The sequence below is a fragment of the Microtus pennsylvanicus genome, chromosome 8, assembly GCF_037038515.1.
Source record: "Microtus pennsylvanicus isolate mMicPen1 chromosome 8, mMicPen1.hap1, whole genome shotgun sequence".
Taxonomy (NCBI): Eukaryota; Metazoa; Chordata; class Mammalia; order Rodentia; family Cricetidae; genus Microtus; species Microtus pennsylvanicus.
Genome location: NC_134586.1, coordinates 55,169,272 through 55,240,075, shown reverse-complemented (window position 1 = coordinate 55,240,075; position 70,804 = coordinate 55,169,272). Strand labels below are relative to the sequence as shown.

The following is a 70,804-nucleotide window of genomic DNA, read 5'->3' as shown; positions in this document are numbered from 1 at the left end:
CCAGGCAAAAGGCCATTTGTGTTACATCCCACCTAAGCATCTGCCCTTGTGCTTCCATGTCTAAAACATAGAATGAGGCTGAGGTAGAAAGTGAAGGAAATGTGGAGACACCACAGCACCAGGTTGTGGTTTGGTGACTGCTCGTCTCTCTTAGCTTGGCAGTGTGAAAGAGCATCATCAGGTGGACCACAAAGTTCTGGAAAACCTGTAACCACTGCTGGACACCCCAGTGTGCAAGCCTATGGATCTTTGCATATTCAAATAGCATCACATGGCTGACTGCAGGAAGGGGTTGCAAGAGAGATGTTGAATTTTCTCATAGGGGAAATCCTTGTCTACAGACAGTCCCCAGACTAATGATGGCTCAGTTTACTGTTTTCCCAACCTTACAACTGTGCAAAAATCAGTATGTATTCCATAGAAATTGTACCTCTAATTTTGAGCTTTTGCTTTTATTTCCAAGACTGGCAACATTCGGTATGGCATTCTTCTGAACAGTGGGCAGGGTAGCAGGTGTCAATCAAATGGTCACTCCAGTGGACTGCTCTGGAGCCGTGAGGCGGGGTGGCTTGTGGGCATTTAATTTGCCTCCACTTTAGGGTGTTTTCAAGATGTGGGCAGGGGTGGGTGTTGGCTCAAAGAGCTCACTCTAATTAGAGAAACAGTTGTACATTAACCTGTTACTTTTTACTTTTATCTTTTGTCCCCCCCCCGACACACACACCAAATCTGGCAGCAGAAGTGGAAACCTTGCTCTTCATGTAGGGGGCATGTGACACAGAGAGGATGAGCTAACATGGAACACGTCTCATCCCCAGAGGGGGAGGTGCTTGGTGGACACATGGAAGAGAAATGGGTCTGGTATAATACGGTACCCTGTGTCTCAGAAGTTAAACGTAGCAGGAGCAGATCATGGGCAAAGCGACTGTGCCAGGCTGCCCGCTCAGCTAGGCATGGTACCAAGGTTTTCAGGATTTTCTTTCCCCTGCTGGTTTCGTGGGCTTTCCAGGGAGCAGTGTCCATGTGAGAAAGGAGGCAAGGTGTGCTGAGAGCTTGTGCGGCAGGGCCAGATACAATAGCCCGAGCAAGCAGAGAAACTTCGGCTGAGCTGCAGAAGTCCTCATCTTTTTTTTTTATTTTTTATTTTTTTTTATTTTATTTTTTTTGGTTTTTTCGAGACAGGGTTTCTCTGTGGCTTTGGAGCCTGTCCTGGAACTAGCTCTGTAGACCAGGCTGGTCTCGAACTCACAGAGATCTGCCTGCCTCTGCCTCCCGAGTGCTGGGATTAAAGGCGTGCGCCACCATCGCCTGGCTAGAAGTCCTCATCTTGTGGTCTTTGTTCCTGTAAAGGATTGTCTTGGGCAGCCCTTCTGTTCCTCTTTGCCAGCTGCTTCCCTAACGATCATGGCTGGAACACGTCCCAAGATCTGAGCGCACCTCCCCACCTTCCAATCTATAGATATTTGGGCTGGTTCTGAGGCTTGTTGTGTGGTGTCACAACCCACTGTGGCAGGGACCACTACCTAGAACATGACAGATCCTTAAACTGGAGCACTGCAGTCAAGGAGCTCAGAAAGGGCCCTTGGGCCTCTCTGCCTGTGGATAGCAGAGAAAGGGCATCAGAGTCGGGGGAGGAGCAGATCTGATAGCTTTGCCATTAATACCCTGGAACCCAATTCATAAAAGCATCTAATTACAGGGAGCCTGCATTTCATTGTCGTTTTGGTAATGACCTGCAACTGCATACAAATTACAGGGTAATCCCCTCGGTGGTGCTCAGCTTCCTCCAGTGTGGAACTTTCTAGCTAGCGTCTGAGGCTCAGGTAATGCCGGGGGCAGAGTACGCTCGCTCCTCTCCAAGGCACTCGTGACACCACAGAAAGATAAATGGGCTCGAAGCTGGGCACACACTGCCCACTCCCCGTGAATTGTTGTTCTCAAGCCCCCAGACTGGGCTGCAGCAAGGACTTGGGTCACACAGGCTGAGCCCGTTCAGCTAGGATCTGGGGATCCCAGAGGCAGGGGCATGGATAATCTTGCTGCTTCTGTCCCTGCGGAGGTGTCTTACCAGTGGTCAGAAGCCTGCCCCTTCCCTAAGCTCTCAAGGGAGACATGGGAAACCCTAGGGTAGGCTGTGTACTTTCTTAACCCTGGGCTTCCTCATCTTGCGGCACCACCTTCCATTGCACCTCATCGCTGCCTGGCTGTGTTCTGATGTATCAGTGTGTTCCAGAGACAATCTCTGGCCAGAGGGACATGGGCTTTAGAGTGGGACAGCCCTGTTGATGTCTACATTTCATCTTTGCCCCAATGTGGGTAAGGAAGGGCTCTCATGTATCTCTCCTGTGTGTGTGTGAGAGAGAAGATGCCCAGGTGGGATACTCAGGCAAGAGGTCTGTGGCTAGTGCTCAGGCAGGCTGTGGTGTAGACTGCAGGTCTCGGGACCTGGAGCATCCTGCAAATGTTATCAGCCAGAATGTCTTCTTATATAGTAGTGGGATGCTTCCCTTCAGAGGGCTGAGCAAGAAGCCGTGGAGGCGGAGCAGAGGAGTGACCGCAAAGAGGAGTGTCAGCAGTGAGGGGTACACACTGAGAGTTTCAGAATGGAAGTCAGGATAAAGCCATTTGGAGCTGCCTGTGACTCCGGTAGAGCCTTGCCTAGGATGCCTGAGGCTCAGCCCCCATCCTCAGCTCTGTGCACATGTGTACACTCTAAGTACTGTTGGGTTTTGCTGGTTTTCTTTTTCTGAATGCATGTGACTTTGCCTAATTGCAAAGACAAAAACCAAAGTGAGCAGTCACCAATTGGGAACCATCTGTACACAGAGTGGTAAAGAAGCACATAGGTCACAAAGCCAAGATTTCCTCCTCGGCCCCTTGAGTTCTTCACCGAGAATTCTTGTGTGGGTTCACACGCTGCATTCCATTGCCTGTGAATGAGCCCTGATAGGCCTCTCCACAGCTGTCCTTGTTCATTTGCTGGTAGTCTTGGATGTACTGCCACTTCTAATGTCACACTAGGCCTTCATTTTGAGCTGCATGGGCTCCGAGGTGTGGAGGATGTATTTAGCCTGCCTCCCCCAATCTGCGGACATGTGGGGTAGTTCCACATTCTTGTATGCGAGCGGCCGTGGGCTTCTGTGTGTGCGTCTCTAGGTAACATGTTGGTTCCTGAGCCCCTGCCACAGCTGACATTCCTGCCAGTACACCCTCACCTGGTTCTTGGTTACCTTCAGGCAGTCCCCTCCCGCTGTGGCTGCTCCCTGTGGACATTCCCCTGCCAGGAGCTCTGGGCACTGCTCAGACGCTGCTAAGCTGTGGGTTCTGACCGTAGTGACATGTGTCTTTGAGGCCATGTGGCACCCCAGCCCTTTCTCACTGTTTTCCTCTGCTCTCCACCGTGAGCAGAGCAGCTCTGCTTGACATCCGTCACCACCATGGTGCATTGCTCAACCAGAGGCCTAAGGGCTGTGGCCACTAGTCATGGCCTCCAATCTCTGAAATGCTGACCCCAAAGTAAACATTTCCCATTATAAATGCTCCTCTCAGGTATTTTGCTATTGCGCCCAGAAGGTCACAAACAGAGGTGCCCCCCCACCAAGAATGGACATTCATTCCCATCCCACCCACCACGAAACAGCAGTGTTCTGTTCTGTTCTAATTGAGACACCTAAAAATGTGGAGTTTCTTCACTTCAGAATGAAACCTGAGGCACTCATGTCCCTGACCCCATTGTGTGGCTAGAGACACTAAAATGTGTGTGTTGGGGGGGTGGTGTTGTTCTCCCTCAGTGAGGGCTATGGAGAGCTGGTGCATGGCCCAGGCCAGAGGGCAGTGGCCGACACTGGCCTTCGGGGGCCGCCCCCAACAGGGGCCTTCAGCCGTCCTTGGCCTAATCCCGTTTTCTGCCCAGTTGAGCAGTGGGAAGGCTTAGTTCTCACCCATTTTAATGCAAAGGAGGCTGCCTAGCCAGCTTGTTCTGAGCATGGTGACAGTGGCCATGAATGGGGACCCCAGTAACGGCGACAAAAATGTGACAGGGCCCTCCATCATGGTATTGTGCGACAATTGGGACATTATAGTTAGTCCTGGAACCCACTCAGGAAGGGGCGGGGGCCTCCAGCTCATATGCTAAGCAGGGCCAAGCCCGCCTCAGCCACCTTCTTTGGTCTGGCCAGTGACCCCATTGTGTGAGGCGCTTACACGGGGCTCCTTAACTGCCTTCTTCCTTCCCTCACTTCCCTCCACCGATAACTTGGACAAAGGTGCTGGTCCTGGTGCCCTGCTGTGTGTCCCTGGATGGCTGCTGCCCTCTCAGGGCCTTGACTGGCAGTAAAAAAAAGTAGGCTGGTGACCACATGGGAGCGGGGTCCTGAGTGTTTGCCTTAAATGGTGTATACTCTGCCAGCTCTTTTTGCAGCCCCTGGGGAAGGGGCTTTGCTTGATCCGGAGTGCAGATAAGGCCATTAGCTCTGGAAGCTGAGAACCTACACGGCGTGTGAGTGTGCATGCGTACATGCATGCAGCCACTCCAGGCGATTCTCTTGCCTATGCACACAGCACAGTCATGGTCCTCAAAGCAAGGCAGAGTCCACGCTCTTGAGCTGTGGAGGGTAGCTTAGGACATGGGTGGAGAACACAGGGACTGGCTGAGGCTCCTTACTCCCTGCTATGCTGTCCTGCCCAAACCAGACCAGACTCCATTGATCAAAGCAGACTCCTCACCCCTGAGCTATAGGCCAGCCTGCTCTGCCAGCCCTCAGCTCCTTTCCATTTGCAGCTGGACAGCTTCCAGGACCAGAGTTGGGACAGGCAGTAATGGACCACAGACTGAGTTATGGAGTCACGGAGGCAACCGCAGCAGTGGTGACTGGACCCCAGTATAACCGAGCTATGGGACACTTGTCTTTCTGGCCGCTGGGCTCTCATCCTCTCTCTGTAGCGGAACAGTTCTTCGATCCTCTAAACTTTTCACAGTTGGCGACTGTGGCTCAAAGGACAAAGATGGTTCACCTAAGGTCACATGATAAGTGAACTCTGGAGGCTCAGGCTCTTCTTCCCAAGGGCTCTCAGCAGCCCGAGGCATGGTTTCACCCGTGGGGTTCCCTACCACGCCCTCTCTTGGCTGTGTTAGGAGGCAAACGTGGTTATGAGTTTGTGTGGCTTTGAACATGTGACTTCTTGGATTGGAAGTTCCTCCTCAGTCTCTTACTGTTGGAGAAGCCTGTGAGATGACAGTAGAGAGGTTGGCAGAAAGCCATGGCTGGGTCAGCTAAGACTCAGGTCTGTGCCTAGAACGAGCATGGTGGGTTTTATGGTTTTATTCAAGATGATTCTTGAATCCTATCCCTGGGGCTGGTGGACAGGAGCCCGCCAGTGCTGGGAGGCGTTTGCAGCTGCTACTGGACAATGTCCTCCCCATCTGGAGAGCATGGCACACGGCAGTTTCTGAAGGCTTCCCTGGGACAAGGGGAGGAGGTGGGGTTGTGGCCTGAAGGTAGGACTGGGTCGCAGTACAGTGTGCAGAGAGATGGGCTACAAACTGGTGAGGGGATGCTGCAGGCACCTAAGAGAGAAGAGGCGAAGCTCAGCCAGCTATGGACGCTGGGGGCAGGACCCTGGAAAGGTGGTGCAAAAGGCCTCAGACTTCAGTGGGAGCTCAAGTCTGGGACCCACAGGGCCCTTCCTTCCCAGAGTGCTCTAGCAGGAGCCCCCCCACCTCCTGCTGATTACAAATTGCTCTGTGATTTTCTCCCATTACCATGGTGACGGCAGGCCTAGCATCTTAAGCAGCAGTAGGATGCAGCTGGATCATTTAAGTTCAGGGCTCTTCGGGCTCCCTCTTTTCCTTTGTCCTCTCTGCCTTCTTTCCTTTGTTCATTTTCTACTCATTTGTTCATTCCCTCCTCCATCCCTTTTATTCATTCGTTCCCTGCTTGCACATCCCTCATTCAATCATTCATTCATTCATTCATTCATTCATTCATTCGTTCATTTGTTCCTCCCTTTCCTCCCTCCCTCCATCATCCCCTCACTTCCCAGCCTCTGGCAGTCTTCAGGTTGGTAATGATGGCCAGTGACTAACAAAACATCCAGAATGTCACAGATGTCCTTTGGCACAACAGGCAAGCCTTTGCCCCTTAGCCGTGTCACCTCAAAGCTCCAGCTCCACTTCATCCTCTGGTGACTCTAAGCTGCAGGTGCCCCTGCTATTCTACTGCAGTTGCCTTAGGGCAACTAGGTCCCACAACTACCCACCTTCCTGGTAGCTCTGTAATACCCTGGCCTTTGACCATTCCAGGCTCAACATCTCAGAAGCCATACGTACCAGGGAGGAGCAGCAAGATCACAGCCCACTCCTTGTGGAACTGCCCTGACCTGGACCTGGTATAAACTGCTTCTCAGGGCTGTTCAGTTGTGTCCTGGGCCAGCGGATTTTCACAGCTCCCCCCATCCTGCCCTCTTGCTCTGCCCCCGGGAGGCATCCACAACTGGGGTTTCTCCCTGGGTAGAGCCATCAGGGAAGGGAGCCTGACCCCTGCCTTCACCTCCCTCTTCTATCTGTAGTCATTGATTTTACCCTGAGTCCCTTCCTATCACTCCAGACCTGAGCTCTATGACCCCTTTCTCCTCTGTCCCTGTGGCCTAGGGTGGCAATGGCTGTGTTCCACTGTTTCTCAGTCCTGTGGGCTCCCTGCTGTCACATCTCTGTGTCCTTCTTGCTTTAGTCTTCATTCACATCCTGCCCATCCAAGGCTGGAGCCTGGCCTCATTCTAGTGAGGTTGACTTTGGTTCCTGCCAGTTTTCAGTGGTTCCCAAAGGTAGGAATTCTGGAGCTAGAGGACTGGGTTCTAATCTCAGTGCTAACAGATCCTGCTCTGCCCCGTCGAAGCTGTGTGAGCTTGGGAATCTGTTTTGCCTCTCTGTCCCACTTTTGGTAATTCTGGTGCCCATCACAGGAGGTTGCTGTGAGGACTGAGCCCCTTAACACCACCGGGGACACAAACAGCGTGCACTAGTAGGTAATAAACGTCACACAAACACCACGGAAGTCACGAACAGCGTGCACTAGTAGGTAATAAACGTCACACAAACACCACGGAAGACACGAACAGCGTGCACTAGTAGGTAATAAACGTCACACAAACACTACGGAAGACACGAACAGCATGCACTAGTAGGTAATAAATGTCACAAAAGTACTCGGTGCTTCACAAGCGCCCACCCTGCCGCCCTTAGCAGGCTCTTGTGAGGCTGTGGAGCTGGGTGGAAGTTACAGGCCCCACTGGTGGTCTCACTGTGGAGACCGGCAGGCCTTTCAGCCCAGAGCACTGGTTCCCAAGCCAGGCTGAAGGTCTCTCCACCCTTCACTCTCTCAGCCTCATCCCTCCACATTCTTCCCATCACCCTCTTCTTGACAGCGAGACACAGGCGATCCTGGATAGTGTGTGACTTCATACACAGGACCCTGGGTGACTTGCCATCACACCAGTAGCCTCACGCCGCGCACCTCTCCGCCTCTTTTCTCTTGCCATGACTATACTAGAGGGCTGCAGGCCCCCTTGCCTATCCGGCCTGTAACTAGAGCTGCGGTGGTGTGGCTGAGTCCTGGTGGCCAGATCGCACAGGTATCAGTGACTAGCAGTGTCCCGTTTTCCTTCACACGGGGACACAGTTAACAATGACTGACGGTCCTTGCAAGGGCCTGGCTTCCCCAGGGAGAGGCCCCGGCATGCTATCAAGCCTCATGATCTTACCCCTTAAAAGGCCTACCCTCTCTGCTGACATATCACACAAATAGGGCCTTCAGCCATTGCCAGGGACTGTCTGCTGCTCTGGGAATGTGGGCCGGAACCTGGGGCCCTGTGCCAACCAGTCCTGCGCAGCTCACCCCTTCCCTCCGTGTGAACCTGCCTCTATGAGCACCTGACCATTTTCCCCTCTCCCAACCTGGATTGCATCTCGTGAAAGCCCTTTGTTCCCTGGCTGCTCAGCTTTTGCCAAAGTAGCCATCGGCCCACGGGCAATCACTCAGACCCTGGGCCACTCTCAGGCGCCAATGCTGGTCTAGGAGTTAGGTGGCATAGTGGCTGAAGGGATGGACATGCCGCTGTCATGCCAGATAATCCTGAGAGTTGACTCTTGTCCCCAAATGCTAGGTTGTTTACTCTAGAATTTCCCCTGCAGCAGCACTGAAGAGGCTTTATTAGCTTATGGCTAGAGAAGGTCTCCCTTGCTGATGCTCTTCCTCATCTGTAAGATGATGGCAACACCAGCTCCCCTACAAGATGGCACCGTAAATGTTGATCTTAGTGGTGGCAGACCTGGCAGGGCTGGATAGTGAGACAGGGATGGGATACATCTTTGAAACTTGGGGCTGAGACCATTACAGATGCAGCTAACAGAAGCGACAAATGGGAGAGGCCAACAAAGTCCCATTTCAGGTGGGGACCTGGGAAGCTTGAGAGATGATTTGGGTCTAACCCTCTTGTCTTAGTCAGGGTGTCTACTGCTGTGACAAAACACCATGATCAAAAAGCAGGGGAGGAACAGGTTTATTTGGCTTACACTTCCGTATCACTATCAGGACGGCAACTCAACCAGGGCAGGAACCTGGAGGCAGGAGCTGATGTAGAGGTCACAGACGGGTGCTGCTTACTGGCTTGCTTGCAGGGTTAGAGGTTCAGTAAATTATCATCGTGATGGGAAGCAAGGTGGCATGGAGCAGACATGGTGCCGGGGAAGGAGCTAAGAGTTCTGAAACCTTAAAGTCCACCCCCAGTGACATACTTTCCCTACTAAAGCCATGCCTACTCCAAGGTCACATGTCCTAATCCTTGCAAATAATGCCACTCCTGATGAGCCTATGGGTGCCATTTTCATTCAAGTCACCACCCTGCTGACACAGGGGCTGCATTTGTGAGTGGAATACCTGGGCCTTGAGGCAGATCAATTCCAAGCTTTCTGAGGAACTGCCATATTGATTTCCATCGTGGCTGTGCAAGTTTACACTCTCACCGGCAATGGATGTGTGTTCCCCTTAGTCTACAGCATGAAGTGTCACTTGCGTTGTTGGTCTTGGCCATTTTGACAGGTGTAAGATGAAATCCCACCGTAGTTTTGATTTGCATTTCTCTGATGGCGAAGGATGTTGAACATTTCTTTCAGTGTTTCTCAGCAAATTGAGTTGAGAATTCTCTGTTTAGATTTGTACCCCATTCGTAATTGGATTATTTGGGTTGGATATCTACTTTATTGAATTCTTTATATGTTTTGCATAGAAGTCCTCTATTGGATGTGAAGTTGGGAAAAATAAAACTATTTCCCTGTGTCTCTTCTATGAAGGTCAGTGTAGCTGGATTTATGTTGAGGTCTTTGATCCACTTGGACTTGAATATTGTGCAGGGTGGTAAGTATGGCTCTGTTGTTCTTCTATACGCAGACATCCAGTTTGACCAGCATCATTTGTTGAAGATGTTTTCCTTTTCCCAGTGTACTTCTTGGCTGGAAATTCACCCAATTTCATGGCATTGAGTTCCATGTGTATGTGGATTTATATCTAGGTCTTCAGTTCAATTCCCTTGATCAATGTGTTCGTTTTTATGCCGATACCATGCTGTTTTTATTACTATAACTTTGAAGTAGAGCTTGAAATCAAGAACAGTGAGGCCTCCAGCAGTTCTTTTATTGTGTGGGAATGTATTAATATCCTGGATTTGTTTATTTGTTTGTTTGTTTGTTTTTGCTTTTGTTTTTTTATTTTTCCATATGAAATTGAGTGTTGTTCTTTCAAGGTCTGTAAAGAATTGTGTTGGGATTTTGATGGAGATTGGATTTTGATGGGGATTGCTTTGGATCTGTAGACTATTTTGGGTAAGATGGTCGTGTTTTACTATGTTAGTCCTGCCAATCCATGAACATGGGAGATCTTTCCATCTTCTGATATCTTCTCTGATTTCTTTCTTCAAAGACTTGGATTTTTCTCTTTGCAGGTCTTTTACTTGCCCTTTCACCTTTCAGGTGCTCTGCAACCACAGGTGACAGCCACTGGCTATCACACTGGACAGTTGGGTTAGTCTGTTTTGTGTCTCTGTAACAAAACATCTGAGGCTAGAAATTACAAAAGAGGCTTAAACCAAGCGCAGTGGTGCAAGCACCCAGGAGGCGGACGCAGAATGATCAGAAGTTCAGAGTCATCCTCAGCTACATAGCAAGCTTGAGCCAGCCTGGACTACATGAAACCATGTCTAAAAGAAAAGTGTCCTCAACTTGACACATTCTAGAATCATCTGAAAGAAGGGAACTTCAGTTGAGAAAATACCTACATAAGATCTGGCTGTAGAAGCTGGGTGGTGGTGGCACATGCCTTTAATCCCAGCACTCAGGAGGCAGAGGCAGGCGGATCTCTGTAAGTTCGAGGCCAGCCTGGTCTACAAGAGCTAGTTCTAGGAAAACTAGTACCGTTACACAGAGAAACCATGTTTTGAAAAAACCTAAAAACCCTATCTCTACCGCCCAAAAGATCTGGCTGTAGAGCATTTTCTTAATTAGTGATTGATAAGAGCAGGTCCAGCCCATGGGGTGAGACCATTCTAGGCTGGTGGATTTGGATCTATAAGACAACTCCTCAAAAACATGCCTATTTTGAGACACACGCAATTTCTTTATTGAGGCATCTCCTCGCAAATAACTTTGGGCTGCATGAAGTTGACAGTTAGGGTGAGCCAGGCTACCTTGTCAACTTGACCCAAAAACACATCACTGTTAAACTATAATCATTTCTTTCTTGCTTGTCCCTAAGATCTTATATTAATAAGAAAACATACAACACAGTAGAACTTTTTATTTCAAAATCCCATTATTAATTTGTTACTCTTAAAGACATGGCTTTGACAAAACTCAGAAGTAGAATGTCTTAGTGAATACAGCCTACATCTCTTAAAAAAAAAGAAAGAAAACAGACTGAGCACATCATGGAGAGCAAGCCAGCTGCTCCACGACCTCTGCATCAGCTCCTGCCTCCAGGTTCCTGCCTTGTTTGAGTTTCAGTCCTGACTTCCTTCAGTGATGAATGGTGACGTGAAAATGTAAGCCAAATAAACCCTTTCCTCTCCCAGTTGCTTTTGGTAATGGTATTTTGTAGTAATATTTCATTTGTATTTTAATAAAGAAAGCTTGCCTGAAGGTCAGAAAAGCAAAACAGCCCCACTGGTCAGGCTTATAGACCAGGCAGTGGTGACACACACCGGTAGTCACACTAGTTTGCTATAGAAACCGGGTGGTGCATGCCTTTAATCCCAGCTCTAGAGAGGAATATTAGATGGAGGGAGATGGCTCTCAGACACAGTCTCGTTCTGAGAGTACTGGAGACAGGATCACCATTTTGGACTGAGGTAGAGGTAAGAGCTGTTTTGCTTTTCTGACCTTCAAGTTGAACCCCAATTTCTGTCTCTGGGTTTTTATTAGTCATGCTATAGTATTTCATCACAGCAATAGTAACCCTGACTAGTACAGAAAGGAAGGAAGGAAGGAAGGAAGGAAGGAAGGAAGGAAGGAAGGAAGGAAGGAAGGAAGGAAGGAGGGAAGTAGAAAGAAAAGAAGCTAATTGCCTTATAAATTTAGAGGCTGGACAGTCAAGATCAGGTAAATGTCAGCTTGGCCTCTGCTCCGGGGCCTCAGGTGGACGGCATCATAGTAGCAAGAGATCATTCTTCAACAGAGAAGGTCAAAGTGATGTGGGGCCCGCTGTACCTTTTTCTAATAACTACCCGGGCAACTAACTAAGTCCCAAGAAAACTACCTTAAGCCCTTCCAAGGGCAGTGCCTGAGTGACCTACCCACCTCCCCCCAGAAATCTCTTCACTTCCACACAGTGACCTACCCCCCCCCCAGTGACCTCCCTCCCTCCCCTTAGTGACATACCCACCTCCCCCAGTGACCTACCCACCTCCCCCTAGTGACTTCCCCACCTCTCCAGTGACCTACCCACCTCCCCCAGTGACCTACCCCCTCTCCCCAGTGACCTACCCCTTCTCCCCAGTGACCTACCCACCTCCATGCAGTGACCTCCCCCCAGTGACCTACCGACCTCCCCCTAGTGACCTACCCATCTCTCTCCAGTGACCTCCCCACCTCCCCCCATGACCTAACCACCTCCCCCAGTGACCTTCCGACTCCCCCCCCTAGTGACCTGCCCATCTCTCCCCAGTGACCTCCTTACCTCTCCCCAGTGACCTCCCCACCTCCCCCAGTGACCTACCAACCTCCCCCTAGTGACCTGCCCATCTCTCTCCAGTGACCTATCCACCTCTCCCCATGACCTACCCACCTCCCCCAGTGACCTACCCAGCTCCCCCAGTGACCTACCCACCTCTCCCCAGTGACCTCCCCACCTCCCCCAGTGACCTACCCACCTCCCCCAGTGACCTACCCAGCTCCCCCAGTGACCTACCCAGCTCCCCCCAGAGGCCTAACCTCTTCCCTCAACAATCCACCCCTCTACCCACCACAGGGAGAACCAAGCCTCCAGTATATGAGCCTTGGGGTCTCAACCCTCCTTCAAACCATAAAGCAGCAGGCCTGTGGCTGTGAAGCGTCACCTGAGAAAGTTCTTGGGAGCCTCTGGGCATTAACTGTGGTGCATCTGCAGTGTGCCCTGGCTGCAGTGTCCATGGATGTGACAGCCACACTCTGCTTCCGTCACTTGCTCTTTGCAAGTGCCTGTGTGAGGTGTGACTGTGCGTCAAGGCTGGAGGCAGGTGCGCCTTTCCCCTCTGTGGTGACAGCAGTGAGGCAGGCCACATGCTAGGGCCTGGTGAGGAGTACACACCCCACAGGGCCAGGGAGGTCCCTATCTCTCCACCTGGAAATGTACAGGTAGGCCCAGAACAAAGCATGGTGAGCCAGGGTGTTCAGTGGGTGGACATGCGCTCACGGCAGCCCTGGTCACAGGACGTAAGGTGTGCAGCCAACAGCAAAGGGACACAGAGAGAAAACATGAGCATAGACACACAATGCAGTTCTATTTTATCCGAGAGAAGAACAGAATGATGTCATGTGTAGGAGCACAGATGCAAATGGGGCTAATCACAGCATGTGAGCTAAGTCATCTCAGAAAAACAGAGAGCATCCTTTCATTTGCAGTTCTAGAATGTATAGGCACATAAAAAACATGTGTGTATACACGGAAAAAAACAAGTCAGCTGTCCTGGATTGCTCATGTTAGCCCAACCCATCACAAGGGTCCTTGCTGAGGGACCAGCAAGGCAAGAGTCAGAGGTCAGTGTGATGTGCACTGTAGCTGGAGGGAAGGACCACCAGCCAATGGGTGCAGGTGGCCTCTGGGAGCCAAACAAGACAGGAAAGGGTTCATCCTCCTCTGGAAAGAGCCAGCCCTGACCTCACTCAGACTCTGATGTGGGGAGTCTGGTTATAGACTTCTGACCACCAGGCAAGCAGGTATGTGTTGTACCAAGCCACCAAGTTACTGAGTTTGTTTCAGCAGTGAGAGGAAACTCATACATATTAGCAAAGAGGCTAGACTCGCTGGTTTGGGCACTGGATGAAAACTTCTTTTGTGAAATGGATAACCTTGGGCAAGAAGCCTCACTTCCCTTGGCTTCCTTTTACTTAGCTGAAAATTGGGGCTTATGAAGCTGGGCTGCAGTTTCATGGCAGGGGGCTGATATAAACCTAACCTGTCTGTGGCCCTGGGTTTCAACTCTAGCACTGAAAGAAAAGACTCGGCCTCCTAGAGACACCAAGACTTCTGGCCTTAGGTAGTCTGCAGATGGCACAGAGAATTGTGCTGGGCCTCCTGGGAACACTTTACCAACACTGGCTACGAGTGATTTTTTGATTCCATGGCCCTTTCCTAACACCACACACAGACCTGCCCCATGAAAGCAAAGCCTGTGGCCCAATGCAGGGCATAGGCCAGGGATGAGGGTCGGGGAGTGGTTCCCAGCAGTGCCCTGAGGAGCAGCTAGGAGGCTCGGGCACAAGATGGGGTCTCAGCAGGCATGGGCCTAGATCTGCCTCTCCCCTTTCTCCGCCCACACTCTCCAACAAGCTGTCCAAACACAGGCCAGGCGCCTGAGGTGGTCTCCCAAGGATGGGCCCTGGGAAAGGTTGGCGACGGCAGCGTGCGGCAGGAGGAAGCAGCTTGTTTGCTTTCCTGCAGCCCAGGAGCTTCCTGCCCTCGGTGTGTTTGCTTTGCTTTCTAGCTGCTGCCTGCTGCGGAGGGTTGGCCACCTGGTGGCCCTGAGCCCTGGAGTCCTGGGTGGCTCTGGATTCAGACCTGAAGAAGCATCTGGGACATCTCAATCCCAAAATCTTCTCTTGAAGTCACCAATGCTGAAGCCAAGGGCACAGCCACCAAAGCCACCATGTCTGGTGGCTCATGGCATGTCAGACCCCTTTTGAGAGTCTATGCAATGCTGTTTGTTCCTCGAATCACATGCACTCAAGACCCCTGCGCTAGCCCCATGTACCACTGTAGAGATGGAGGCATAGAACATGCTGACCCTGGTCCATTTCCCCCCAAGGTACAGCCTGATCCTAAAGCTGCCTAACCTGGTAGCTCCCCTGCTGAACATCTCAGAGCAGAGGTGTGAGACCAGCACTGTTGATTGAGTCTTACCTGTGTCATAGGTGCTTGCATCAAATAACACCTCTCAGGCTCTTATTCTTATCATAAGTCCACGACAGAGGAGACCCGTGGTATATAGGGCCCTTCACCTAGGTTCTCATTTCCCCGTAACTCCAGGTTTGTCGCCTTGCTGCCCCAGTGTAGTAGAGCTGCTGTGTCCTGGCTGGGACTGTCCCCTGCCGCTGGTTCCAGTTGCCCCTCATCTTCTTCTCTCTCCATGCTCCTCTGCCTTCCTGCTAGCTGGCACACATGAACACCCCTGCCTCTGATTTCTGGTGAAATGGTGCTACTTCTCAAAAGTTGTGTATTTCTGATGTGCATTTTATTGGAGTCCCTGGGCAGGATGGGGCTGCCCATCCGTTTGCTAATTATTTGGGGGCTTCAGTTAATATCTGTGATGGCAACTCACGAAGGTTGGAGCTCTCCTCGGCTGCCAGAAGCCGTGTATGAAAAATAGATCCGCTAGTCGGGACAGGCGAAAAGGTCACTGGGCAATCCAGAACTGGAAAGAGGAACCTCTCTCTGGTATCCTGGTGGATGGCCTCTACGACCTCCAGCAAGACAAGCTCACTCTCCAGGACTCTCCTGCCTGCTCTAGCCTCCCATTAGGCAGAGAGTTGGTGGGGAATTAGCAAAAAGGTCTAGCATTGCTTGACCTGAAAGTCTCACTTCTAAGTTCTGGTCCTAGCCAAACTGGGTATTTGCACAGAAAGACAATACTTAGGCTCCTAATGGTGGATAGACAATGACTTTCCCCAGCAGGCCCTTACAACCCACTAAATCCAACTGGTTATCTTAACAGCATACAGTTTCTCTGTAGCCTGGCAGTTGCTCCCACATAACCACACAGAGACTTGTTATTAATTATAAGTGCTCGGCCGACAGCTTAGGACTAGCTACTAACTAACTAGCTCTTGCAACTTAAATTAACCCACATGGTGGTACCTTCTTTCAGCACAACACGTTCATCTTCCTTCTCTCCATGTCTCCTCCTCCTTCTTCCCAGCATTCTGTTAGTTTAGTTCTCCTGCCTACCTTCTCCTGCCTACCTATAGGCCAGTCAGCTTCTTTATTAAGCCAACCACAGTGACATATTCACACAGTGTAAAGAGATGTTCCACAAGCCACTGTATGACAGGAGAATAAGGTGCTGTGACTTGTGCTTGCCAAGGTGAGTAGGAAGCAGCCTGGGCTCATTCAGGTCATCTGTAATATGGATGGGTTTCTATTCCCACCGTCAATCTGGCAACAATCGCTTTCTTTGGACATCAGAGCCTCCAAGGAATTGTGTGTATTTTCATCTCTCTAAGACACTTCTGTGCATTTTTTAAACTAGGGAGCATCTGCTATTCACAAGTATAAAGAATGCCTGCTCCCCTGCACCCCTGAGATCACAGGGAGGGGAAGCTGGTGTAACCTGCCCTTCTGTCCCTTCCTTCCTGGAGGTTTGGTACTAGCTACCTCTGCTCCCTCCCTCCTGGCTAACAAGATGGTCGTGTCTCTTTTTTAGTTGGTCATCCCAGTTGCTTGAGTAGCTAAAGCTTGACTCTTGGTGGCTTGGTACCATTGGCCCCTTGTAATTCACCAATCAGCGAGGGACAGAGTGAGAGACCCCCCCAGGTCCCTGCAGACCTAGACTTTTGCCACCTGGCAGCCTTGCATCCAAGGTGGCTGCTGAGAAGAAGTAAGTACTACTCATCCAGGCATGGGTGTGACAGGATTCTGCGCCCACCCAGCATTCCTTGTGGGAGAAACTCCTGCTGAACCATCTTCCAGATGCATAGGGAAAGGGTCGTAGGAGCCATAGGAAATGGCTCTGGTATGAAGAAGCCCAAGCACAGTGTTTTTCGCCTGGTCAACCTGTGTCTTTTCGCTTGCTCATGAGCAGCCGGTAGGGCTCTGGAAAGAAATGAGGTGAGCGCTCAGAAACGCCAGGATGGATCAGAGTTAACTGCCTCGGACTTTCTTCTAGGAAGAGTTGGGAAGGTGACACATTGTCTCTGCTTTCTTCTGTGTCCCATCTGGATGCTGGGCATTGAGAGACTTCCCCACCCCTAAAAGCTAGTCAACAAGCACATACAATCTGCCAGTCAGCTTGGGAAGGGCCAGGAAGACCGATGGAACTGGGCAGGAATTGGGGTATTATGTGGGGACGGGCAGTGAGGGGGCATTGAAGGGTGCCTGCCTGGAAGAAGGAAGGGAGAGATGAGCATTGAATCTAGTTGACCCAAGCAGTCAGGTAACCTAAACAGATGCTAAGAGATGCTAAGCAGGACCACAGCATCTCAGAGCCTCTGGTCAAGGGGAGGAGTCTGAAAACCATGAAATCCCTTTGTGTGAATGGAAGCCAGTGCAGTGGGCAGCTTTGCTCCACCATGCGCGCCAGTACATGTCCCCACCACGTGCCCCACCATGTGTTCCCACCACCACACACCCCACGACACGCTCCATCATGTGATCCCTTACATGTTCCCATCCCATGTTCCCGCCACGTGCTCCATCACATGTTCCCACCCTGTGTTCCACTACATGCTCCCCACCACATACATCACCATGTACTCCACTACCTGCTCCCACCGCATGTTCCCATGGCGATGTGTTGCCTCACCATAGGCCTAAAGCAGAAAGGCCAAAACCAGACACCCGGGTGGCACCTTCCTCCTTTCAAGTCACTGTCTTGGCTGTGCTGTGGCAGGAGAGGAGAGGATGACTCACATACAAGCCTTTCCAAACCAAGAAAGGGAAGACCTGTGATTGGAGCCCAGACTCTCGGGTTGTGAGCAGGGCCGCTAGGGAGCACACTGCTCTGTGAAGCAAATGCCAAGCTTCAGAAGCTCTTGTCCCTTTAGAGCCAAAGGCCGCCCGTCTGGGTGTGACCTCCTGAGGCAGGTACCACTGGCTCTCTCTAATCTCACATGAGGACCCTCACTCAACCATGCACACATACATGAGCACTGAGGGCCTGTTTCTGAGCAAGTACCAGAGACCACAGTGGGAGAGGAAAGCCCGAGGCATGGCTCCTAAGGACAGGTTTGCAGCGTTCCCCAAGCCCTGCCTGGGGTCTGTGCCTGGGTGTGAGCGCATCTTAAGAATACAGCACTGCCCACTCTGCTTTCAGAGAGAGGAACTCATCTTCTTGCTTTAGCCCCCCAAATGCTGGGGACCTGGGTTTCTGCTGCCTTGGCTGGTTAGTGTGTATGTGTGCGTGCGTGCGTGCATGCGTGTGTGTGTGTGTGTGTGTGTGTGTGTGTGTGCGTGTGTACTGTAGCTGCTTGTGAAGGTCTGCCTGGAGTCACAGGGCTCTCGAGTCTCTGTCCTCCGTTCAGTCTGCGTTCTTGCTGTGACTGTGTGCGCATGCGTTGCAGATTCTTTCTCTGCTGTCTCGGCGCTAAGCTGGGGTGGCTACTGAGCTCGCCTGTTGTCTTCAGTTCATTCTTCTGTGTCCAGGAGCGTTGCTGTGGTAACCAGTGCTGCCTGTTAGTGAAGAAGCTGTGTCTGGGGCTGTATCCATAGGCACCAGACAGCTCCAGTAGACTGCAACCTTCAAACAAGCTAACCTCTTGTCTTCCAGGTCCTCACCTCTGGTACCCTCAGGAGCCCTCTAGGTCCCACCACGCATTCATTCTTAATCACCAAGTGTTTATTATCCTCACCACGCAACGCGTACTGGGGACCCAGCCGCAGTTTCACAGATCTCTGCTCCATAACCCTCCCCCTTCCAGTCTCCTAGTGGCCTGTACCACATGTGTTAGCTCGCTGGGTCACTGCCATCTTGTTGCAGCTTCTGCTTGGCCAATAGAGAAAGATGGGCACAGAGAGGTTAAGTGGGCTGCTCTAGAACACACAGCCAGTTTTGAACCCAGGAAATTCTGTCTGTCTGTCCGTCTATCTGCCCATCCACACTCCCATCCATCTAGCCATCCACCCACTCATCATTTATCCATGCATCCATTCATCCACTCCTTCTTTCCAGTCACATGTCCATCCACCTAGACACCTAAGTAGAAGGGAAAAATTAAAAATGCATTCAAGGGAAGAAATCCAGCCGTGTTTATTTGTCATGCTGTAACCCAGGTGGGGAACTGGACATGACCTCAGCACTGAGGGGCTCCCAGCACACAGGCCGCAGAGCTCAGGGCTGTGGTCTCACAGGCATTCCAGTTTCACCAGCAGCAGTGGAGACAGAGTTCAGAGTGGCAGTCTCTTGGTGGCTCAACACCATCAAGGTAGTTCCTTGCTGCCTACCTTGCACCCCGCTCACAAATATAGTCACTGAGTAATACCCCATGGGACCACAGACGCTCGGGCAGACGGCTCCATGCATGTGATCTGATTTCCCAGGCACGTCCACATGTGAGCGCTCTGGAGGTGCTTCACAGTGCGTGTAAATGTGCATGCCTGCACGCAGGTGGAAATGCATGCAACACACATGAAATACCCCCAGCTTTCTGGAGGGCGTTCCTGGTTGAGAGCCTCAGATGCAGTTGGGTCTGCAGCAGAGGGGCCACACCCACCACTTTCACTATGGTTGGTCAAGGATTCTTGGCTTCCTCCTTCTCCCCGCATTATGACCCCTTCTCTGAGGATGGCACCTCACCTGTAGGCACATAGGCTGGGGTGGGGGTGGGGGGTCTCAGCATCCCTGAGCTGGCCTCTGCCTGATGATGGATGCCAGGTCCCCTGATAATCAAAGTGTTCAAGACACGGACTCATCTACCACTGTAGTTCATCCTGAGGTCGCCTCCTTAGATTCCCATTCCAAGAACCGAGCTTAGCGAGTTAAGGCTGGGGGACGATTCCCTCTCACTTAATGCAGATGATACCCCCGCCCAAGCATCTGGGAACTGCTATGGCCCCCTTGGCAAATGGAACTCCAAAACCCAGCTGTATGAGGGTCCCCAAAGGACCTGCCCACACACCTGGCCTCGTCCCCCTGCCCCTGAGTGAGTACCAGTGTTAAGAAAAAGCACAGGCCATGGGGTAGCACAGGCAGACTCCATATAAATAAAATATCCATAGAAAAATAGTCTCTTAGAAACCCTTTTATCCAGTGGTTCACTTTCCAGAGATGGGAACTGCTGGGAGTTGATGACTCCTATCCCCTCGCACGCACTATTCCCAGCGGGACTTTTCTAACAGTGAGGTTTGAACTGAGGAAGGCAGAAGAATCGGGGTATATCCTGGAGAAGAACAACTCCAGATCTGGACCAGTTTAAATTCTGGATAGGTAGCAGCAAACAGCAAAAACAAAACAAAAAAAATACAAATGTGTGTGCATATATATCTCTATGTGTATAAAGACCGTCTGCTCTTTGTACCTAACATCTAGGGCTGCAGAAGGGTACTTGCAAAATCAACTAGTAGAAACATCTGCATAAAGAATAATTATGTACAGTTGTTCATCGCTCCCAGTCCTGGTGACAAAGTCGTCCCACCAGAACCTCAAGCAGTCCACTTTGATTGCAGAAAACGGATCCTGACGAAGTGGAAGAATTCTCTTTAATTAAATAAATTAATATTATTTCTTATCAGAATAAACTGTTAAATATTGCTATGACGAGGCCCGAGGCTCCAGAGCGCCTGCCACAGAAAACTTTGCTTCAGCTCTGGAGGGGCCCCGGGCGGTGTCAGGGGGAGGGCGGTCGAGCAGCATTCGTGTGGAATAGAATGGGCGAGGCCTCTGAGAGGGTCTTCCCACAGGAGTCTGCAGGAAACCTAGGATACCCTTCCCCCTCAGCAGAAAAGACAAGGTCAGTGCTTCCGTGGTTCCCTGTGAGTATCCAGGCAGTGGCCAACAGGGAGACTGCGTCCTGCCCGCGGTCTGACCCGGGACCTCTTTTCACTTGCATGTGTACATCTCGGTGCGCTCACTGCACGTGTTGCACTTGACGTAGCAGCACCAGTGGAATTTGCAGTTGCATTGCCACACTCGGGCATACTGGTGTGTGTTGTAGCCGCGGCCGCAGCACATGAGGTCACAGCCACTAGCTTGAGGGGCTGTCTTATTGCAGGCACGGCCCTGCGTGCCCACACTGCCTGTCACTGGGTCCTCTTCACAGTAATTGGGTGACTTCTCAATGTACACCAGGTCAGTGTCCATGGGCTTACGGTAGGACAGGGGTTTCTTGATCTTCAGGAAGGTGGGCCTCTTGTTCCGGCTGGCACGCACCGGCTCCACGTGGACGGCCTCATTGTATTTGTCTTTGAGCACGTAGCCGAGCTCTCGGAACTGCGGCAGCGTGGTCCAGCAGGTCTTAGTGGTACAGGAACCTGACACGCCATGGCACTTACACTCCAGCTTCATGTTCTCCTCCAGAATCTGCAGGACCAACAGGGAAAAGCACAGAACTTGTCACTGTGGCTCACGGCCAAGCGCAGGCCCAGCTTACCCTCCAGGCCCTCTCGGCCAGCTATATTTTATTTTCTTCTTTGGTACAGGAAACCTAGGCCTGGACCTCTGCCTCCACAGCCTGGTCGCAGTGCTCTCCCTGGGTGTGTGTGCCCTGTTTACTCCCAACTTCTTCACATTCTGCTCTCCCGGTTTGGTGACATTAGCCCAACTCAGTCCAAATGCACACCAGTTCTCTTTGGTTTGAGTAGGCCTGAAATCAGTTTTGCACCATGTTTACAACACAGGAAGGTTCAGTTTAAAAGACGGGCTTTTCAGATTCCTTGCCAAACCTGTAACATCTGTCAACACTGAGTGAGGACAAAATCCTGCTTCACCTTGGCCGGTAGAGATGTCAGACCAAAGTCGGCACAGTTTCTCTGGTGTCCTGCAACAGCCATGGCTTATACACTGCCCAGGGGCACCTGGCAGCAGGTCCTTGAGCTGAAGGCTGGTCTCCAAAACTCTAGGGATATAGTGACCACCCCACCTCTCCCATTAGGCCTCTCCTCTCTGCAACTATTTTTGCCCTGAGGCTGTGGTGACCTTGAATGGTCCCTTAATCAGGTGAAGTCCAGCCAAGCTCTGCTAACTCTGCACTCTGAAAGTCTCAGAGATCTCACTGAATTCAGTCACAACTGCCCTGGCCAGGACTGGTCACTCACTGGGCAGCCAGCTGCCTCCCTGAGGCACCTACAGCAGCAGAGGAAACCTATGTAGGTCACATCCTTTCATCCTAGCTCCCACCTCTCGAGGCCGGGCTAGACCCTGGTTTCTGAGCTGCCAGTCCTCCTATGTCCCCTCCCATGCTTCAGGTCAGACATGGTGGGGCTTTGAAATCCCTACAGTAGCCCGTCTCCAACACCTTTCCAGGACTAGCCCCCAGCAGGTACTCAGAAGACGGCCATTTGAACTACTCTATCAGGTCACACCTCTGGGTCCCAGGTTAAAGGAGGGTGGATAGGCAGGCTAGGGTCTGCCACTCACACCAACACATCACACAAAGGGAAACCCAGGAGAGAATAACTACACATCGGGCTCTAGCCTCAGCTGGCTGGCCCTTTGGAAGATGCTGGGGAGTTACTGCTCCTGCAGGATTCCCGCTGGACTGTATTGTAGCATGTGCCCTTACTGTCCCAAGTAGGACATCTTCTTGTCCTGGGCTCACAGGCCTCCAGTCCCAAGCAGTGGGCCACCCTTTTAGACCCACTGATTTCGTCCTATGGATTAAGAAACCTGTTTGAGCAGTTCTATTCTGATTCAGCTCATATGCCAGGAAAAAAAATCTACCTCCTCCAGGAAGCCTCCCCTGATTATCAAGGTAGGCTCCTTCCATTTGTCCGTCCCTGACTCTGTCTGTCTCCTGAGCAGTGTTGAGCCTCCCATATTATCATGTTCTCAATTAAGGCAGAGCTCTTTGGGACACAGAGGAACTCTGCCCTAGTGGCCTGCCTCAGGGCACTTAGAGCCAGAGGGACAAGTGCCTGGCCATTCCAACTGAGGCAGTGACACAGGTGGGTAACACCCAATCCAAAGGTTCCTCAAGGCTTAGTGTCTACCTGTCTCCTACAGAGTTCAGATCTGAATTCCCCTCTCAGCCTCCACTTCCGGAAAGCCCCAAATGGGACAGTCATCAATCCATGACAACTGACCTGTTGTAGCAAGAGTGCTGACTTCTGTTTGCAAGGAGGGTGGAGGGCTGTTTGGCCTTAGGGGCATTCTATCATTCCCTTGTTCATTTTGCAAAGGATGCGCGCTCTATGCTGCTGGCATTGCTTTGGGCAGAGGCCGGAAGCATCCTCTAGAAGACCTGGTGACAGTGGACACGGGCCCTGCCTGTTCTGAGGTGCAGCCTCTTCCGTCTCCGAGCTTATGGTTCCAGACCCAAGGTAGCCATGGAACACACAGAAACTTGTTGAGCACTGTGGGCTAAAGGAATAGGAAAGAACACTTGGGGAAGGCTAGGGTGGGCTTCAGGAAGACAAGATCTGCACAGGACCCAGGGAATAAGAAGGACTGACTGAAACAGCAATGACTGTGCCCGTGTGGGTGGGATACAGACTCTGGGAGGTAATGGGAAGGAGGTCCTATGGCTGGAGGGTAGAGGCTCAGGGGGTCAGGGCTGAGAAGCTGGCCAGGCTGATTCTTCAGGGCAAGCAGCATCTGGCTCATCATATAGGTAGCCACAAGATCATTAGGTTTGAAAAGACAGTGGCAGGAAAGACACTGTCCTCTGTGCAGAGGCCAGAGATGATGCAGGCAGAAGACACGGGAAAAGAGACAAGGCAAAATGTACAGTGACTGCGAGTGAACCAATCACAGGGGCTGCTGGGTGGGGAATCCTGCACTGAGTCAGGAGGCCGGAAGCTGGGCTTGAGGAAGAGCGTGTGCCCAGAACACAGGGAGCACATTCAGGATGTGGTGGCCTCTGCAGAGCAGGGGGGTCAGAATGAAGGGCCTCTGCAGAGCAGGGGGGGGGTCTTCTGGTACAACATCACCTGGCATGCCTAGTGGGGGTCATGTGGAGTCCCAGGAAGAATTCTGTTCCTTCTACAGACTAACACGAGGTGAGTAAATGCACCAGAAGAGAAGCAAGCACCCAAAATCTTAATCTTAAAATTGGTTGCAAAAGCACCGACTGGGAGAGACTGAGAAAGACTGAATGCTTCAATGAGCACAAACTACTAAAAGGCCAGCAGTCTGAGGCCATGCTGCCGGATGCCTAATGCACACCCTCTTCTAGAGTGGAAGAAGAGCAGACAAGCCTGGTGGTGCACCCCTGTCACACCAGCACTTGGGAAGCTGGGTGAGGAGAATTGCTGGAGCGGGGTCCTGTCTGTCAAAACGCAGACAACCAGGTATAACATGACTAGTGGACCGGTCAGAGCAGCTCAGCCTGGAGAAAGCAATGTCCAGGGTCCCTGAGTCCCTGGACTCTGTGGTCTCACAGACTCTGCATTCCTGTCTGGGACAGGGCAAGCAGGAAGGATGGTGTAACTAAGGGGCAGGACTTGGACCCTGGTAGGAGGGTCTTCATGGGCAGCAGAGCATGCTCAGTGGGAGGCTAGCCTTCTCTCCCCAGCTCACCCCTGCTGGGATGGGGCTCAGGAGAAAGGGAAAGTTACCTGTCTCAGAGCTTATACAACTAGCAGTTGGCTCCACAGAGGGGCTTCCTGCACCCAGTGGGTGGGGCTGCAGCTGAGATCCTTCTCTGTCTCCCAGCAGTGCCCCAAACCTGTCTAAAGCAGCAGGAAGGATTTTCCGCACCGCCGGAGGGAAAGACATCCATCTCTTTCTGACAAGTCCTCCAGGAAGTGCCAACAATGTACCAGGTGCTGCCCAGAGCCCAGAACTCCTCAGGGTGGGGTGCTCAGGTTTGGGAAGGCCTGGGGAGAAATTTGGCTCTAGAAAATTCCCTGACTCATACAAAAAGCCAAGTAGATACTATCAGAGTCTGCCTGCTGGGCCTGCCCCAGCCTCTCACAGTGGCGGCGGCAGTGACACGGAGGACCCGGAGGACAGGATGGGTTTTGAGAGGAAAGAGATTGGACATGATCTCCGGATCCCACTCAGTCCATGCCGTAGGGCACCTGTTACCAAAGTGTGGGTCACGCTCCACAGCATCCAGGGGTCATCTCATTCTGCATGTTGTTTCCCTATGTTGAACATCACTGTTTCTGTCCATGACCCCCAGTCAGGAGCCACACTGAAGCTATCCGAGCTTCTCAACAGGATCGGGACTTCCTGCTTGTTGGGCTGGATCACCTCTGCCGAGCCCTCCTCAGGAATGTGCCTCTGTCTAGGAATGCACCACCCTCCAGGATCTCGGGTCTATTCATCTGCACAGGTCTGGCCTACCTCAGCAGGACATTCTTTTTTGGTTCTTTGTTTTCTAGCAAGGCTGACACGGCGAACTCTGGCTCCTCAGTGAGGTTTTCCCTGACCACCAAAAGTCCATTGGTCACTGTTTCTAGCTGCCAACAGCCCCCTCTCCAGTTCCCATCAGATATCTCCCCAGTTCCTATCAGGCAACTGCTCCAGTTCCTATCAATCCACTCTCCCCAGTTCCTACCAGTCACCCCCCCCAGTTCCTATCAGTCAACCCCCCACCAAGTTCCTATGAGTCAACCCCCCAGTTCCCATCAGTCATCCTCCAGTTCCTATCACTCAACCCCCTAGATCCCATCGGTCCCTGCTTAGTTCCCACAGCCACTCCCCCTTTCGCTCCCACCAGTCAGTACTCCCAGTTCCCACCAGCTACTTCTCCTAGTTCCCACTAGTCACTTCTCCCAGTTCACACCAACCATTGGTAAGGATCAGCTGGTGACTTGATCCAGTCGCAACCAATCAGAGTAAGTCTTGGGAATTGGGTGTGAACTGAAAATATGTTGGTTGGTTCTCACTAGAGATGAACAAAAGGGAAAGTGAAGCCCACAGCTGTGGACAGACATCTGGCCAGCTCGGGAAGCTGAATCTGGTACCAACTAAGAGAGCGAGATGGGAAATAGGGATGCATGCAGCTGGGAATAGTGCTTGTGCCCAGGATCAAGCTGGACCTGGATTCACTGTCAGAGGACCCTTCAGTCCCAGGAATCAGCAAGTTCTCTGTCCTTGAGCCAGCTGGAGTTGTGTTAATACACTGTGTGTGTGTGTGTGTGTGTGTGTGTGTGTGTGTGTGTGTGTGTGTGTGTGTGTGAAATAGTCTCTAGTTGATTTGGGGTCACAAACAACATGGTGTGGGTTGCTAAGGACTGATTTGAATATTAAAGAGGACTTGGAGGCAGGTCCGGAGGTGCGAGTGGGTAAAGCCTTGCTGTGGGAGTGGAGGACAAGCTTGGATTCCCAGAACTCACACAGAACTGGTCATAGTCACATGTACATCTGAATCTGAGTGCTCCTTTAGCAAGACAGACTGTGGAGACAGGAGACTACCCAGGAGCTAGGAGGCCAGCTAGCCTAGTGTCTGTCACAATGAAGAGCAAAGAGACCCTGTCTCAAAGAAGGAGGGAGGTGAGGAACGATACCTGAGGTTGTCCTCTGACCTCCACACACACATGTCCTACAGCACGTGTGTACCTGCACACACACACACAACACCACCCCTAAACAATTCAGAGGGTATGGGGAGGTCAGGGCCTTGGGGTCTGAGAATCTGAGTTAGCTGACCTTGCCTCTTCTTTCCCTGGTCCCCTCTGAGGCATCAACTCTGAGTCATTTGTGCCTCAGGTGGTGAGCAGGGATCCAGGTGATCAGACTCTCTGTGGTAGCATGCTGTAGCAAAACATCCTGAGGCAGGGAGCACTTGCCCTTCCCCACTGCTTCTCCTCCTTCCTGCTCCTCCCCACTTCTCCTCCTCCCACTGCTCCTCCTCCACTGCTCCTCCTCCCACTGCTCCTCCCCCACTGCTCCTCCTCCCACTGCTCCTCCTCCACTGCTCCTCCCCCACTGCTCCTCCTCCCACTGCTTCTCCTCTCACTCTTCCTCTTCCCACTGCTCCTCCTCCCCACTGCTCCTCCTCCCCACTGCTCCTACTCCTCCTGTTGTTCCTCTTCCCTACTGCTCCTCCTCCCACTGCTCCTCCTCCCCACTGTTCTTCCTTCCACTGCTCCTCCTCCCCACTGCTCCTACTCCTCCTGTTGTTCCTCCTCCCACTGCTCCTCCTCCCCACTGCTCCTACTCCTCCTGTTGTTCCTCCTCCCCACTGCTCCTCCTCCCCACTGCTCCTCCTCCCCACTGCTCCTCCTCCCCACTGCTCCTACTCCTCCTGTTGTTCCTCTTCCCTACTGGTCCTCCTCCCACTGCTCCTCCTCCCCACTGTTCTTCCTCCCACTGCTCCTCCTTTTCCCACTGTTCTTACTCCTGTTGTTCCTCCTCCCCACTGCTCCTCCTCCTCACTGCTCCTCCTTTTCCCACTGTTCCTACTCTTCCTGTTGTTCCTCTTCCCCACTGCTCCTCCTCCCCACTGTTCTTCCTTCCACTGCTCCTCCTCCCCACTGCTCCTCCTCCCCACTGTTCTTCCTTCCACTGCTCCTCCTCCCGCTGCTCCTCTTCTGGCTCCCCAGCCTTCACTGCTCCTCCCCATCTCACTCCTCTCCTCCTGCTCCCCTCCCCTCTTCCTCTGGCCCATCCATCATGAGCCAAAAGCTGCCTTGTACTTAGCTGCAGCTGTGTTCCTCTGGGCGACTCAGATGAAAGAGGGAAGCGGCTTTTTTCTGTAAATACTTGGGGTATTTTCTCTTTGGTCGCATTCTTTAAGGCGCATTGAGTGCACTCACTTCAAGCCAGCATCCCTGTGTGGCTCAGGTAGGTGCAGGCAGAGTTGCATTCCACAGACTGGGGCCCTACAGCCCTTGTGCTGCAGACCTGCATGGAGGGCATGCCCAGGAAAAAGGGCTCTGGGCTCAGCCAGAGAGGTTTTCTGGTGTAAAGCAGACGCCACTGAAAAGCATTGTCTGTGGGTCACAGGGGACCAGAGGCTGTGTGTGACTCCCTGCTGTCCTTGAGCTACTGGACTTGTCTGGAACCTGTCCTCTAACTCTGGGGTCTTATAGGAACTTGTCCTTCAGAAATGGCCCAGTCTTGTCTCCTCTTAGGTTCACACTCCCTAGGTACACCTGTATGCCTGGCATGGGTCTGCTGTGGTCAAACAGCCAGATGCAACAAGTGTTTACACACACATAGACACACACACACACACACTCTCTCACCCTCACAGCTCCACAGGTTACACACCCTTGCATTCATCACCACAAGCAGTGCCAGGTTTCATCTGCATATATATTCATACCCTCCCTCAAAATCACATGTTCACACGCCTCCACACACCACACGAGACACATTCATGTACTTGTACACTTACACAATGACACATTCTCACTACACACACACACATACATACACACATGTTCAAATTCCTGGCACATGCAAGCTTCCATAAACACGAGCATATGCACACCCTCAGACATGGTGTGAGCCCAGCTGAGAGGCCAGCAGAGAGACTCCTGCATGGCAGTGGGCCTGGGCCAGGCCTCAGTTTCTCCCACTGTAAGCTGAAGCTGCTGTAATCCCTTCACAGAGGTCCCAGGGACACTTAGAGCCATTTCAAAAGGGCAGCAACTGAGCCCTGGGGACAGTAGCTGCTCACAGTCTGCTCACAGACTCCTGCCTGGTGTCTCTCCTGAGCTGATAAACGGATAGCTGTGGCTTCAGGACTGTCCTGTGGTCCAGGCTGAGTAGACTGTGGCTTCAGGTGAGACAGCTGGCGGGCCCTGTCTGTGATGGGAAAGATATAAGGTCGGCAAACCTACATGCTTCCAGCAATCTCTGTGGTGTGAGCAGACTTTTGTCTGTCTGCTCTGTTTTTTCTTTCATTCTCATTCATCTTTGTACCACACGATCTTATTCCTGGGCCAGGCCTAGAGGCAGGCAGCCGGGTAGGCAGAGAGAAAGAGAGAGACTTACGCCGTAGGGTGGGCAGCAGTAGCTCATCAACCACCACGGGCAAGAGGCTGAAGCCAGCTTCCAGCAGCGGTGGCTCTGAAGGAAACACTCCCCTCCTACAACCTGTCTGGAAGATACTGGTAAAGTGGAACGCTCCACTTCTGGGGGTTGTCTCAGTGGTAGAACACTTGCTCAGCGTGCAGGACATTCTAGGTTCAATCTCCTGTAGTAGACCACACTTGTTCTCTCTTTCTCCCCCCTCCACACACACACACACACACACACACACACACACACACACACACACCAATCCAGACAAATGAAGTGGTAGCAGCCTTGGGCCATGGCTCACCTCGCTCAAGCTGTTAATAACGCTAGGATCGGGCTCTCAAAAGGGAGGGATTGTGGGTGGGACAATGGATTTCTCTTCAAATCTTTGATTGAACAGTAGGGGCCAATGCAAAAAAGCACTCACCAACCTGCTGCTTTGACCGGCCCCTGGAGATCTAGGATATGGATGGCCTATGCAGCCCACTCTTGGAGCAAACATCTGTCAATCCCTCCTCCTCTTTTGACTCTAGACCTGTGCCCTTTTGTAGACAGCTCCAAGGTGGCAGAGCCTGGGCACATGGACAGAACTAAAGGCAGACCGGAAGTCACAATAACGGTAGGTGGAGTGGAACAACTCCCAGGGCCCTCAATGGACAAATTTGCTTTGATAATGTCTTGGAAATGGAGGCTGCGCTGGGCGGTGGTGGCGCATGCCTTTAAGCCCAGCACTCGGGAGGCAGAGGCAGGCGGATCTCTGTGAGTTCAAGGCCAGCCTGGTCTATAAGAGCTAGTTCCAGGACAGGAACCAAAAGCTACAGAGAAACCCTGTCTTGAAAATCAAGAGAGAGAGAGAGAGAGAGAGAGAGAGAGAGAGAGAGAGAGAGAGAGAGAGAGAGAAAGGGTGGCTGCTTGTCAGAGTCCAAGGGGCCACGGGAAGGGGGGTCAGTCACAGGACTCCGTCCTTAGGGCTGTTTTCACTCAGCAGCTAACCACCGAATACCCTGTGACCTGAAGACTTGTTTCACGTAATAGCCAGAGCTCCTGCTGGCACCTCAAGCTCCAGCAGACCTTATCTCAAAACAAGCTGTGTAGATTTCTCTCTCCTAAACCCTCCCACTGGCCTTTGTTTCCCCGAAAACCAGAGGCTCAAAGGCATGCACTTGTGTTTCAGATTGCATGCCCGTGCTTGGTTTATTTCCCCTAAAAAGATCTGAGCTGGAGATTAATCTCTGCGTTTTGTTTCAATTTGACACTACAAACTGTGGTCTCTCAATAGAGTGGAATAGTCTTCTGCCATGAAAAGGAAAGAAATGTTGTTACCCAGATTTCTGTCACCACCGCAAAATTACTGAGGTCACCAGTTCACGGGGGGGGGGGTAATAGGCTTATTTGACACATGTGGTGTCCAAAGTCTCTTTCCAGGCTTGCTTTGGGGCTGTGGTGTCACAGTGCCTCATGGTGGAAACACTCAGAGGAAAGCTGCTCATGGTAACCAGGAAGCAGAGAGAGAAAGAGACACACACACAGGGACAGAGAGACTAGAGGTTGGATAGATAAGGGTCCCGTGCTCCCCTTCAAAGACATGCTCCCAGACCGCTAACATTCCCTCTCTAAGCTGGCAACTAAGTCTTTAGCAGGTGGGCTTTGTGGAAGAGGCTCCAGGTCCCAGCCATATGCTACAATATGGAAGTGCCCTACACACGACAGTCATGAACAAAGCCTGTCACTGGACTACATGCAATATGATCCCACTTACATGAAACATGTAGAATAGCCAAATCCATGGAAACAGAAACTAGATCAGTAGTTACCAGGAAACTGAGGGGGAGGGAACGACGGGTAAGATGATGGCTGATGGGTTGACTTCTTTTTTCCTTTTTTTAGATGGAGGGGGTCTCACGTAGCCCAGACTAGCCTTGAACTCCCGGTCCTCCTGTGTATGCCTCCCCTCTACTGGAACACAGGCCTTGTTGGTTTACTTTTGGCCTGTGGCAGTCAGTACGTACTAAAACCTTTTTGAGTATTGAAGGTTTTAAGTTTATTTTGGTGGTCGGTGTGTATCTCTACGAACCTATTAGGAACCACTGAACTATACGCTGCAATTGTGTGGCATATGAATGGCTCAATAAAGCTACTGCAAAAATCAACATTGACAACAATTTTTAAAAACCCTTATGGGAAGCCAGGCGGTGGTGCCACACACCTTTAATCTGAGCACTTGGGAGGCAGAGGCAGGCAGATCTCTGTGAGTTCGAGGCCAGCCTGGTCTACAAGAACTAGCTCCAAGACAGGCTCCAAAACTACAGAGAAATCCTGTCTCAAAAAACAAAAACAAAAAAACAAAACAAAACAAAACAAAAAAACCCCAAACAATAAAAACAACCCTATGGGGCCAGCAGCCCTGAGCATAGTTGCTCCTGTGTGCAAAGTATGACCCTGGCCTGGTGTGTGGGTAGTGCCTACTTTTCATCCCAAGCTTGGCTTCCCAGCCCTGCAGAGTCAATGGGGGCTGAATTTCCAGAAGTCTGGCCTAGGTTCTCATAGGTTCTGATTCGATGTGCTTGTGAGGCTTCCTGGAGGATGGGACTTGTGAGTTTTGAGGCATGCAGAGAAGCTTGTCCAGGGCATGGCCAGTAGCAGAAGTACCTGGGCAGAAATCCAGATGATGCCAAGACCAAAGGGTTAGAGAGACATAGGAGAGAAGTTGGGTCCAGCAATGTCTAGGATAGGAAAGGAAGGAGTATGGAGACCCCACAGACCTCTGGATAGATTTGCCGGGAGATTGTATACTGGGCCAAACACTCGTTCTAGAGGCCGGCACACACCTGGGCTTCCCTGGGGTGGGGATGTGGGCAGTTACCAGAGGCCAAGTGGCAACCTCTTAAGAAAACAACTTCACCCTACCCTCTGGGGCCCAGGATACCTGCTGCCTCTCAGCCCTGCCAAACACCCTCAGTGAACAGTTGGTACCAGGCATTCCTGGGAAGCATTATTTATTCTCACTCAAGACCCCTGTGCCTGCGACCGTCTTGCTTGGGGCACTTTCCCCTGGGTCCTCAGCTTCGGCACCCTCCTCTGTCAGACTCTCTTGCACACCCCTGATTTGGATCCTCCCAGCCATGGGTTTTTAGAGGACTTGCTGGTTTCACTGCGCAGAACCCTCTGCTGTGGGGTCCATGAGACATCTAGATTAGGTCTCCTCCTGGGAGATGCTCAGCAGGCACCTGGGAGTGAGAAACGGCTGGTCTCAAGTAGCTGGGACATACACGCTGGGGCATCTCCTCTGAGATAGACCTTTTCTAGCTGGGACTTATATTTCATTTCTGTAGGATGGAACTGGGGTTCTTCCGGTTGAGTGTCTGGTCTTGACCCCACAGCAATTCCCAGTTGAGTACAATGGGCCTCTCCCCTAGGCACAGATGGCAGGCATGGCTGAGGCGACATGGACTTCCTGGTGCTGTTCTAAACTTCAGGATCTGCTGCAGGAGCCAGGACCCGGAGCTCCCAGGGACTTGGGCTCTCCCAGCCCTGCCAACCAAAACCATTCTAGAGTCTGTCTGGCTTTAGGGTCCAGGCTACCTCAGCGGATCCACAGAAGTGAACGGGGCTGAAAGTTCTCCTGAAGTCATGTCATGCTAAAAGTAAAAGACTTGGAGTATCTTACTGTGGAGGAGAAAGAGCTTTCACTTCAAGTCCCGGGTCTGTTACCTCCTGGCTGGGTGACTCTGAGAATGTTGCCTAGAGTCTCTGAACCTGGTTCTCTGACCACAAAACCAGGAACTGATAAGACAAGCTACTGCCGGGCTCTGTGAGCTAAATGAGGTGGAGAGCAGATCCGCTGGCCCACCTGGGAGAGGAAGGGGCTGCGGGACCTAGTACAACCTCCTCGTTTCCCCGGGAGTGTCCTCAGCAGAAATTCACATCTGCCTTAGGGACCTGGGAAGTGAAGCTGCCTCTCCCCAGCCAGTCCTAAGTCAGATTTGGAGCATCCAGTGGAAGAGTGGGCATCGTGGAAGCAATGTGATGTCCTGAACTAAAAGGTGCTATTAGCACAAACACAAGAGCATGGACAATTATCACGGAAAAGCAGCACACGAGACCTCGGTATTCTTATACTAGTTACGTGCTGAAGAACGATAATAGGTTAAATAAAATATATTATTCCCTTAACAGCATCCTTTCTTCCCTCTTCAGTGCTGAGGATCAAAGCCAGGGCCTTGTGCATGCTAGACAAGTGCTCTACCCCTGAACCACATCCCCAAGCTTCTTTTTGTCTTTTTGATGTGGTCACTAGAACACCTTACCCATGTGGCTTATCTTAGATTTCTATCGGATGGCACAGGTCGAGGTCCTTGCTGCCCAGTTGTGGTCCTAAGGCCAATGTCACAGGCTGTTTTTTTATGGCTATAACTGAATATTAGAGAGAAGGAAACTTCTAAAGAATACAGAACTATTCAGCTTAGTTTTGGTGGCCGAAAGCCTAAACACACGGTGCTCACATCTGGGAGGACCTTGTGCCGTGTCACAACATGGCAGAGTGTCTCATGCGAGACAGGATAATGCCGGAGCTCAGGTCTTTCCTCCTCTGCTTCTAAAGCCACCGATGCCATTCTGAGGGCTGGCCTCAAGACTCTGTCTGTCCCTAATCACCTCCCAAAGGCTTCACCTCCAGATCTCCACTTGGTTTTGGGGATTAAGTTTCCAGTACCCAAACTTTTGGCATATACATTCCAGCCCCAGCACCCAGCAGCACCTACCTCACTGGGGAGGCTACTGGAGACGTAGAGGGCCCTGCCCAGACCTGCCGTCAGTCAGAGGGTGTTTCCACCCTCCAGGTGGTTTATGGCCATATGAAGTCTGAGGAGCCCTGCAGGATCCTGAGCTTTGGGTTAGGTTGTGTGGTGAGGGGCATGAGGAGTCAGCCTCAGAAAGAGAGTGGGAGCCCATGCCTGTAGATACACCTGATCTGTGGTAGCCTCCAAAGCCACCACTTGGCAGAAAGCATTCATTCTCTCAGAGAGAAAAGAAGCAGGGCACTGGATAGTTGTACCCCACATCAGTGGGCACCAGTAACTTAGGGCAGGTTGAGAAATCTTACCTCAGAGGACAACTGAAAAATGGATCGATGCCCTTAAAATCGCAGACTTAACCCCGCCCCCACATTCCATTTCTTTTTCTCTCAGAAAACTTGGCCAACAGCACCCAGGGGCACTAAATATAGACAGGGTGAGGGAGTAAATCACGGAAGTGCCACATGTTGCCCAGGGCCTGTTTCACGGTTGGGCTGCAAACCATTGAGAACTGGGAGCTGTAATTAAAATGCTGATGGCCTCCCAACTGGGAACCCTTCCAGGGGAGGAGGGAGGGGGCCCTCCACAGTAAACCATCCCAGGTTCAGTGGTCTCCACCGGCTTCCAAGACAGCCAGACACAACCGTCCTTGTAAACCTTCACACCCAAGAGGCAGGTTGTTCACCTCCCAGGCGTGCCTACTCCCAGCAGGCCTCTCACACGCATGTCCCCAGTGCCTCCCTGCTCCTACCTGTGACCTTGTCACCTCTATAGTCACTGCTCACTTGCTGAGGCCACACTGGCCTCTGGGCTATTGAATGCTCTGACTCAAGTGGTATTCCCCAGAGGGCTCAGTTTCTGTTCACGGTTCACCTTCTCAGAGGGCTCCTCTATCTACCCCCAATAACATCCCATTCCTGTCATCTCTGCCCCTCACTCTGCTTTATCTTTCTGACATGACATTTATTACTCTTTGACAATGGTCCTCTCTCCATCTATTTGTTGTCTGACTTCCCCCTGGAATGTCAGTTCCATAAAGGCAAGGGCCACACCTAATCCCAGAGCCTGACACAGTACCGGACACACAAATAGGTGCTTGCTGGCATTTGTTGAGTGAATGAATGTGTGGATTTGCAACCCTTTCTTTCAGCTGGTCTGGTGATCTCACTGGGAAAGTGTCCAACTTCCCAGCAATGAGCTCAGCTTTTTACTCGTTCATTCAATCAACTATCTTTCCAAATAACTCTCCATCCACCCACCCACCCATCCATGCATCCTGCTGTCCTTTCCAACCTTACTGGTCCATACTTCAAATATTGATATGCACATTCATCCATGTGCCTATGATCTATCTATCCATTCACCCTCATATCATCCATCCACCCTCCAACTTTCCCACCGAGTCATTTACATGTTTATCTATCTATCTATCTATCTATCTACCCATCCATGCATCCATCCATCCATCCACTCACCCATCTATCCTCCAACTTTCCCACCCAGTAATTCACAAGTTTATCCATCCACTCATCCATCCATCCATCCACTCATCCATCCATCCATCCATCCACTCATCCATCCATCCATCCATCCATTCACTCATCCATCCATCCACTCATTCATCCATCAATCCATCCATCCATTCATCCATCCATCCATCAATCCATCCATCCACTCATCCATCCATCCATCAATCCATCCATCCATCAATCCATCCATCCACTCATCCATCCATCCATCAATCCATCCATCCATCAATCCATCCATCCACTCATCCATCCATCCATTCATCCATCCATCCATCCACTCACTCATCTATCCTCCAACTTTCACACCCAGTCATTCGCATGTTTATCCATCCATCCACCCACCTACCCACCCATCCACCCACCCATCCGTCTTCCATCTTTCTCACCCAGCCATTCACATGTTTACCCATTCTATCCCTCCATTCATTCATCTATCCATCCACATCTCCATCCATCCATCCCAAATCCCTCTTTTCTAACTATATAGCTAACCATCTCTGCATCCATCTGTTCAGCCACCCTTCTATCCACCCCCCCCCACGTATCCATCCATCTTTCCATCTTCCGCTCACCTACATGGCCATTCACCCACACACCTAGGTGGCCATGCTACCACTTGGCCATCTGTTCCTTTCCACCAGTCCCCACGCAGAGGCCTCCTCTTCTGGGTTCCCACAATGCCCTATGCTCCTCTGTGTCAGACACGGTTTCTGCTGTGAGGTCTCCATGCAATCGTTCACTTTCTCCCCGCACCACCACACTGCACACCCCTCAAAACCAGAAACCAAGCTTCCTCTCTGCCGTCCAGAACTGACACATTACAGGTGTCAGCACATGTTTCCAGAATGAGACATTTCCCCGTCCCTATCTTGGCTCAGGATTTCTGACTGCATTGAGGTCTCCCTGAGGGAGGGCAGCATTTTGTCATCTATGTATATGTTCATCTCCAAAATGCAGTTAACATGAAGTAGACACATATAACAAATAAAGTGAGCAGGCACAGAGAGACTTGAGTATAATGAACATGGGTTCTGGCCCTGTACTTCTGTGTGCATATTCTGGCTCTTTATTTATTGGCCATGTAATCTTGATCTTGGGGAAGTGACTGACCCTGCACCTCAGTTTATAAAGGAAGATTATGAGAGTGGTCACCTCGTGGGCTCTTAGGAGCACTGTGTAAGATAATATGTACAAAGTACTTAGAATAATGCCTTCCGTATGATAAGAGCTGCATTAAAACAAACCTTGTCCCATTGAGTAAGTGGGACAGGGATGGAGGAGACAGACCCTTGACCATGGGTGGGGGAATCTTCGGGCCTGAGCCCTCCCACTGGAGGCCTTCTACAGCAAGCGCTCTGACTTTTCCCGGTCATGTTGGGATCACTGGCAAACTCCCAATATTATGTCAGGTGGTCGAAAGTGCTATGTGGGAAAACAAAACACGGGCGGGAACAGGAAGTGGTGAGACAGATGGGGGCAGTTTCCAGTGGGGTGGTCAGGAAAACCCTTCTTAGGTGATATCTGAGCAAGGACTTGAGGATGTGTGGTGGGGTGAGTGTTGGGGGCGCAGCAATGAGAAACTGGCAAGTGCAAAGGGCCTGAGGCAGGGGAATACCCAGCATATCTGAGACCAGTGAGGAGGGCAGTGGAGGAGGAGGATACTAGGCAAAGGGGAAATAGGATGTTGAAACAGAGGAGGACCGAGGGAGGGTCTTGTTGGATATTTTGAAGATTTTGGGATCTGTACTGAGATAGAAGGGAAGAGTGTGAGGTTATGACAGAGGGTGGGAGATGCAATCTACACGTGAAAAGACTGCAGCATCAAGTCTGGGGGCTGCCAGGAAGAGGTGCCGATGAACCGGAACACCAGGCAGGGGCAGGTTCTGCTTGCAGGAGATTTGAACTCAGGGTCTGGTGCACAGGTGACTTCTGGGTATCTGTAGTGGGCAGAAGTAGGGCAGTAGGTGAAGCCCCACCTGTGAGACGTGAAAGGAAGTGTGTAGCCAGAGGCAAGGCCACGCTCTGTCCTTGGATGGCACCCGCTTCCTGAAGCAGGGCAAGGCTATTCTAGGCCACCAGGCAGCCTGCAGCCGGGAGGAGGGAAGCTGCTGGATGCAGCAGGCAGGAGCGTGGACAGAAGTTCTGCTTGTAGATAAGGCTTTGTGGAGAAGTTTGCAGGTCCTGGACAGGGCTCTCTACAGAGGAGCTGCTTATGTGTGACTGACTGACCTAGAGATCCATCTCAGGGACCTCATAGTATCACACAGTGACTTGGTCTCCTGTGGCCCTTTTCAGAAGTAACAAATCTCAGTAACTTCCAGGCAGCTCCTTCTGCCCAGATCTCTCCAACAAGCTGTTTGAACAGGGCTTCAAAGAGAGAGGAGCACACAGCTAGCAAGAGCTTTAGGAATAGAACAGATTCTAGCCAGGCGTGATTGTGCGGGTCTTTAATCTCACCACTCAGGAGATAGAGGCAGGTGGATCTGTGCAAGCTCCAGGCCAGTCAGGGCTACATAGTGAGACCCCGCCTCACCCTCACCCCTCATTTAAAAAAAAAACCTACAACACGACTTTGGCTTTCATGTTACTTCTGCAACCCCTGCTTCTAAGACTCATGAAGTATCAGAGTAGCTGCACAGGGCTGCGAGCTTTCCACAGAGGAAGATTGGCCATCCAGGACTTTGCAGGCAGTGGATCCTCTGCTCAAGGGGATCCAATCCAAGACGTCTATTATTGGTGCCTCAACTCCCCCCCCCCAAGGGGGAAAGAAACTGAGCCTCGGAGACAGGCAGCTATTCAAGATCACACAACAAACAAGCAGCCCAATCAAGCCTAGGAGGAAGCTCTTCCCATGCTCAGGCCATTTCTATTGCCAGCACAGAACAAAAGCCCAACTGGAATTCTTGAGAGTTAGAGCAGGGTGTGGCCAGCAACCCCACCTGCCCAAAGGAGAACAGCTTCCTGCAGCGCAACCCTCGGGTGCACAGAGGCCCACCAGAGCCTCAGGGGCCATGCCTGCTTACAACAGGGGCCCAGGGACTCTGCTCACCTGCACTGAGCTGCAAGGCTTGACCAGGAAAAGGTGTAAATAGTGAAGGTCTTGCAGGAATAAGGTGTGTGTAACTTGTTAGTCATTGTGACTTCAGCATACCAGCGCTGCCATCTAAACACCATGCATGTACACACACAATAGAGGGCTAAGAAACAGGTATACAGCGGACGGACCCAGTGTGGCTTGCCAATGCGGATGACAGGGCTACCTCCTGCATGCCACTCATTCAGTGCCTCAGTTTCCTCCTGTGGCAGGATAACAACAGGCCCTCTCTTGTGAGGTGAGAGTAGTTGTGAGACGCATTTGGAATGGGACAAGCGCGTGCGCACACACACACACACACACACACAGTATGTCCAGTCTTGAGAGGGGCACATGGTACAGCACAGTGAGCAGCTGAAGCTGGCATTGCCCACAGCCAGTGCCCAGGTCTTGCTGTCTTTAGGGCTCTGGTTCTCAGGAGACACCCCCTCCCCACCAGTGGCTTGCTATATTCCCCCATCTGCACCCCACCATCCATGCAGTGGGCAGGGGACTTCATTCCGTGGGGAGCAGGAAAAGCCTTCCTATGGCATGGTGGACACTCGCATCCTTAGCCACCTCCCTTGGTTGGGATGTACCCTGCAGGTGAGTCCCCTTGGCTAGGCAGAAAGTCCTCTTCGGTATATTAGCACAGCTGAAGTTTCCTGCAAAGGACACAGCTGTCCAGGATTAGCAGAAGTGACAGCTTGGCTTCTAGGAGCCAGTCCTACCTTCCCTGCAGGCCCATGCCATGCCTCTCGGCCCTCTCCATCCCCTTCTGCTGCCCTCCCCTTCACTTACTTGATAACACCCTGAGTTCTAGTCCCCCTCCTGGGGGACAAAGAAGGCAATTGTGTGCCCAGTGAGGCCATTTTGACTTGGTCTCACTGTGGCGTAACTGAGCCCCAGCTTTGCCTCACTACGCTGCCCCTCCCTTCTGGTTACTTTCCAGTAAGCTCTTGCCAGGACCAGCCACGTGGGGGATTCTTTCTGGGGGAAATCACATGGCTGGTCCTGAAAGCCAGGAAGGTGGCCGGCTTTATGGAGGCCTTCCTCAACTTTGCTATTAATGTTAGTTCTAAATACCCTATGCTCTCCAGTGTCTAGGGGACTTCCTGTACCAGGGAAGTCATGAGCTAACTATGAGCCACACGTGGACACCGAGTACTGGGTTTTCCTCATACTCATTTGCAGTTTGCTCAAACAGTCATGCGTGACTTAAGGAAACCGTTCAACAATGTCACCATAAACACTTTCAGTCCATCTGAGCACTCTATGAGGTGAGCCCGTTTCCCAGACGGAAAGAGTAGGTGCAGGGAAGCGAAGTGACAGGCTAAGGATACCCAGGCCAGAAGCAGCAAGGCCAGGTCCAGCCTGAAGCACAGTAGCACACACTGAGTAGGGATAAGACCAGCACTCCCAAGCCCACAGCCTGCACTAGCCCTTGGATCGCACCTCCCCAAGACACCAAGGCTATGCCAGGCTGGGCTCTGGAGACACTGGGCTGAAGCTCACGCTTGCCTGGAAGAACAAGAAGGACCCTGCAGGTGAGGGCTCAGGGCTCCAAACTTGCCCTCTGCCCAGCACAAGCCCAGAGCTGTGAAGGCCAAAAACTGCTTTAAAAGACATCAGTGCATAAAAACCTCTAAATCAGCTGTTTCCTTTGGCCCCCCAGTGTCTTATTCTAGGTGGAAGACAATGCCCGGAGCCCCACAACTAGAGCAAGACAGGACACAGGGCCTGAATGACTGACCTTCAGTTCATAGCTGGCTAGAAAGTGGGAACTTGGGGGCTGACAACCAAAGCTTCTAAATGGCTTCAGAAGGTTCCAGAATTTTTGGATAATATTGTGGAACCACTCATGGGAGGTCAGGATTGAAAGAGGGCAGCCCCAGAACCCTAGTCTGGAGCCAGCTTGAGTTCAGACGCCTAGGGTAACCTGAGCGCTCTGTGTAGCCTTGGGCCATTTTACCTCTGCCCACGTCCACTTTCCCAAGTGGCAGACTTGGGACCAGGCTGGAGGTTAGCGGTTGTGGGGATTAAGTTGGGATTGCACTGTTGGTGCTGACATTAGACTTGCCTGTGTCCTCCCGGCAGAGAAGCTTGTGTCCGGCAGTATCAACCCCACCACTCCCCAACAAGAGCCTGTATGTTCTTCACCTGAGCTTGAACATGCCTTTTTCTATGGTGCTTCCTTCTGGGGCATGGCCTGCTGAGTGCCTGGGGGACAGTGGCAGCTGGCTAAAATCACCTTCTTCCTGGATGAATGGTCCAAGTTCCTTTGAGACTATGGTGTCCAGCCATTTTCTGAGCTATGCCTAGGTTGTCATGTCATCATAGAATTGAGTAGAGGAGGTGTTGGTAGCCCAGAGCAAAGTGACAGCTGGGGACCCATAGACATTGCCAGTCTCTCTGGGAAGACTGCCCTATTCGGTCACTGGTTTCCACTCCTCCCTTATCTCATCCTCTTTCCCTGGATACTGGTACTGGTTATCACTGTGGCATCAATGGCAGGAGCTGGCTATGTCATTGGATGAAGGGGAAAAACCATAGCCTGCATAAACACCCTCCACCCTGACCAGGGCCAGTCCCCTTCTGACCTGTCCTCAGTGGCTTTTCTAGTCCATGTCTAGCTCCCTCAGTATCAACAGCCTCATCTTCTTGCTGTGCTCTCTTCTCCACCATGGTCCCAGCCTCTGCCACAGCTTCTCATCCGGTCTGTTCTACCACAGGGCAGGGGCGCCTCAGCAGGGCTGCGTGCCAATCCCGGACTGCTTCTCTACCCGCGGACCCTCTGAAGAAGTCTCTTTATCCAGAATAGACCTACAATCCCTTCTCCCGGACCAATTCCTTCTCAGAGGCTGTACTCCTTGTCTGGGTACTAGGGCTGGGCAGAGGAACCAGACTCAGCCACCATGATAACCAAGCTTAAATAAATATATCATCACACAAGTTAACATCTACAACATGAGAGCCAGTAAGACATGAGGCCAGTTCAGGCCAGACTCAGAAGAAAAACATCCCAGTCTAGCTTATGTGAAGTCTCCAGAATGGTCAAACTTAGGGAAGCAGAGAGGAAAACGATATCATTAGGTTGGGACAGAAGTGGGATTCTATGTTGTGGTTTGTAGCTTCAATGGAGTGAGAGGAGGCTCTGGGTTGGGATGTTGGGACCAGGGCTGAAGATTTCAAGTTGCTGAAATCGGTGAAATTGATGGAGGCTCTGGCACAGGTGTGGGGATAGAGGCTCTGGCACAGGTGTGGGGATAGAGGCTCTGGTAGAGGTGTGGGGATGGAGGCTCTGGCACAGGTGTGGGATGGAGGCTCTGGTAGAGGTGTGGGGATGGAGGCTCTGGTAGAGGTGTGGGGATGGAGGCTCTGGTAGAGGTGTGGGATGGAGGCTCTGGCACAGGTGTGGGGATAGAGGCTCTGGCACAGGTGTGGGGATAGAGGCTCTGGTAGAGGTGTGGGGATGGAGGCTCTGGCACAGGTGTGGGATGGAGGCTCTGGTAGAGGTGTGGGGATGGAGGCTCTGGCACAGGTGTGGGATGGAGGCTCTGGCACAGGTGTGGGGATGGAGGCTCTGGCACAGGTGTGGGGATGGAGGCTCTGGTAGAGGTGTGGGATGGAGGCTCAGGCACAGGTGTGGGGATGGAGGCTCTGGCACAGGTGTGGGGATGGAGGCTCTGGCACAGGTGTGGGATGGAGGCTCTGGCACAGGTGTGGGATGGAGGCTCTGGCACAGGTGTGGGATGGAGGCTCTGGCACAGGTGTGGGGATGGAGGCTCTGGCACAGGTGTGGGGATGGAGGCTCGGGCACAGGTGTGGGATGGAGGCTCTGGCACAGGTGTGGGGATGGAGGCTCTGGCACAGGTGTGGGGATGGAGGCTCTGGTAGAGGTGTGGGATGGAGGCTCTGGTAGAGGTGTGGGATGGAGGCTCTGGTAGAGGTGTGGGGATGGAGGCTCTGGTAGAGGTGTGGGATGGAGGCTCTGGCACAGGTGTGGGATGGAGGCTCTGCACAGGTGTGGGGATGGAGGCTCTGGTAGAGGTGTGGGGATGGAGGCTCTGGTACAGGTGTGGGGATGGAGGCTCTGGTAGAGGTGTGGGATGGAGGCTCTGGTAGAGGTGTGGGGATGGAGGCTCTGGTAGAGGTGTGGGGATGGAGGCTCTGGTAGAGGTGTGGGGATGGAGGCTCTGGTAGAGGTGTGGGGATGGAGGCTCTGGCACAGGTGTGGGGATGGAGGCTCTGGTAGAGGTGTGGGATGGAGGCTCTGGCACAGGTGTGGGGATGGAGGCTCTGGTAGAGGTGTGGGGATGGAGGCTCTGGCACAGGTGTGGGGATGGAGGCTCTGGTAGAGGTGTGGGGATGGAGGCTCTGGCACAGGTGTGGGATGGAGGCTCTGGTAGAGGTGAGAGGATGAAGGCTCTGGCACAGGTGTGGGGATGGAGGCTCAGGCACAGGTGTGGGATGGAGGCTCTGGTAGAGGTGTGGGGATGGAGGCTCTGGCACAGGTGTGGGGATGGAGGCTCTGGTAGAGGTGTGGGGATGGAGGCTCTGGCACAAGTGTGGGGATGGAGGCTCTGGTAGAGGTGAGAGGATGAAGGCTCTGGCACAGGTGTGGAGATGGAGGCTCAGGCACAGGTGTGGGGATGGAGGCTCAGGCACAGGTGTGGGGATGGAGGCTCTGGCACAGGTGTGGGGATGGAGGCTCTGGCATAGGTGTAGGGATGGAGGCTCAGGCACAGGTGTGGGGATGGAGGCTCTGGCACAGGTGTGGGGATGGAGGCTCTGGCACAGGTGTGGGGATGGAGGCTCTGGCACAGGTGTGGGGATGGAGGCTCTGGCACACGTGCAGGGATGGAGGCTATGGTAGAGGTGTAGGGATGGAGGCTCTGGTAGAGGTGTGGGGATGGAGGCTCTGGTAGAGGTGTGGGGATGGAGGCTCTGGTAGAGGTGTGGGGATGGAGGCTCTGGCACAGGTGTGGGGATGGAGGCTCTGGTAGAGGTGTGGGATGGAGGCTCAGGCACAGGTGTGGGGATGGAGGCTCTGGCATAGGTGTGGGGATGGAGGCTCTGGCACAGGTGTGGGGATGGAGGCTCTGGCACAGGTGTGGGGATGGAGGCTCTGGTAGAGGTGTGGGATGGAGGCTCTGGCACAGGTGTGGGGATGGAGGCTCTGGTAGAGGTGTGGGGATGGAGGCTCTGGTAGAGGTGTGGGATGGAGGCTCTGGCACAGGTGTGGGGATGGAGGCTCTGGCACAGGTGTGGGGATGGAGGCTCTGGTAGAGGTGTGGGATGGAGGCTCTGGCACAGGTGTGGGGATGGAGGCTCTGGTAGAGGTGTGGGATGGAGGCTCTGGTAGAGGTGTGGGGATGGAGGCTCTGGCATAGGTGTGGGGATGGAGGCTCTGGCACAGGTGTGGGGATGGAGGCTTGGCACAGGTGTGGGGATGGAGGCTCTGGTAGAGGTGTGGGGATGGAGGCTCTGGTAGAGGTGTGGGATGGAGGCTCTGGTAGAGGTGTGGGGATGGAGGCTCTGGTAGAGGTGTGGGATGGAGGCTCTGGTAGAGGTGTGGGGATTGAGGCTCTGGTATAGGTGAGAGGATTAAGGCTCTGGTACAGGTGTGGGGATGGAAGCCCTGGCACAGTTTGGGGATAGAGGTCTTGGTATAGGTGTGGGAATGGAGGCTCTAGTACAGGTATAGGGATGGAGGCTCTGGAATAGGTCTGGGAATGGAGGTCCTGGTATAGGCATATGGATGGAGGCTCTGGTAGAGGTGTGGGGATGGAGGCTCTGGTAGAGGTGTGGGGATGGAGGCTCTGGTAGAGGTGTGGGGATGGAGGCTCTGGTAGAGGTGTGGGGATGGAGGCTCTGGTAGAGGTGTGGGGATGGAGGCTCAGGCACAGGTGTGGGGATGGAGGCTCTGGCATAGGTGTGGGGATGGAGGCTCTGGTAGAGGTGTGGGATGGAGGCTCTGCCACAGGTGTGGGGATGGAGGCTCTGGTACAGGTGTGGGGATGGAGGCTCAGGCACAGGTGTGGGGATGGAGGCTCTGGCATAGGTGTGGGGATGGAGGCTCTGGTACAGGTGTGGGGATGGAGGCTCTGGCACAGGTGTGGGGATGGAGGCTCTGGCATAGGTGTGGGGATGGAGGCTCTGGTACAGGTGTGGGGATGGAGGCTCTGGCACAGGTGTGGGGATGGAGGCTCTGGCACAGGTGTGGGGATGGAGGCTCTGGCACAGGTGTGGGGATGGAGGCTCTGGTAGAGGTGTGGGATGGAGGCTCTGGTAGAGGTGTGGGGATTCAGGCTCTGGTATAGGTGAGAGGATTAAGGCTCTGGTACAGGTGTGGGGATGGAAGCCCTGGCACAGTTTGGGGATAGAGGTCTTGGTATAGGTGTGGGAATGGAGGCTCTGGAATAGGTCTGGGAATGGAGGTGTGGGGATGGAGGCTCTGGTATAAGTGTGGTGATGGAGGCTCTGGTATAGATGTAGAAATGGACGTTTTGGCATAGGGATGATGATGTCTCTGGCACAAGTGAGATGATGTCTCCTGTGCAGATATGATGGAGGGCTCTGTACAAGTCTGATGGAGTCTGTGCACAGATGTGGTGATGTTTCATGATACTAATGGACTTTGAACTGCTTAATCATATAAATATATGTATAGTTGAAGTGGTAAATTTATATTAGGCACTTTAAAATAGATTAAAATTTTAATTAATTTTTAAAAGCAGTAACTTGTTGGATTAAAACAACTAGTTATAAAATGGATGGGCTTAAATGCTTAGGTTTTTTTTTTTTAGTCAGGGCTTTACTATATAGATCAGGCTGACCCTAAACTCAGTCTACCTGCCTCAGCCCTCTGAGTCCTGGCCTTACAGGCACATGCCACCATACCAGGAATTTAAATGCAAAACTTTTAGAAGTAAAGCACCCTAGGGGCCTAGGGTTCAAAGGGTTCTTAGCTAACCTTCAAAGACTTCCATCCCACAAGTTCCAGGCTGGCTGAGCTACAGTGAGATGGTATATACAATCAAACAGTAGCAACAATGGGCCCACTTTTGCTCTGTGAAAGGCCCTGTCATAGAGATAAAAAGACAAGCTGTAGACTGGGGAAAGACTTGTAAACCATGGACCTGACAAGAGCATCTGAATAGATGAATTAAAAATGTCCAAAACCAACAGTAAAAAGGCAAGCCAGACAGACATGTTCTGACTGTGCCCTCTGGGGTATACAGATAGCAGAAACACACAAGAAGAGGCGCTCACCTCATCAGCCACTGGAGGTGTGGCTAGAACCGCAGTGAGATACGGCACACACCCATCACAATGACAGAAATAAAAACCTGTGTTATCAGCAAGTGTGGGCACGGCTGTGGAGAAGCCAGGTCACTCACAGTTGGCTTATGGGAGTGGAAAATGGCAACACCAGTGCTGTAGCTTAACCTGGGATGTCCCCCAGAATCCCATGTAGTAAAGGGCTGGTTCCCAATAGGTCATGTAGGGGGTTTTCAAGTCATTGAAGGTAACCTCAAAGGGGAAAGTGAGACATAGTCCACCCCATCCCTGTCTGTCACCTTCCAGACATGAAGTGTGCAGCTTTGTTCCCTCATACATCCTACTGAGATGACCTGCCACCAACCCACAGCAACAGGACCAACCCATCGTGGGATGAACCCCCAACACCATGAGCCAAGGCAACTCTTCCCCTTTACGGTTCAGTAGTCTCGGCAGTTGTTATGCGAAGCTGACACCCCTCTGTAGGATGCTTTGCTGCTTTATCATAATGCTAAAATCTCAGCAACAGTATGTTGGCACTCCTGGCATTTAGTAGAGAGAACTAGACATGTACAGTCGTAGAAAAATCTGCACACACACATTCACCGCAGCTCTATTTATGACGGCCCAAGCTTGCCAACAAACCAGATGTCCTTCAGCGGGGGAACAGATAAACCAAGTGTGCTGCCTCTGAGCTGTGGACTGTCACGTGGCTGCTGAGAGGCAAGAGCTACTGTGCAAACAGCAACTTGAATGAGTCTAGGAGATAACACTGAGCAGGAAGGGATTCTAGCAGGGCAGTGGTGGCACACACCTTTCATCCCTGCCCTCGACAGGCAGAGGCAGGTGGATCTCTGTGAGTCTCAGGCCAGCCTGGTCTACAAAGTGAGTTCCAGGACAGCCAGAATGGTTACAGAGAAAACCTGTCTCAGAAAAAAAAAAAAAAGGATTCTCTAGGCTGCACACTTCAGCACTCCTATACAACCTTCCAACATGACAAAATTATAAACATAGGAGGGGGATTAGTGGTGTGTGCCAACTGGGTGTCCCGAGGGAGGGAATGTGGCACACAGCCCTCAGGCTCTGTATCTCTATGGTATCAATGCCAGAGTCCGGGGGTAACAACATCCTACAGTTCCATGGCTGCCACTATGGGGGAACTGAACAGCGGGTTCTTAGAGTCTGTGTTCTTCCTGCTTCATGTGAGCCCATAGTTACCATGGCATGAGCTTCATTCAGAATACACAAAACAGTTAAATTCAAAATTGACATAAAGAAAGAAGACATCTAATTGTGTCTCATAAAACATTTAGAACACATATAAAATTGATTTTTTTTTATCTTGAATCCAAATTTAACTGGGAATCTTCAATGACACCTGGCATCCTACTCCCCAGACACTTCCAGGAAAGAGAAGAAACTTGCCATTCATTCATGCACTCTATAAACCCTTCTTGAACCCCACTGTGTGCGGGGCACCATTCCAGGCATAGAGGATTCAGCTGTCCTGCCCCCTCCTTGTGGTGGGAGGTGATGGGCCATAAAGACATGAAGGGCGGGGCAAAGAGAATAAATTCAAGGGGCAGGTTGCCTTAAAAATTAAAAGCAGAGGCCCGTCGCCCAAAGGAACTCTGTTTCAAATCCCCACGCACAAAAAAAAAAAAAAAAAAAACAAAAGAAAAGAAAGAAAAAGATAAGTTTAAGGCCAGCTTAGGCTATATAGCAAAACTATGTCAAGAAAGAAAGAAAGAAAGAAAGAAAGAAAGAAAGAAAGAAAGAAAGAAAGAAAGAAAGAAAGAAAGGAGAGAGGGAGGGAAGGAGTGGGAAGGGAGGGAGGGAGGGAGGAAGCTGAGTGGTATACTGAGACTAGGTGGGCACTGGGGAGAGAAGACTTCCTTAGAAGCTGAACTTCACCCTGATGGGCAACTTGTGCAAAAGCCATGGGTAGGAACAAGATGCTTGGCCCAGGACTTCAGGACCACAGGCTAGTGAGCACAGGAGGGCAAGGGCAAAGCAAGAGCTCCGAGTCTTCTTCCACCCCACATCGGTCCTGGAAAAGCCTCCAAGACCCAAGGCCACCCTCCTTCAGATCCCTTGAGCCCAGGATGCAGGCCTTTCCTGCGGTTTGAAAGTGAGATTCCATGTCTGCCCTAAACATGGGGTGGGACTTATGAGCACAGTAGCCTGAGGGCTGCTAGCTGGTTTCCGGGGAGGTGGGGCCTGGCCACTTGGGCACTTGACATGCCACACTGTCCACTCTCTCTGGTCAAGTATGCAAGTGGCTTCCAGCAGCAACCAAGTGGAGCAAGTCTTATCTGGGCCTCACCCTTGCTGCCAGGGGCTGGGTCCCTGTTGTCCCCTGATACACTGGCCTCCCTGCAGCCATGCCCGGAGTAGAAAGCCAGCCCCCAGGAGCACCCAGACCAGACAGGGCAGGGCAGGAAGGGACAAGACCAACACCCCTTGTGAGCAAGAGGTGACTCCACACTCAGGTGGAATTCCATCCCCCTTAGCTCACCTCCCTGGAGCAAGGCACATTCCAGCAGGGCTGGCCTGTCCCAGTGGGGGGCCCTGTCCTCAGGCTGCCGGTCCTGGTCTCAACCCTCACTGCAGACAGGGGCTATTGACAGTCCATCCTTCCCCAGGACCCTCCAGAGCTCCCCAGCACACTTCACCTTCCACAGCCTCTACAGCTTGGAGGAAGATACAATGTCACTGTGAGGACTTAGAGTTGGAGGAAGATACAATGTCATTGCATCTTAGAGGACTTAGAGATAATGTTGCCAGGCCAAGAAACAGCAGAAGCCACTGTCAGATGCAGACTAGGGGAAAAGTTTCCTGTGCAGTGCGGGTCCCAGGTTGTCCGTGTTCTGGTCACCTCCCTTCCAGCACCTCCCTCCCCAGAACCCTCCTGGTCTTTGTTTAACTCTGCCATTCACCCCTCAGAGGCTTGGCATTCTTAGCAGTTCCTGCTGCCCAGTCTCTCCAGTGGTTCCGGGCCTGCTCCACAGAAGGTGCCAGAACCCTCGGGAGTCACCAGTTCTACATCTCCAAGCGCCCTCCTGTGCTCTTCAACACCTGTCTCCTCTACCTAACTTAGTGAGGAGCACACGCCCAATCATTGCCCAATGGCTGCTTATTATACTTCCCCAACTCCTGGATGTCGGCACCCGCTACCTCTCAGGCCTTTTGTAGCTCTCCATTCCGTGCCAGGGAAGGACAGGAATCCACCCAAAGCTCACCCCATCACACCGCTTCTGGCTACTTCTGACACTGGATTGATTTCAACCTCCTCAGCAACCTCACTACCTGTTCCCAGCCTCAGACCATGGAGCCCCTACTGCTCTTTTAGGATTTAACAACTGCCTTCTCCTTTTTCTCAATGCTGGGGATTGATTGGAGGGCATCATGAATGCAGGCACTCCACCCCTGAGTCCCATGCCTGCTTATGCTAACTGCCCTCTTCCTGGAATCCTTCTGCTTCTCCTTCAAGGCCTGACTGAAGATCCTTGTCTCCCATAGGAAACTGCACTGTTGCTGTGTTTTCTGAACCACCTTTCTCCCCGACATTCAGCCATGAGTCAAAGGTTTGGCCCTTTTATCTGAATCACACTAGCCTGAGGACACGGGCCATGGAGTAATTAATTCATCTCACTGCCACCCAAGGGATGGGAAAGAGATAATTCAAGGACACAGAGATTGCCATGAGTATTTAATGACCATTCTCCAGACGTCTCTCTCCCTCTAGTGTCCTATGATTTGAACCACTAACCAGAATGAGAGAGTCTAGAACTCCATCAGCCTGAGCAGAGTGGCCTGTGACATCTGTCTAGAAGAGGGATTTCAATTCCCAGGCCCCTTCCCCAGGAGCATCTACAGTCTTGGGCCTGCCTTTCTGTGGCTACCCCTGCCATGGCAGAGGCTAAACACATTGGTCTGCCATGCCCTGGCCACCATGGCCTGGGTCTTGAGTCCACTGGAATCACACTGGTCCTCATCCTTTGCAGGGTACACAGTAGGTGTTCCTGTAGCAATGGCCCCTCATTAGCCTGCAGGAGGCATGGATGACCTTTCTCCTGGCTCTCCTGCCCCTGCTTTCCTCTCACACCAACTGCTGAGGTGCTCCAGAGCCTGTGGTCAGGTTGAGTCTTGACTCTGCGAGGCACTGAGTGATCAACAAGACCACGATCCTTCTCAAGTGTCCTGACCCATCTCCATCCACTGCTGTGGGCCTTTCCCCACTAGCCGTGTGGAGTCCAGTGCAGCCTGGTGTATGCTGGGGAGTCCTGGGGAAGGGTGTGCTTTACAACTAATAATATCCTTGAGATCCAGACCTAGGCCAGGGTCCCCATCTAACTCTCATACTCAGGATGGCACATGGTCCCTAGATGAACTGCTCTTGTGGGGAGACACCCAAAGGTCCTGTGGTAGTTTGAATCACGGTGGCCCCCAGAGGCTCAAATATTTGATGCTTAGTCACCAGGAAGTAGCACTATTTGAAAGGATTAGATGGATTAGGAAGTATGGCTTTGTTAGACAAAATGTGTCACTGGGTGTGGGGGGGTGGAGGCGTTGAGGTTTCAAAAGCCTATGCCAGGCCCAATCTCTCTCTCTCTCTCTCTCTCTCTCTCTCTCTCTCTCTCTGTCTCTCTCTCTCTCTCTCTCTCTCTCTCTCTGTCTCTCTGCCTATAGACAGTGATGTAGCTTTCAGCTACTGCTCCAGAGTGATATGTGCCACCATGCACCCTGCCACGATGACAAAGGACTCTGAAGCTGTAAGCCAGCCCCCAGTTAAATGCTTTCTTTCATAAGAGTTGCCTTAGTCATGGTGTCTCTTTTCAGCACGAGAACGGTGACTAAGAAAGGCCCTCACCATCAAGCGAGAAAAATCCCTCCTTCTGTGCTCCTCACACCTCAGGCAGGCCCCTTTTGCCAAGACCTCTGCCCCTTTCTGCTCTGAAGCCAACGTGCCTCTACCTAGTTGCTCAGGCCCTGATCCATGTGTCCATGTGCATCATGTCTGTCTCCAGGGTAAGGGGCACCCCAAGGCTGGCCTGAGTGAGGAAGCTATGGAACAAAGCTGCATCCCAGCTGGGAGTTGGGGTTCACTGTGACACATGGGCTAGCCTCATGTGTTACCTCAGCATAGGCCAAACAGGTATCTGGGGTGAGGAGATAAAGAAGGGAATTTCCAAGGAATGAAAGCTTCAGGAAGGGGCAGTACCTGTGACCTCTGATGTCCCCCTAGGACTTTGCGACCATGGAAAGGATGGAACAGCTGAGACCCCCACAGAATGACTGGTCTGGACAAGATGGTCCCTGGGGGCCACCTGATTTACTTGGATATCATTCTGGGGAAGAGCAGGTTTCTTTTACATATCAAGGCTGATCAGCGGCTGTGACACACAGCATGTGGCCAGAGGGACACAAGAAAGGGACACCCTTCTGGACACAGGTTTGTCTATGCCTTCATGGTTTGTAGGCCTCCAATCACACTCCTCACTGCGTCCCTCTGCTCATGTGGGCAACATGGGCTCATGCCTTCCTGGCTGAGCACTAAGGATGCTGGGTCAGATCTCAGATCCTCCATCCTCTCCTCAACCCTGGCAGGACAGCAATGACAGAGCCTGACTGAGCAAAGGGGACCCTGTCACCGTCTCAGCCACCGCAGCCATGTACACAACTGTTCAGAGAAGGTGAACACTGTGTCCAGACATGCCTGGCTCCAGTGCTGGGGGACCCTTCCTGCCTGTGTCTCAGTTTCTTCACCAGGAACAGTATGTTACAGATGACACAACCTCCTGGGGCTACTTCACCACAGCTCTGTGTCTGTGTCCGCCCTGCCTCACAGATACCTCCATGGAGCAAAGCATAGACCCCTTCCCACCTCTAATCCTTCACAGGCCTTCAGGAGCCCACCCCAGCCTCAGGCCTTAACCAGGGGCACTGCCCTCTCAGGTAGCAGTGACCGGGGCATCCCTCAGTGCCTGGTCAGGCTGCTGATGTGCGAATACTTCTGGGATGGGATTCCCAGCCTGTATTGGTGCCTTTCTGCATTTCAACAGCCATGGCTGGTCCTACATGAGCAGCCTCCCTCTGTTATCCCCAACTCGTGGCTCTTTGCTTTGCCCTCTGGATCTTCGGGCCTATCTGCTTCCCTTCATGGTCTGGGCATCCAGCTCCCCTCCCTTCCCAGCCGGTCTGCTGAAAACAGGAGGAATCCTGCCCCACTCTTCTAGGATTGGCTTAGGTCTTGGTTTAGGCGGACAGGAAAAGGATAGCTACTCTGAAAGCTGGTCCCTGTGCATGCCTCCATCAACTGCCTCAGTCCTTCCCCAGAGTCCGTTTATACAGCTGACAGTGAAACCCTAGAGAACTTATCACCTCCCTCTTACCTCCTTGCTGGGAAGCAGCCATTTTGGTTTTTGCATTCAGCCAATAAGCTTCATGCTTACACTCGAAGCTAGGTGCAGAGCTGGGCTTTCCCAGACACCACCCCTGTCACTGCAGTGCCTTCCCTGCTGCCTACCTTCCGGCCTGCCTCGTTATTGTGTAAGTTCATGAGGGTACGGGCATTCTGCTTGATCTCCCGGGCATCCACGAAGACCTTGGCGAAGCCGATGCCGTAGCGGATGTCGGCAGAGCAGCCACCCCACTTCCAGCCCTCGTCCCGATGGTACTGGCCTTGCTTCTCCTTGTCGCAGCCACAGTCGCTCAGGTTGCCCTGGGTGCAGGCAGCTGTGATGGCATGGGCCACACCCGCAGCAATAATTGCATAGGTGAAGGCAGCCTCCCGGCTCCCTGGGGGCAGAAGAGCGGAAAGAGCTTTGTAAGAGCTGATCTGGGAGACGCTCCAGTAAAGGCATCTAGGGAGAAGGTGGGATCCGGCCCAGGGGAGAGGCTGAGCACAGTGCAGTGGCTCCCCAAGAGTCACCCAGATGTCTCATGTTGACTGTGAAGAGAACTTCTTAGGTGGTGATAATGCCTGGGACCCCAGTCAAGTACACACTCACTCTCCTGCAATCCCTGAACCCCAGCAAAGCTGGATTTTGTGTGTGTGTGTGTGTGTGTGTGTGTGTGTGTGTGTGTGTGTGTGTGAGAGAGAGAGAGAGAGAGAGAGAGAGAGAGAGAGAGAGAGAGATCTTCTATCCCATTTCTATCCCCTGCCTCTCCCAGTACACCTGACAGAATCTTGTCACCTGTGCATGTGTTCACATCACAGAAAAGTGACATTTATGGAACACTGGTAGAGTGCACAGGTTGAAAGCTGAAGCTGGGGACATTAATCCCCGCCCCTGTGCCTTGACTAGTAATCACCACCCCTGCCCTGTGCCTTGGTCTCGGCAGCTGTGGCAGAGATTAGAAGCATCAAGGGCTCGTCTTCAAAGCTATAGCCAGTGCTCAGCAAGTGGCACCTCTGGAAACAGTATCTCTGGCTCTCCACTGATACTACTGTGACACACTGTTTCCTATATCTGTCCTCCACCCTCTCTGTGGCTGCCTTGTAGGAGTAGAAAGGTCTGGGCAACAAGATGCAGCCAACAGAAATACTGAGTGGGTGCAAGTGTCCTGCTGCCTCTTAGCCGCTTAGCTTCTCTGGACCTCAGTCTCCCCTTTGCCAAATAGGTTCAAGAGACATGTGCGCACTGCAGGGTGGAGGAGAATAGGATTTGCCCATGATGAGTCCTGAAGGAGCCCTGGGCGTTGAGCTCTTACAGCCTGGGGGAGTGAGAAAGAAGCTGAAACTGAGGAGGCGCATGGGTGGGAGAACACACCTCAGAAGAACGTGTTTTGGAGCTGAGGCAGAGATGCAGTGGGCTGCCAGGGAGACTGAGGAAGCAGGTGAGAAACATGCAAGTAGTTACCTTTGCCCTAGCATCCTGGCCTTCACCTGGGCTTCCCTCGAATCTGCTTCATGTACCACTTGTTCTACCTTCTCCCCACTGCTGCTTTGGTACCCTGCTTGGCTGGACAGAGCCAGTATTGCTCCCACTTTCAGGAAAGCGACCCACAGCACCCCTATCAAGTTAGGCTTATGTCTGGTTCACATCTTCCACTTACTGACTGCTATGGGATAGTCCCTCTTCTCCAAGACCTTGGTCTCTTCATCCATGAGCCTGGGATAATGCCAATGTCTACCCAGGAAGGGAATGCGAGGGCCACGTAAAATGCTGAGGCCAGAATCTGGCTTAACAAATATCTAAAAATGGGGTCCTCAGAGTGGAGCCCCTGTCTTTCTTCAAAATGGCAGCTCAGTGCTGTTGCTTGCAGAAGACACTTTGCGTACCTGCTGAGTTTCCCAGGATTATAGAGAGTTAAGGAGGAAGTGCCCTACCCCCAACCAGCTCACTCCAGAAAACAGACACGAGAAACAAAACTCTAGGGGGGTGTATTGCCAGCAATGTCAACCCCTCAAGGGCCTCGGAGAAAGGGACAGTCAGAGGCAATGGTGTTCCACTGCTTTCCAGCTGTGTGACCTCAGGTGAGGCAGCTGTCTCTCCGTGCCTAATCCCGCCCTTGTTAAAGAAGTGATAACAGCTCCCGCTTTCCTATGGAGGTTGTGGGGAACAGAAAACAATTACCAAGGTTTAAAGCTGGAGAAAGCGTCCCAAACTAGTCATTACAGCGTTTGTGGAGGACAGAACTGAAAGTGAAGGGGGTGGCTCTTCATTTCCTTGCGCTTACATTTGAAGAAACCGGAGCCAGCAGAGAAGTCTAACTCACCTGGGCCACCAGAGTGTAGCTGCACACCTGCCCTGGCTGCCTCACCTGAACGAGCGCTGTCCTGGGAGTAAATGACCTCAGAGCACAGAGGTGCTCCTTGCTGTCACTGCAGCAGGTGGAAAGAATGATGTTCCCTTAGCCAGACCAGAAGTGCCATATGCAAACTGAGGGGCGACTAGGAGCCTCGCCCTCAGCCTCGCCCTTCTCGGGCTTCTCCCTGCCCGGTGGAGCCCTGACACACCTATGCTTCTTGTGGTAACTTTGGGTGTCTGCCTGCCCCCCACTTGATTTCTTGAGTCTCCCAAGCCACAGCGTGATGTAGGTGATGAGAGTCAGTTACCTAAGACAATGGCTACAGAGGTGGCCATGGCCTCAGCTCACACATTCCCTGGGGTGAGGGGAGGGCAGTCAGGCTTCCAGTTTAAGGTGTACCTGACCAGCAAGGAGTCTGGTGCTGGACCATGCATGGCCTGACCTCCCTGACAAGTTGGCCCTTAGCACCCACTGCTCTGAGAAGCAAGGAGGGACAGCTCCCCTCGCATAGTACCATGCTCCCTGGTCAGGTGCTGTCTAAACCATGTCCAGTTCTCACAACTGGTGACCTCTGCAAGCACCAAGCGTGCACACGGTGCACATACATACATGCAGGCCAAACACGGATACGCATAAAATAAAATAAAGTAAAATAAACAAAAAAATGGCCCCTCAAGTGAGCTGGTGACAGTGCCCCACTTTGCAAATGAAGAGAGTGAGGCTTTATAAGGTCTGACCAGGCAGAGGTGGAGCCCATGGCGAACAGGCTGCATGCCTCTCAGCCTGTCCTGTCTACCACAACCAGGGAGCCAGCACAGTCATTCCCAGACTCTGCAGACTCACGGGGACAAGGGTAGACAATAAGTAACATTTGTGGTTCACCTACTTGGTGTCAAACCCACACTTGGCTCTTTGGGGTATTTCGCAGCAGCCCCAATGTAAGACACCATCCAATTTTACTGATAAACAGAGGCTTTGAGAAGAAAAGCAATTGCCTAAAGTTTTCTACCTAGACTAGGGTCAGAACTGAGAGTCAAGGTCTTTGTTGGGCATCATTGTTCCTCAGTCCTGCCTTGCTACCCTGCCTTGTCACTACATCTGAAAGCCATGGTTAGAGAGGAGAGGCATCAGATCTTCCCAGAATGCATTGCTTCTGTCAAGAGACAGCATTGGGTTATCAGTTAATACTTGCCAGTTAATACAGTTGATACAGGTCAGGTCCTGGTACCCTGAGAAGGAAATGGGGTGATGGCAGATCTAGTAGGGAAGGGTCCTGGAATCTCTTGGTCACCCTGCTGCTCTACCCACACAAACTTCCTTCCCTGGATTGGGACTGAAGAGCTGAGGCCCACAGAAACATTCCGATGTCACAGGCACAAGTACAGCCGGAAGCAAATTGAGAGGTCACATAGTGTCCCCATTCATGACCTGGGCCATTCCTCAATCCTGATGGTCCACACTCTTCCCAGCACAGCCTGGAAAGCCTTCACTGGGACGCTTACTGAGTGCATCTCGCAGTACTTGCAGGGAATCTGCAGGTAAGTTCTAAGTGGTTCCTTCAGCTCCCACAGACAGATGTGGTGGACGAGGCTTGATGACACTGCATTCATGCAGTATGTGCCAAGACCTCAGAAATGGGCTGCTGGCTGGGCTGTGTCCTGAACACCTTGCTGATCAACAGATCGAGGCAACCAACTTGTGAGGGGCAGGCTGACTTGGTCACCTCTTCACAGAAGCCCAGGCACAAGAGCTGACCTGATCTGACCTAAAGGTGGACTCTAGAATATGACCCACTTTCCTGCAACTCTTGGCTCTTTTTCCAGCCCACCTCTCCACCAGATCTGACACATGTTTGTGAACAGCTACCAGCTTGGTGATGAGGAGTCTACACTAAACTATCAGGGGCAAAAGGAAGGTCTTCATTTAAAATCTGGCCTCTGTCACCTAGGCCAGGAAGCACATCCTGAGCACCTGACGTGCACTAAGCATGGTGCTGCAGGTCGGACGCTGTGGGATTCAGGTGTGGCTTTGCTTTTGCAGGAAGGCAGATGGCAAGATAGGGTCGCTGCATTAGCTGAGGACTCCGAAGACACGGAACAGTGCAGTGGTGAGACTGGGGTGTCAGGGTTTGAAGGGTCTGTGAGAGTGAAGTCTCCAGGACAGGGGCACCCAGATCAATGTCCCTGTCCAGTATGGGCCAGGTAAGACAGGGATATTGATGTGAAGGGAAACTGAGTAGGGATCTGGATCCCAGATCTGAGTCCCAGGATCCTGTCTTGGGCAGAGCCATCTCCTGTTCCTAGAGTCAAAGAACAGATTCCCAGAGCCACAGATAGAAGGATGACCTGTCTGAGGTCACCTGGGACTCCAGAGACTAGACTGGAACCAGTCCCCAGGCCCCCAGATCTCCAGGTCCCCAGTGAGGAATCCCCTCCCTCCACCTTACCCTCAACTCCCATCAGTCACATATCAGAACTTTCTACACAGAAGCCCAGGGAACCAATGCCAGGTGTCTTCAGCTCAGTCTGCGTGACAGGACACTTGCTATCCACTGTGCCTCAGCCAGTGGGATGACTCCAACCCTACACCCTGCATCCCTGAGCCTCACCCTTCTCATCTGCGAACTGAGAACCCGGGAAGCCACTACCAGGTTGCCCTGTAGACAAGAGGCGCTCCTCTGGAGCTTCTAGAGAAATCTCATCAAGGGGGAGGAGGGCAAGTGTTAGTACTGAGGTGAAGCCAGAGACTGGTCGACGCCCTCTGTGTTCAGCTCCAGAGCAGTCCCACGGGGACAGAGGAAATGAGCCCTTGTCCAAGCTGGCCCCAAAGATTCCATCCTCCGCCCTTTGCGAATGCTGCCCGTGGTTTGCACCGGAATATTATCTGGGTGTATTTACGGTATCTGACTGGAAACCACAGTGTGCATTGCAGGGTTTTTTTTTCTCTTTTGCTATTTAAAGCCAATGGGTCAGAGAGTGAGCAGCCCACAGTGACACCAGCAGAAACAAGCGATGATTGGGAAAACAGACAAATGGACAAAGGTTGCTCTCACCAGGCTGGTGTGGTAGCCACTCACAGCCCAGCACTCTGCCACACAGGAGTTAGGAAGCACTCGGGGCATAACCAGGAGAGTTAAGGGTTAGGATCATGTGTGGGGGTTGAGTTAGATGAGGAGACAGGAGACAGAAATGGGGAAAGGCAGGTGCCATTCACCCCACTCTAACTGCTGTCCTGCCTCAGCTCTGTCTGTGGGTCCCTCTTCTCACAGAGCCAAACCACAGCACACTGCTGACTGTCCCCCAAGGGTCACCATCCGTTTGTTATGACTTTCTTAAGCTTAGAAAGTCCCTTTCTGCTCCTCTGTGAGGCAGAAATCATGGGTCCCTGCTTCCCTGCTCCTCAGCAGGGTCAGATGCTGGGCAAGTTAACCTGCCTCTTGGGCCTTGGGGTCTTCATTTCTAGAATAGAAATCATGAATAATCTTTCTGGAAAGGAGGCCTGGCCCACACCTGGCAGGGATCAGCAAACAGCAGCTCAAAGTAGACATTGTTAACCATCAAGTTAACAACATGGTATCTACCATGATGTGGCTGCAAATGTCTCCACTTCTGAGGTTCCTGATGTCCCCTCTCTGCGTTGATGGCCAGCACCTTATCCATCTGCATATTATACTGACTTGAGTTTTCTTTCTCTCCCCTTGAAATTGTGGGGATCTAGATTATTGACCTACGGAGTCTCTGGGTTGAATGAATGACTGTGTGAAAGGGACTGTGTGTGCAAGGGAGTGCGCGTGTGCATGAGTGTTTGTGTGAGTGTGTGTGTGTGTGTGTGTGTGCACCGGACTGTCTTCCATGGAGAAGCTGGAAAGACCATGTAACAAAAAGCTCATCTCAAAGAATAATGTCAGGAGAGCGAAAATCCAGGATGAACTGAGGCTTGCAAAAAAAAAAAAACGCAAACGAGACAAAAAGCCCTTTGTTGGCTGTGTTCTAAGCGAGAATGGGGGAAGAAAAGAGCTTTTGCTTGGGCAAGATGGTGCATTGTTAAGAAAGGCAGAGGGAAAGTGGAGCTGGCCGCCCCTCACTCTATCTTTCTCCCTGGAAAGGACTTCCCATCCATCCTGCCAAGCAGCTGAACGCTGCTCCACTTTTCCAAGCCGTGGGTAAAAAGACAGTGCATTTGGGGGATTTTAGGGGTCCTCGTGCAAGGGATATGGACCCAGATAGTCCTCTAGAATAGAGGAGAGAAAGGCTTAAATGCCTGCCCCAGAGAGAAAGGTAATGCATCAGAGTTTCCCTGGCCCTGACGGAGGCGGGTGGACCTGAGGCTGAATCCTAGGTCATGTGTGCCCATCCCTGGAAAAATTCTGCAGGAGGGTACCAAACCGGAGGCCATGAGCATTTGGAAAGGAATGTGGCACCCCCTGAGCACATGATGGAAACCACCATTTCTTTGTTGATAATGCTGGCGACGTAGCAAATTTCTGTGTGCACAAAGAATGTGATTATCATTCAACCTCCTGATCGAATCTCTTGGACAACTCCCTGCCTGAGCAAAACCTCTGGATGTGATGTGCAAAACCTTTCCATAGGAAATCTGGGAATGATGGAACATGCCTGTAACCCTAGCACTTGGGAGTGGGGAGAAGTTTAATTCCATCTTCAGCAACATAGTGTGTTTGAGGTCAGCCTGGGCTAAATGAGGCTATGTCTCAAAACAAACAAACAAACAAACAAACAAACACAGTCATCTGGGATTCTCCATTTCTTTCTGAAGCCTCTCTTCTGACCCTGCCCATCACTCCAGCATCCTGCTGGCCCATCCTTTCCAGAGTCTAGGACCCTGCACAAGTCACAATGCACTGCTGAGCCTTGCATCAGCCACATATCAGAACTTTCTACACAGAAGCCCAGGGAACCAATGCCAGGTGTCTTCAGCTCAGTCTGCGTGACAGGACACTTGCCATCCACTGTGCCTCAGCCAGTGGGATGACTCCGACCCTACACCCTGCATCCCTGAGCCTCACCCTTCTCATCTGCGAACTGAGAACCCGGGAAGCCACTACCAGGTTGCCCTGTAGACAAGAGACGCTCCTCCGGAGCTTCTAGGGAAATCTCATCAAGGGGGAGGAGAGCAAGTGTTAGTACTGAGGTTAGTACACACCTCTATGTGTCCTGCAGGCCAGCCCTACTTCAGGTGGTTCTGCGGGTGACACAGCCCTTCATGGAGCGCACGTCAATCCCAGCTTTATCTGTTCCCATCAGATGCTGGAAGATACAGGGACAGACCCGTGACTGACTAGTGTGTTGCTCACCAGTTTTTATTGTACAGAGATCCTGTCTGTGGGACAGGTGAGTGAGCATGGGGTGGGCAGGTAGGTAAGAAGGGATCTGAGCCCATAAACATTTAACAGCTGTGAATTTAACCAAACATGCTCCTCAGAAACTGTAAAACCTCATGGCTGTAGGCTTTGGGTCTGAGCTCTTTATCCTATACCATGCATTACCAGATATATGTCAGACATGTCTGTGAATTTCTACTGCCCTTGTGTGGAGACTCTGGCATCCAAATTTCCTAGGTGCCTTCTGGGAATTGCTGCAGAATGCTGACTGGGCAGACCTGATGGGTCCCAATCACACTGGATGCTAGCAGGCCCCTGTTCTGGACCCATAGAAAAGATGTTGGACCTGAGAGTGGATGACCTGAGTGTTGGCCCCAAATCACATTTTGAGTTCAGTTGCCTGTAAGGGTATCACAGAGTAGCCATTCCCAGTATACGGGCCTCTGCAGTGCTTTATCGTGGAACAGATGCTCAAGTTTTTAGGGCTTTTAGTATACTGGTAGACACATCAGCCCGGTCAGAGCAAAGAGTATTACAAGCTAAGTTCCCCCAATCACCAGCCATGAAACCAAACCCCTCCTGCACAGCATCTGCCAGTGATGGTCAGGGCCAGGCAGGGTATGGCGGGGACAAGTCTGCTGAGCAGAACTTGGACACAGCTGCTCTTGAGTGAGGCTACAATCGTCTTTCTTGGCTGGTCAATACTTATCCCCCTGGACGGCAAGGCAAAGGGAAGATGACGGAAGAGTGAGCGCACTGGATGGCTATTCGAATAGGCTTGCCTAATGGACACAAGGTCCTGGGTCCCACACTTGGCACTATAAACACAAAACAGCTGCCATGATAAGTGCCACGGCATCAAAGGACCCAAACAGATATGTGTGGCAAACAATGTTCAGTCTTATTTATTTGAAAATGAAATGCTTCATCTTCCCAGCAAGGAAAATAAAGCACTTATAAACTATGTGAGGGACTCCTGGACACGGTGTTCAGGGCTAGCTTGCGCTCCATGGCTCTAAGACACACATGGTGTTCAGGGCTAGCCTGCGCTCCATGGCTCTAAGGCACTGGGGTCATGCGGGGAAAGGAGTGGTCTTTGGGTACTCCATGAAAACCTACGATGTGCCAGGTTCTGGCCTCTACCAGGCCTGGGGGCCCTGGGAGAAGAAGGCAGTTTGGCAGACCCAAGTCCTAAGGAGCCTCAGGTTGGAAGAGATGACTAACTAGAGATGCGTTCTTCCACATGTCCACACGTGGTGAGTGCAATGAATACAGCAGCCCACTGGGCAGGGCCAGCTGTCTCAAAGGAGAGCTTCCTGGAGGAGGTGGCTCTGGAGGGGAACCTTGTATAACACCAGGGTGGCAGGCTACTGCAGCAGCTCGGTTGTCTCTCCTGTGTGTGCTGTAGACCCATTCCCTGGTCAGTATTCTGTGGTGTACCCATGTCTGCTGAGCTCATGGTGGTCACCAGTTTTCCATGTGCTGGGCATGAAGCCGTGGCTCCCTACAGAGCTCTGGCTGGAGATATAGAGATGGTCCAGCAACAAAGGGGGACTCACCGGCCTCGTCCATCCCCTAGCCACCTGGGAGACAGGCATCCTTATCACTGTGGTCGAGGTCTGTGGCTAGGAGACAGCAGGTAGTTAGGACTAAGGCCTGGAGCTGTCTGAGCAGCAATGGCATCGGGGAAGATATGGAAAGGGAAAGGGTGGATAGGGACGCACTGCAGGAGTATGGCGGGGCATCTCTAAGGGAGTGGGAAGCAGAGAGACGGAGGACGTCTGGGGAGTGGCGTGTGGGCAGAGGGGACAGCAGACTGCCAAGAGAGGACTTGGCCAAAGGAGTAGGGACCATGTCTGCATTTCTTCCGAGAGCAACAGGAAATCACAATAGAGTTTTATGTGGGGACATCCTACTTAGAACAACACTGATGTCTGCATGGACTGGAGGGCCAAGCTGGGTAGAGTGCATAAGGAAAGTTGTCCAGACACTGACCGTGTGAAGATGCTTTAAACCAGGCGATGAGAATCGGGCAGATTTGGGGACACAATTTAAGTCAATGTAAGGACTTCAGGTTAGTGGCCTGGCCAATACTTTCTGCCACACAAAAAAATTGAACCTGGGCCAGGAGTCAGAGGCAGGTGGATCTGTGTGAGTTCAAGACCTGGCTGGTCCACAGAGTGAGTCCCAGGACAACTACCCTACCTTAAAACAAAACAAAACAAAAACAAAGAATAGAACTTGGGGAATGAGTCCCCAGCTCCTGAGCTGTATCTCTATCGGATCAGCACACAGGCTCCATGAAGAGGGAAAGGGGAGATCCAGCCCACCAGGTGCCAGCGTCTTACTCCTGTATCATGTATTTCTGCTGCCACCTGCCATGGTGGACCACATCAGATGGGCAGAGTGAGAGGAGAAAGGTCCATGCCCCCCAAAGTCATCAGCGATATAAGGGTGAGGCAGAATGGAAACCTGGGTGTGACTCAGACTCTGGAGCACATCTAGCTGCCCCAGACAGCTTCCCTGAGGTTCTCAGGTCTGGCTCACACACATAGGCAAATCCCTCCAGCAATGGGGAATTCACTACTGAGTCTCAGCTCTGCCCCAAACCAGCCACGGATGCAGCTAACTTTTGCCTCTCTGTAAGACTGGCAGGACAGGGCCACAGGAAATGACTGTCTCAGCTTCTGGCCACATTTGAGCCTCAGTGAAGAAAAGCAGAGAGTGAGGCTCCCCAACAGTATCATGACACCAGTATCACCATGCCATCCCAGCCCAACGGGAGAACCTGCAAGACAACAGGGCAACGGGCAGAAGGCATGAACAGGCAGCTCAGGCTGAGTAAACATAACCTCCTCCCTTCCCTGGGAAATATAAATCAAGATGGCAGGGAGCTCCATGGGTGGCACCCACTCAACCTGGCAGGAATGTGGAGGTCTGAGGAGTCCCCTTGGGAAGGCATAGTGGCACTATGGAGTGACAGAGAGGTGGAATCTGCCACCGCCATGATTAAACTCAGCTGAAATGAAGTCATTTCACAGGGAGGATATCTGTTATGATGAATAAAATATAAACCCCAGGGACATGGAAAGCTCTCCATCCCTTCCACGTTCACAACGGGAGAAAGTTTGGCCTTGGAGGGGACAAGTGGAGAAGGAAGTTCCCACAAGGAAGGGCCATCCCTCCTCCACTGGAAAAGGGTTTTAATGGCCTAAGAAAGTGTTTTAAGGGGGCAGAGCACTTGCCTAGCAGGCTTAAGGCCCTGAGTTCAATCCCCAACACAGAAGAAAAGGATAGGGATGGGTGGGGCTAGAGCCCTTCTTGGGCCCCCAGAGAGTCTCCCTGGGCCAGGACTCAGCTTATTAAACATATCACATCCTACACCACACAGAAAGAATCCTGGCACTCTCAGGAAAGCTTTACTTGCTAGAACCCTCTCTTACCTGAGCCCTCTCCCTGTGTCCTAGGACCTTAGACACAGTTCCCTTGGTTTTTCCCACTACCCATGATCCCAGTGACTAGCTAGCAAGCCCCTTACCTTGCTCTTAGATCCAAACTCCTCTTTCCATCTGGGGGTGTGTGTCCCACCTCTGAGCCCCTTCCAGCCCTCCAGCATTTCTCTTAAGTCATGGACCATACCACTGCTTGCTGCTGTAGGCTCAGTTATGTCCCCCATAACTCACACTGAAGCCCTGATCCCTAGCAACCCAGATGTGACTGCAATCTGACAGAAGTCTTTAAAGGGGTGGTTGGGTTAAAATAAAGTCATTGGTGGGCCAATTTCCATGAAACTGGTATCTTCTTAAAAAGAACCATAAGAGCATCCATGAGGGAAAGGAAGAAGCAGGTGAGGACAAGGCAACCACACAGCTTCACAGGCAGTGGTAGAGTGATGCCCTAGTAAGTGCAAGGTCCTGGATTGGATCCCCAGCACCAAGAGGAGAAAGCTTATGCAAGTCCAAGAGAGAGGCTTCAGAAGATTCAGAAGAAAGCACACCTGCTGGGCCTTGGTCTTGAACCTCAAGCCTTAGGAACTGGTAGGAATAAATGCTAGCTATTTAAGCCCCAGTTTTGGCATTTTGCTTCTTTTCCATGAGAGATGCCCAGAGTGGAGTTCTCTCGTGGTAGCCAGCAAGGCACCTTGCCCTTGGAATGAACACATGACCCAAAGTCCAGCTCCATTAAGCTGTAGAACCATAAGAAGCATTGAGGTAGGTCAAGGGTCTTTCCTGAAGTCTTGGACCTGTTGCGGTCCTGGGTCTACAATGACCATCTGGTTGTCCCCATGGCATTGGTGGAAAGCAATGCAACCTCTGGTCCAGCTATTCTGAAGCCAGCACCATCCCTAGTTTTCCAGTTCCTTAGGCATTTCAACAGTCCCCTTTTCACCTGGGTGTGTTGGACTTGGTTTCAATTTCTGCTTCCAAGAGGCCTTGTCCAGACATGCTCACAGCCTTCTCAGATCTCTGCATGAAAATCCAGACACTCAGAGGGAAAGGCAAAGCCAGGAAGCTCAGGCGGAACAGAGGACCACAGTAGGGATGGGTGGGAGCAGGTGGGAGGAAGGAACTAGAAGCTAGCTACCCTGCCTCATAATCTACCTGTGTATCTCTCACATCCTGAGCTGATAACATGGTTGCTCTGCACACAAGACTGCCTTTCACAGCTTCACTTGCAGCTAGGTGAAGCCATGTGACTAAACTCTAGCCAATGGACTATACAAAGATGGGCAGGGTGGAGCTTCTGAGAAGTCCCTGAAAAGGTGACACATGTGCTCTATGGTTCAGAGTGTCAGAGCAGATCCATACATCAGAGACTTCACCTCTATGAGAAAAGCTGAAGAATCCTGGGGCGGCGACAGGGTGAGGATACCAGGAATCCCAAATTTTAGAGATAACAAGATACTTGTTAACATAAGAGAAAGACTTGACTCATAGGAAGTTGCCAGTTTTTTGTGACAATGCTTAAGGTGCAGCCCATACATTGGTAGTCATGGTCATAGTCAGAATATCTCAACAGACTCCAAGTCCTAGAAATTCAGGCTTCTTAGACTGGGCCCCCACATCTCCCAGCTCTAGCTTCCACTTTCATCCATGGTACCCCAGCATTGCCATGTTCTGTGCTTCCTCATAGTTTACCTGTCCCAACTGGCATGCCTCTAACCCAGTCTTTTGTTTCCCAGGATACTGGTGGCGTCCCTCCTCCTTAGACTATGTAGGGCTAATCCCACAGTATGTAGCCAGGTGTGTGGGGTGTTATAATTCAAGAGTGCCTCCATCCTGTCCTCTCTCTGCTACAGCCCAATGGGTCACAGTGTGTCTGTGGGTTGGCTATACTCGTTCTGAAACAGGAAGTTGTAAGAGATGATCTCTGTCCTGGAAGACCCTGTCACCCACTTTGGCCAAGTGGCCACTCACTTCTGAAGCTCAGTTTATTCTTCATAGTCCAGCAAGGCCATTAGGGTCCTTACACCCAGCCTGGGTAGGACGTTTGAGAAGGACGAAGCTGACAGGTGACAAACGGAAGGTTTGGGAGCCTAGGGTTTCAGAGGCTTCAACCGCAGTCTTGGTGTTGCCTGAGCTGAGTTGGTCTGCTCCTCTCTCCTCTACAATAACACTGATTTTGAGGCTGACATGAGGGAGGGGACAGGTGGGTGTGAAGAGTATCCAGACAGGGAATGCTGGGAAAGGGGCTCTGCAGGAGGGGACCTGCCTGCCCATGTCATACAGACCACAGGGCCCGACTCTGTAGTCTATACAGAATCTAGTGACCAAAGTGGACTGAGCAAGACTCCTGGAGGCAGGGGATGACATATTCACTGTGAGCTGGCTGGGAGTGGGCAGAAAGCACTGAGATAGTGTGAGGTGCTGGCTGATATGGAGCCAAGGAGCAGGTCGTGGGAGGCTCCCAGAGACTTGAATGCATGCAGAGGATTTGGGCACTGATCTCCAGAGAGGCACGATGGCCCTTAAGAGGAACCAGTGAAGTGTGTTTGGAAAAGAGGACAAGACCGAGTGGCCCTGAAGAGGCCAAAGTCTCAGCAACAGGTGGGCAATAGTCTCCTGCTGGCTGGAGTGAACGGCCCCTTTAAAGGGTCTTTCACAGAGTAATACCCTGCTCTGGTTTCTACTACACTGTTCCTTCTGGGAGCAGCTGGGAGATGGAGCAGCCTGGGAAGCTGGGGAAGCAGCCAGAATGTGGAGGATGCTGGACTGGACAGGGGGTTTTGAGCATCTTGCTGGAATTGCTGGTGCTAGGGCTGAAGAGAGCAATTCAAGGGGACCTTTGCAGCAGAGCTGTGTACAAGCCCAGCCCCAAGAGACCTGAATTGCCCTGTGGCTTGGGGAAGGACACAGTACAGAAGTGCGTCTGTTGTCATCTTGGGCCCCCAAGCCTGGACACATAAAAGTGAGAAGACATCTCCACATCCTCCCCCATGGTCCAGGAAGGTCAGTGACATTCCCTGCTCTCTTCTCGTCACACACCTATCATGATTGCTCTACAAGTTGGATACATGTGTGCACATGCTCAGGCATATATACACGTCTGCACATACCAACCCCCCATCCCTGCCAAACATTACTGCAGAAATCAGATGGATTCGCGGGACTGTCTATGTCACGGGACTGACTATGCATGCTGGACCACAGTAGGGAGTGCTGGGGATTGTGGCAGAGAAAGGGTCACTCAGACCCTACCCTCAGGAGGCTGCAGTCTCAGCTCGAACTATCACAATGATGCCAGCCCACACTAAGTGGTCAATAGATCTGCCCATTTCCCAAAAGAAGCTGCAACCCCCTATGATGGGTAAAACACCCCACATTTAAATTGATACCTCATTTGAAAACACGTTAGATCTGCCAGTGAGTCTTTGGCCCATCTGTTGGTTTGTAGTTGTCTGTAACCAACAAAGTGCATGCATGGCTTCCATCTGCAACCCTGGCCTTCAGTAGACGTTAATCCATACACCCACAACATACCATCAGCAAGGGCACTAGAGCACAGCGCTAGTAAAGGGACCACGGAGGGTCCCAAGGGTGGCCTGGAAGGCCCGGCATAGGGTGTATGATGATCACATACCCACTTTAAGCTCCTTCCCGAAGACAGTGCGCTCTCCCAGAGCTGAGCAGTTCCAGCGGCCATTGCGGAACTGAAACTGACACTCGTCCAGGCCCATTTGGGAGCCTTCTCCTATGACGATGATGGCGTCCGGTCGGCTCTGGCAGATTGCCCGCTGTCTGGGAGCCAGACCTGGGATCTTGTTACAGATGATGCTCGCACCCAGAGCGACCACGGAAGAGAAGCCACTGGAGGGGACACAGATACAGGGGGTGAGACCTGGAGGGAGACTGTAGGGTCGCAGGTGCTGGAGGGGACAACCTCAACTCAGATACTATAGTGGACCTCCCACAGAGCCACAGGGAGGGGGGAGTGTCTGAGGGAGTGCAGACCAGAAAGATGAGGTAGTAAAGATCTCACCTACAAGTCCTCTAAACCTCTAACTGGCCCCCAGGATATGTTTGTCCCTACAGAGAGCAATGACACCATGGGACCCAAATTTCAGAGAAGTAATTTACTAGTGCCCAAGGGGGCGGGCCTCTTTTCCATCAAAGCCTTTCTGTTTTCGAACCTGGAGCAAGTTCACAGCCCTTTGTGTATCTCAGAGCCAGTACTGCTTAAGCAAGAGCTTCTGCTAGGCAGTCTGCGCCCAGAAGGGTCGCTGGGAAGCACATATTGAGGTGCCGTTTTTTAATATTTGGTAACAGTTCCCAGGGGCTGGAGTCATCTGAATAACCCAGGTAAACTTAAAATACACAAAATGGGAGACACAGGAGCCACTCTTACCAACCAGACTGGGAAACCTCCAGAGGTTTGGGGACCTTAACCCTCGGACCCAGGGGGCAGCGGAGCTGGTCAAAGTCACTGCAAGTCTTTACTGGGGCCTCCCTTCAATTGCTCCAGAGAGGAGAAGGCCACGCCCTCCTGACCTCCTCCTCCCCCTAGGGTAACTGGGCCCCTAGTGAGCCAATGAGGTGTCCGATCTCCGAGGTTTAAGCTCTGCTGTTTTCTCCTTCTGCAGTTTTCTGTGTCTCCTCCCCGTTTCTAATTAAAAAGAAGATAATACCTATCGCGGCCAGAGCCAGTAGGCCGGACCCGCTTCCTGGATGCTGGATGAGTGGATGAGCGAAGGGCGGCAGTGCACCGGCCAAGATGAAGATTAAAGCAAGTGGGAAAAAGAAAAGCCATCCAGACGCGGGCGAATCAATAACACTTAAAACACACCCGCAGGCAGGCAGCGCGCGAGCCCAGAAGCCGCCTCTTGATCCGCGGTCGGGCTGGAGGCCGCCTAGTCCACTCATCGCACACTTGGTTGCGAAATCCCGTTCCAGAGAGGTGGGGTTGGGGAAGTGGGAGGCCTGAGGGTGGCGATGGAGAAACACAAAGGGTCTGTCACACGCCCCCCTGGTCTTGGATCGAGTCCTCCCCAAAGTGGCGACATGAGGTTCCCAGCAGGTAGAGGGGGTGTGTAGAGAGGCAGGTGTGAAATCTACAAGGGTGGCCCTTTGGCGCCAGCACCTCTGTCCATGACTAAAGCCAACCACGTCTCCCGAATCCTGCCGCACAAGTCACTTCCTAAGTACAAAGGGAGACACCATGTAATGCAGCGCAGCGGTATCTGGAGCCGCCTATTTCCACTTTCTAGTAAGAGTGTTGCCTGCCCCACCTCCAGGCACGCCTGGGCTCCTTGGCTCCCACCCCAGCGACCCCAGGGTCGGGCTGTCTTGCTTCCCTTTGCTGGTGTCTAGAGAGCGTTTCTCCTTGGTATCTCTGACCATCGATTGACTATCTGTGGACTTACTATTTGTTTCTGTTCGCTGAGGGTGCTGCCTTCTGCCTTGGGAAGTGGGTCTGAGGGTCGCTGGAAATAGGCGGTGCCAGGCCTCTGAGAGGTGGTTAATGCTTTTCCAGAGAACATTCCTCCGCCCCTAGGTCCTTGTTTGCTACCTGGGGAGCCCTGTCTGCAAAAGGGCTGCGCCCAACGCATGGAGTTTCTGCCGGGAACCGAGCTCTCTGGGGTGCTTGTAGTCCTGCCAGACCTACTGTGCTTGTGGCTTGCAGGGTCCTTGGGAAAGATGACCCTGTGGAGCAGCTAGTCTCCTCTAGAGTCCCAGAGCTATTTGTTTCTGAGGGTTTCCAGACTCCGCGATTCTTTGGGATGGCCCGATCCCCTGCCCAGGTCTACGGAACAGTAAGCGCTCAGGAGGTGTCCGCTGGCTGGGATCCTTTGTGCCCTCAGGGTTCCCGCACCGCCCACTGCCTCTCCTGAGCTAAGTTGGGCAGCACGCCTCCCTCCCGGACCCAAGCAACTTTGCCTGGACCGCACGCTGGACCGCACGCGCGAAGAGGACGCGCGCGGCGCTTACCCGATCCGGAGGTAGACGATGCCCAGGCTGAGAAAGAGGTGGCCCAGGCAGCGCCGCGCTTTCCGGGTCATAGTCCCTGCTGGTGGCGGGTGCCACGGGCAGGGCTGTGCTGATCCCGCCGGCCGGGCCCGGCGGGGCAATCCACATAGCCTGCTCAGGGGGCGCAAGCCGAGGCTCCCTGGGCCGTCCGTCAGGACGTCGGTCCGCGCTAGGCGCTGGGGACTGTTCCAGAGCGCGGGAGCCGCGGAGCCAGAGAGAGGGACAAGCGCACAACGCGGGGCGACGCTGCGCGCCAGCGATCGCGGCAAGTGTTTGAGGCGCGGGGACTGCGGGGCGCTGCTGCCGCCCGCCCCCGCCCCTCCCTCTCCGCCCTTCCCCCGCCCGCCTCCCGGAGCGCCCGCCCCGCGCCCGAGCGCCCGCGGGTCGAGGATGTCTGCCCCGAGCGCGCTCCCGCGGTTCTCCTCCGAGCTCGCGGTGGGAGGCGGGGGCGCAGAGCGGAGTTGTGGGTGGGGGGCGGTGGAATCCCGCTCTCCTTCACTAATTCGCAGGTTGAGACCAGCAGGTGCCCAAGGGCCACTCTCTGGGTGGAGAAGATACAAGCTCATTCCAGAACCCTCGTGCCTGGTTAGAGTTCTGTCACACGGGCTAGAAACCGGGAACCGGGGTGGCGACCTCATCTAAAGAACTACTACCACACACATTCTTTCCTCACCCTCGTCTGTGCGAGGGACTGGCTGCAGCGAGGGCTAGACGTTCCAGGATCTCCGAAATCTGGCTACCAGTGGAGACTTGGAATTGGACTGAAGCCCAATGACCAGAAGCAGAACCTGAGAACTCGCGCAGGTGTAAGCTCAGGGCGCTCTCGTAGCGACATCTGCTGGAGATGTCAGGTAGTGCATCTGGTCTCGTGTCTTCCTGTCCCTTCCTTTGATAAAACACCTCAATCCAGAGAACAAGGAATATATGAGCCAAGAAGTTTCAGCTGAAGAGACTGAGGCTCATTAAGGTAAAGTCAAACTCAAAATCAAAGTCACCATCTGGTGAGTAGCCAGATTGGAACAAGGTAGCCCCAACTCTAGTGAACCCATACTCTTCTCTCCACTTTAGAATTCCATACACACACTCATTTACGCGCGTGCTCACCCTTCTTCCACGGAGATGGCTGTTCACGCATGCATGCACGGGCTACAGACTCCAGCCAGGCACCATGGTGAACACGGTCTATTCAAGGAACAAGGGGACAGTGAAGAGACAGACCTTACAGCTCCAGATCCAGGCTGATAGGAAGATCACAAGAGAGGGTGATGGGAGAGAGGTTTCTGGGTACTGGAATTCAATTTAGCTCTGAGGAGGTGAGTGGGCTGTCCCTAGCAGGTCACAGGATTTGGACGCCTGTTATGGTTGAAACTGAGGGGTGAGTGAGGAAATAGCTGGGGTGAAGAAAATGAAAGCCAATGAGGTGGAGGGAAGGGGGGCACTGCAGACCTTAACTCTTAGCAGTGGGGGACACTGGAGAACAAGCAGGTGACACATTCGGTGTGTGCATTCCAGAGCATCCTTCGGATGTTCTGTGGAGACACTGATGGGGGATGGGAAGGAAGCTGGGCACAGGGGAGCCTGATGAGACTCCCTAATGGGTTCATGGGCAGATGGGGTGTGTTGGGCTGGAGAGTGCTTGTATTGCTGTTTTGAGTGTACCCCAGACTGGCAGGGAACTGGCTGGGGCTGAGAATAGCCTTGAGCTCCGGGTCCTCCTGCTGTTGCTCAGGAGTGCCAGGATTTCAGACGTGTGTGCTTCCACTGTGGTTTATGGGATGCTGGGGGTTGAACCAAGTCCTTTTCTAACGCTAACAGTACTTTCCCCAAGTGAGCCTTACCCCCAGCCTGGAGCAGTTTTCAGAACATGGCTACTACATTGTTCTACCATTTTCCCATTACAAGGTGTTCTCTGTGTCCTCCTGGCTTACCTCCTGGCCAGTGATGGCTTCCTCGACGACAGGGGAAAGGTAATGGGGCAGGAGTCACAGGTCTCGGTGGCAGAAGGATACATGCCGGAGCCCCGAGTCACCCTAGTG

General features: G+C 52.3%; 1 protein-coding gene across 2 annotated transcripts; it reads right to left on the bottom strand.

Annotated features, from left to right (window-relative positions):
• Positions 1 to 18,677: 18,677 nt before the first annotated feature.
• Wnt7a (Wnt family member 7A) lies at positions 18,678 to 69,066 on the bottom strand. Of its 2 annotated transcripts, none has more exons than XM_075983483.1 (4): positions 68,730 to 69,066; positions 66,385 to 66,611; positions 51,736 to 52,007; positions 18,678 to 20,970 (listed from the first exon to the last, which is right to left on the bottom strand). In XM_075983483.1, the coding sequence occupies exons 1-4, from the start codon at positions 68,798 to 68,800 to the stop codon at positions 20,491 to 20,493; spliced, it is 1,050 nt and encodes a 349-aa protein (XP_075839598.1). In that variant the 5' UTR covers positions 68,801 to 69,066; the 3' UTR covers positions 18,678 to 20,490. The 2 variants fall into 2 exon arrangements, with proteins under 2 accessions (XP_075839598.1, XP_075839599.1); XM_075983484.1 differs by having other exon boundaries at positions 51,891 to 52,007; positions 68,730 to 69,037.
• Positions 69,067 to 70,804: the final 1,738 nt, after the last annotated feature.

Excerpts from the sequence above, each read along its gene's own strand:
- Wnt7a (XM_075983483.1), bottom strand. The coding sequence starts at position 68,800 with ATGACCCGGAAAGCGCGGCGCTGCCTGGGCCACCTCTTTCTCAGCCTG. Across the intron at positions 66,612-68,729 it reads ATCGTCTACCTCCGGATCGG|TGGCTTCTCTTCCGTGGTCG; the intron begins GTAAGCGCCGCG and ends TGTCCCCTCCAG. Across the intron at positions 20,971-51,735 it reads ATAACGAGGCAGGCCGGAAG|ATTCTGGAGGAGAACATGAA; the intron begins GTAGGCAGCAGG and ends TTGGTCCTGCAG.